The 72,089-nt window shown below is 39.7% G+C and overlaps 1 long non-coding RNA gene across 1 annotated transcript; it reads left to right on the top strand.

The window, feature by feature from the left end:
- Positions 1-66,292: 66,292 nt before the first annotated feature.
- Positions 66,293-70,599, top strand: LOC119064810 (uncharacterized). The gene is made up of 4 exons (XR_005085482.2): positions 66,293-67,463; positions 67,944-68,065; positions 70,012-70,089; positions 70,304-70,599. It is a non-coding gene; the product is annotated as an uncharacterized LOC119064810 (long non-coding RNA).
- The last annotated feature ends 1,490 nt before the right edge of the window (positions 70,600-72,089 follow it).

Here is a 72,089-nt window from a genome sequence, read left to right as displayed (position 1 = left end):
ACTCAAAAAATGTGTTCTTTCTGTTATAATTCATGCCAGACATGGTGTTTTAACTGTGTTTCTCTTGAAAATAGCCCCTGAGTCAAGGATTAGAGTGAAAGTAGTTCATTTGGGAATTAATTCCAGAGAGCACTGTTAGGGATGGAGAATGAGAGAAGGAAGAGAGTAAAAGCATTAAAGGGCATGTGAATGTGCAGGTTGTGATAAATTCAGTAGAATCCACCTCAGACCTGTCCCACTGAGGGCCAAGGAAGTTGCGGTATTCGTCCATCAACTTGAACGCTTCATTTGTTAAGCTTGGCTCCTAGGAGTTAAGAGGAATCCAGGTTTCCTCTTGTACACTTTCTCTGAGCAATGTTGAGAAAACAGACTAGGCAGGAGAACAGTTGTCCCGAAGCTAATACCTCCTAGAGAACAGGGGCTATCTATAGATGATCTCTATTGGCGCATCCACAGATATACAACAAATGGAAAGAAATGAAATCATTGTCACTATAAATAATGTTATGAAATACCAGTTATTTGTAATGAAAATGGCTTGAATTTCCCCAAAGATGCCATGCTTCTTTCTACCTGTGTGTCTTTGCTCACAGAGCCCCTGGGGCCTGGGGGAATTTCATGGCTCTACCCAGACTTCTGCCCAGCCCCTAAGTTAGCTTGGGTATTGTGCACTGGACAAGGGTTCTCATCAGGGTTTAAATCCCCCAACATATGCATGAACAGAATTCAGGGGACCTAAAGATGGGGGGATTATCTTTATTTTTATTAACTTTTAACAGAAGTCAATAATTTCTTTTAATGATGAATGTAGTTAATAAATCTCATTAGTGATAGCAGTATTTGTGAATTAGTTACCAAAGAAAGCACAGGTAGTTTCATAGCAAATTACAGTTGTTGCAAGTATTTCAAAATATTGACTATGTTCTTCATTATTTGGTAACTGCAGTAGTTATTAAGTCCACCACTTGTAAAGGGTTCATAAGTTTCACCAGATCACCAAAGTGTCCACGACCAAATATAGGTTATGACATCTTAACTCTCTTGGTCACACTCTCTTTTTATGATGCCTGTGCATGTTTCTGCCAAAGAACTCCCCCCCTTTCTGTAATACTCCTTTTGTCTCTCACCAGCTAGACTGTGGGCACTCCAGGGAAGAGATGTCCCCAGCATTTACCACTGTGGTCAGAGCTTGGCAGTTGGTCAATTATGCTTCCTGAACATGCTGCTAAATTAGTGAGTGAGTGAATGAACAGAAGGGCTTTTCCATAAGCATGCCTAGAGTCATACTTACGATTGCATATTTTCTTTGCTCGAAGCACATCTCTTGGGCAGGGCACGCAATTACTCCCACTGGCCTTCTCTCAATCAGGCTATTTCTAAGACCCCTCCTTGGGCAGTCAGTCACCTTTTTGAACAGGTTCTAATAGCATTGCTAAGTAATTTGGTCAACAAAATCAAAGTTAGACTAGAGTTGTGACCCACCTTTAGTCGCTCAGATTTTGGTTCAAGTTCAGCTCTGAGTGATTTTTGATAGTTTCTAATGTATAATAAACTTCAAAAAAATAAATCCTCTTTTTGAGCATAAAGATCTAATTACTGGCACAAAAGCTACTTAAAAAGATGTATTTCATGCTCTAAAAAGAATTCCAGAAGAGGGATACCCAAATTGTCCTCATTATGGTAACTTTGTAAGAATAAACTTATAGTTTCTTGAAGGGACCACTTTAAACCGGCCAAGAACTTGGGTAAGTTCTAATGTGTTGATATAAAAATGGCTTGTTTTCCCAGCTGCATTTCTATCTTGAAGAAGTTTTAATGGTCCTCTCCCTTTTAATAGATAAATCCCAAGCTGTATTTAGGACTGGAGGCCAAAACTTCCCCAAATACACTATAGTTATTTATTGGAATGTTTCCTTTTTGAAAGGAAATGTTGAGTGTCTAACACTTGGACTGAAGTAGTCTATTTGGTGTTTTGCTGTTGTTCAGCACGTATTGAAGCCTCTCGATATAGATTCAGGGATTTTCATAATCACAAACTCCCTGCAAAGTGAGCACTGCACAGGCTCATATTAAAGATTCTCTTGACTAATAAGTATTTTTTTAATCACATGGCAGTCTGGATTCAATGTGTCTGTGGAAAATTCCGAGGATCTGTAATGATGCTGTTCCATTAAGAACACCTAGTTTAACATCCCTCCAGTGCTTCAGGGATGAAAGCCACAGACAAATCTTTCTTGCAATGCTGCTTGTCATTTCCACCACAGGGGAAACACACAGCACAAATGCCAGCAAGAACTCAAGGCCCCACAGAGGTGAACAGGAAGAAAAGTTCCCCTCATTTTTCACTGACTTTTGACAGATCAATCGTAAGGATCTGTCCATTGGAGATTATTAAAGATAAATAAATATTGTAAAATCTGTTCCTGGTGAGCTACCTAGCCTGAAAGAAAACAACATTGCTTTATTTGGTTTCCAATCCAATAAGCTGCATTTTAATCATCCTTCACAGCAGATACTTCAAAAAGGAAGAAAGACATTATAAAGAAGGAAGACTTCAAGACAATTTGGGATGCCTCAAAATCTCATTGTGCATATAAACTCCTGGGCTGTGCATGTATTAATTTGGATTTTCTTATTTATATAATGAGTTGACAAGCTGATAGGTCCCAGGGGCCACCAGAATCCAGGTCTGTTAATTATCCAACATAATTATAGCAAGAAACATCTGTGCTTCCCCCCGACCCACACCAACAGAAAGGTGAATTTACACAGTAGGTAGGAGATATTATTGTTACTTTAAACATGTATAATGCTCCACTTCTTATTAAAGTTAATTAAAAATGATATTCAAAGGGTTTATGCTTTTTAAATTGTTTTTAAATTTTTTAAGTGTTCAATTCAATGACTCAACAGTGACATGCTAACTACGTGCTCTGCACAGTTCTAGATGCAGAGGATAGAATTTGAAGACTGTTTGGGTCTCTGGTTTTGGGTATATCCTAGTACAGTGGGTATAACTAGGTATATTTTAATGTACCAAGTACAATACATGAAGTATAAAAATTGACTCAGGATATGTCAGAAAAATAAATGTCTGCTTTATCCTGCAAAATTATATCCTCCTTCCCTTCTATATCAGTCATCTCTCCATCTGTAATGTTTTTTCCAGCTTATAATAGAAAAACAAAATGGAGAATTACTATCACCTAGAAGTCAGCAGGCGTCATACAACCATGGGCTACAAGCACGAGGTTGAAATCCAAGTACACGTGGAAGGGAGGAGCAATCAGACACTACAGTCTTGATGGCATCTGTGAACAGCTGCATCAGTCCTGGCTTGCCTTTCCTGGACCCTTACTTATATGAAGAAAATGAATCCCTGTTTGTATAAGCCAGTGTTTGTACAGGTTAGTTTGTTTAATCAATTTTTAACCGATACTGCTACTAAGTGGTGGAGTTGGGATTCAAACCTATGTCTCCTTGACTCCAAATCCCACATTATTTCCATTTTTAATGCTCCCTTTTCATATCTAATAGTTTGCGATTCAAGTTTATTCAACACGGACAAAGAGAAGGTGAAATGGCACAGAAAAGAAGCACTGCAAATTCTAGAGTTAGGTGATATACGGTGCCCAGTCTGCTCAAGTTTTTCCATGGACAGATGGAGTGAACAGTGGTGGAGTGATCAGAGAAGTCTTCATGAATAAGGTAGACTACAAGCTAGTTCTCAACTAATGGGAAAAAAATTTGAATGCTGATAGAGGAAGGCACAGATTGGTGCCACCTAGGGGAGGGAGAAAGGAGACTTTAGGATCATTGATGAAGGGAAATCATGCGAACGTTTTCTCTCTCATCCACTTCCCTTTATCTTCACAGTGTGTTCATTTGTAAATGTGAACCCGAAAACCATTCCTTATTATTTGGCAAAGAGTTGAGAAGCCATTCATTATAACTGATAATAATCATCAAGTAGGGACAGGTGGAAGAGGGAAGTCATGTGTCATGTGGCAACAAGGGCACTGCTGATATAAGACAGGTAGTGGCATAAGACTGGTGAGCTGGGTAAGTCACAAGTAGGTAACTCTTGATTTCTCAAATACACTCAGTAAAGCCCCCTTGTCCTTATACCAAGGTGCCATACTGCTGTCAGGAAGACCCTTGGCAGAGCTAAGTATCCAAGAAGGCTTTTGAAGAGCATCAAAACCCTTGGGTTTTAGAGGACATCTCTTTCTAGTAGAGAGATGACTCATGAACATACTGAAGACTCCAGAACACAATACAGCATGACCTTGAGAGGGCCATATGTTCATATTAGTATGGTTCCCTTAATGGGTAGCAGAACAATTGCTTGAAACTTATGTATTATTTGGTCTTATTTATACACATAAGCAGTAGCAGTTTTGAGAGATGTAAACTACCCAGGCAAAACATTGCTGAAAATTCAATGAAGTGAACCATTAACTATGTATAAAGTCTTGGATATTCTCTTCCTCCTACTCTTTCCAGCACTCCTAGCTATAAAGCCCTACTATTTATTCTCTTTGTTCTTATCCATGTGTTTTCTACTCCTGACGTCTGTTACTTTTAATCAAATGAACTCCACTGTCACCCACCCCTAAGTAGCTCAATCCACTCACAGGACTGTCAGTAACTTGTAAGATAAGGTGAGAAATGCTCCTGGAAAACCCACAAATTCTTCCAGATTCCCTGGATGGTACTTGAGTCAGCACAACATCTCAGAATAGATAAGCCAGAATCAATTAGAACAAATATTGATATATCAATTGGCATACTCAGTCGTCAGAAGACAAAGGACCCTTGACTCTTAACACTTGCTTGGCACAGTCACTCTGGAAAATGCAGAAATCAATTCACCCAGAAACAGAAAGGCACAGAAGTGCAAAAGGTTGCAGAGAAGCTGAGTGAGGAATTCTGTCTTTTCCTCCCCCACCCCTTGCACACCCCACACTTATAGCCATCAGCCTTGTGAGAAGATTGTCTTGCAACATTCCTGTACCACCAAGCAATTCTCCAACAACAGCTGGATGTTCTACAATTTAATTCAATGTGACACTAACTGGAGATAACATCAGATTCCATAGGGTAAGGGTTCAATCCAAGGAGACCTCCTCCCCTCCCCTACTTCAGACAACATCACAAACCTCAGTTGTTAGCTATGCTTCTGGCTGATAAATTGGAGGTTCCCAAGAGCCCCTCCTTGGATTTGATTAATTTGCTAGAGAAGTTTACAAAACTCAGAGAAACATTTTACTTACTAGATTACTGTTGTATTATAAAAAGGGTCTGTCAGGAGTAGCCCCATGGAAGGGATGCACAGGGCAAGGAAAATGGGAAGGCACATGGAGCTTTCATGCCACTCTCCCAGAATTCTGTGTGTCCACCAGCAAGGAAACTCTCAGAACCCTGTCATTTTGGGTTTTTGTGGAGGCTTCATTGCATAGGCACACCTAATTAAATTACTGATTATTGGTGATTGATTCAACCTCCAGATCTCTGCTCCTGGGAAGTCAGGATTAGAACTGGAAGTTCCAACCCTATAACTATATGGTTGGTTCCACTGACAAACAACCATCCTTAGGTGCTTTCCCAAAGTCACCTCATTACCGTAATAAAAGATACATTGATGGTTCTCAACACTCAGGAAATTCTACCTGGAGTTCTGTGCCACAAAAAGGTAGCTTACTGGAGCCCTTGAACCAAGACAAATAACTTACAAAAATATCCCCAGAGAAGTACACAGGACATATGTTGGTAAAGGGTAGGGATGAAGTGAGGGGAAGGGATGCCAATTAATTATCCGCAAGCCTCATGAAAAACTGTTCATCCGATGATTAAAAGTTAGATCACAAAAGATGATGCATTCCATGAAATGTGACCTTTTTGAAGAGTTTTAATCAGAGAAGAACACAAATTACCTTTGCATTTTTTAAAGTTATTTCTGGTACAGGAAGAAGAGGTAAAACCAGGTCTTTGCAACAGTTAGCTGTCGAGTTTTCTGTGATGTAATCCTTCAAGCAGCTCAGCTTCCTTCCCTTCCCTCTTTTCCAAAGCCTACACTTTATTGAGCACACTCTAGGAAAAAGTCACTGTCATTCCACCAATCGGCCAAGGAAAGTGAAAACCATTCTAGTCTTAAATCTTAGTCATTGTTTTGATGGCTGTCATACAGAGAGCTGACATCTCTATTGAGTTATCTGGTTTGACACCTCACTCACTAGTTTTGGGGATGTTTTAATGATCTCAAGGATGCCATTTGAATAAGTGATCAGAGTCATAAACTCTTCAAAATCCGGAATGCTCATGTCAGTTGTTATTTTTGGCAATGTGAGAGACCTGTGTACCCATTTCCACACTGCTGTTGAATGTCTTGCTTTACTCAATTCTCCTTGTAGCCATCCTTCTTCCCAATTAACCTGAGTAATTTAATAATCTGCAAATCAGGCCCATGGGCTACTGGCATCTTCTCTTTGATTATTAACCAATGTGCCAAATAGCTGCATCTCCCTTTATAATGTTAGAATACTTATACTTCCAGCTCTTAATCTTATGTAGAGCCAGGGCAGGACTTTTTCTCTTGGTCAGATTTCCAAACAGAGAGTTTCCCAAGAAACTCTTGGTGAAGGACTTGGTCAGAATCATCCAGATTAGGAAACTGTAAACTGTATCAGAAGGCCAGGATTTTAGGTATGGTGTCTGAGGTATGAGGGCATTATGAGTTCAGACTGAAGTTGTTTGAGAGCATTAATAAGGAACAGAACTCAGAGATGACAGTAGACAATAATGTGAATAAATAAGTCAGCACCTACCACATACTGAGTATTAAATGTGTGTAGAGACACCCATGGACATTTAGACTCTGTGAGTTCATTTGATTCCCTATGAAGACAATAATCTTAACTCCACATTTTAAATGAGAAAACTGAGGCCCAGACAGCTTGTATAATAACTAAAAAATCAGGAATTTGAACCCAATTTTTAGTAGCAAATTCTGATGTTGTGAGCATGAAAGGAATGTTGGATGAAGGATGTAAAGAGAGGATTTTCTTGAATAAATGGGATAATTATTGAGAGTTTATCTTGTGGAAGTCTTACGCATTTGCACTCAGGAGACAACCTCTAGCTTATAAATGGAAAGAAGAATGAAATTTTAGATGCTGGTGTTGATGTTTTCCATGACTGAACAATGTCACCGAGGAAACTCTCAAGACATACCTATTAGTTTTATGGACTGACAATGATTAGAGATGCTGGTAGCCAAGAAGACTGATTTGCAGATGACCATATTACTCAATTTAATCAGGAAAAAGAATGGCCACAAGGGGAACTAAGAAAAGCAAGACATTCAATCAGTTTTAGCCTCCTTTTGTTCTGCTCATTGTTCAAAGTGAACTTAAATAGAATGGATCAGTTGGGATTAGCAATATTTATTTCAGTGCAGAAGTGTACATTTCTCTGTGATTCTAGATCATCTGATGCCATCTTGTGATAATAGACATTCAAATACTACTTTTTGTTGTGATGGTTCAAAGTAAGGTTTTCCATTTGTATTTTTATTATGTTCTTAGACCTTTCCTCCCTGACTTATCTACCACTCTTTGAGGCATCTAGTAAGTGGTTGGCAAAGGATTAACTTATGTTTAGTACCTGTAATGTGCTAGGCATATACTAGACTCTTGACATACATTTTTTCATTTAATCAAGCACAAATCTTATAAAGTAGGTGTTCTGATTTTTCAGGTAAAGAAACAGATAATTTAAGAGGTTAAGGAACTTGTCAATAGTCTTAAGGGATGGAAGAGAGATTTGATCCCAGGTTTAGCTAACACTAAATCTATTATATTGTACTTGTTCATTTAATCTAGTCTATCATTAACTTCTCGAAGGGTTTTACTAGGTTAAATATTATTACATTCCTTTCTTTCCTTAAGCCTCTATCTGTGTCTCTTTTCTTTTGTCTCCTTCCCTCCTCCCTTTTCCCATCTTCTTTTTCTTTTCTTTTTATGTTAAGTGAAAAGATGAAAGACTGAATACTTTTTACAAAAGCTTTTTGGATCCCTTAACTTTTTTATTATACTTTCAGGCATCCTTTCAAATGAATATGTATTAAAATAGCAACTTGCACAAATGTCAGCTGATGTCATCTGTCTGCTATAACTTTTCCAAGGAAGATTAAATCTGATGAGTTTTTGTTCCAGTGTTTTGACCTGAGGATTAGGGTAACAAGGCAAAAGATTTTGCCCAGTCCTCAAAGTGGTCTTCGTCTCAGGTATAGGGCTCGAGCTTGACTTTGAGAGAGAATGTCTGTTATTTAATTGGTGATGGCAAGAGCTATAGGGGCATCTTAGAAATCTTCTTTATAAAAAAAAGGTAAAGACTCAGAAAGATTAAGTCAGTTCCTTTGTTTCTAAAATGGGGACATTAATGACAACTACCTAGTGAATATATTATTAAAATTAATATTTTTATTTAGAATTGTTCTTAGCACATGATAAGCATCATAGAGTATTTGAAAAATAAATGCAATTATTCATCTAAGTTTAGAGAGTTAGAAAGGCACTACGATTCTCTGAATAAGCATACCTGGGTTCTAATTCACTTGTATGACTTTGAACAACTCATCTAACCTCTGGAGAGTGTTGTTGGCTCAAGCTTGGAAGTAGGTCATGTTTTTGACCTCATAGCATTATTCTGAGGGCTTAATGAATAAGCACCGGTAAAATGTATGGCCAGTGATAGGAATCCATGCATGTGTGAGCTAGCATCAGACCAAGAAGTGACCTTCTCTTCTGATAAACTCAATGCCTTTTATAAATCTTGGAATGTTTGCATGATTGCAAAAGAAGAGATTTCATGTCTATAATCTAACTGTTTCCTTTAGGGTTTGAGGGTGGAATGTCTAATGTAGCTTAAGCCAACTTGAGAAAACCTGTATGACTTCAAAAAGAAACACATTCTGCTCCTCTTCCTGTTGACATCATTATCAGTTAGCACATTGTCATTGTCTGAGCTTCATTTGTATTCTGTAAAAATCGTAAATTAGGTAGGTACGTGGAAATCTCTGTTTTCATTTGAAAGAAGATACTCTAAGCATAGTATTTCATACTCTCCTCTTGTTTTGATTCTTCACTTTGCTTTTCTAGGGCCCAGAGTCACTCAAGATCTCAACTCTGATTCTAACTCAGCCATAAGTATGATGGTTGAATGACCTTGGACTAGACGCTTGCAATTTTTTTGACATTTAGTAGCCTCTATTTCCTTGATTTACTTTTTAAAATCTGTTATTTTTATTAACTTTAATCTCAGAACAGTTTTAGATTTACAGAAAAATTATGGAGATAGCACAGAGAGCACCCACATACCGCTCACCCAGTTTCCCCAGTTACTACCATCTTCTATTATAACAGCTTATTTGTTACAATTAATGAATGAATCAACCAAAGTTCTTACTTGATTCAGATTTCTTTTGTTGTTATCCAATGGCTTTTTTTCTCTCCCTGGAGCCAATCCAGGATACTATATTATCCTTAGTCATTATGTCTTCCTAGGCTCCTTTAGGCTGTGACTGTTTTTCAGACTTCCCTTGATTTTGATGACCTTGGCAGTTTTGAGGACTATAGGCTGGGTATTTTGTAGAATGTTCCTCAACTGGGAATTATCTGGTGCTTTTCTCATGATCAGATCGGGGGTGTGGGTTTCTGGGAGGAAGGCCACAGAGGTGGCAAAGTGACATTTTTGTCATGTCATATGAAGAGTGTGTACTATAAACATGACTTATCGATATAGATGCTAACCTCATTTATTTGGCAGAGGGATTGCCTGTCAAGTATCTTCACTGCGAAGTCACTCTTTTCATCTGCTGTCTGAACTGAACCTCTTGGAAGGAAGTTGCTGTGTGCAGCCCACAGTGAAGAATTATGCTTCACCTCCTTGAAGGCAGAGTTTTGTCTTTTACTGCTCATCAATATGAACTCTGACCTGGTCAGGCAACCTCACTGTCTATTATATATGACATTTTGTTCAAATCCTACCCTTTTCTTTGGAACTTTAATTTTCCTCATCTCTTTCATCCAGCCTTTCCTAATCTCGTCCTTCTCAATCTTTCAATCTTTGGACCCTTATTTTTTTGAAAAATGATTTTATTTATTTATTTTTAGAGAGGGAAAGGGAGGGAGAAAGAGTGGAAGAGAAACATCAATGTGTGGTTGCCTCTTGCGTACCCTTTACTGGGGATCTGGCCCATGAGCCAGGCAGGTGCCCTGACTGGGAATCAAATTGGTGACCCTTTGGTTCACAGGCCAGCACTCAATCCACTGAGCTAACCCAGCCAAGTCATCTTTGGACTCCTTTAAAGGTTTGTACCCCTATGCAGCACTTGAATTAGCATCACTTTGTAGATTCTTAAAAAATAAGGCCTCTGTGTTTGCTGATTTATTTAATACCTCATTTTATTACAGATAGAATTTGAAATATTTTCTTTGAATACATTGAACTTAATAAGATAAAACACAATTAAACATAAGTGTATGTGGTTGTGGGCAGTGGAACAAGGAAGAAATTAGGGTAGAAAAAATAAGAAGAAGCCAGAGGTGAAGTTATTGCATAGTGCAATGATAAAATTCTCTATTTTTTCTACTTTTATTTTGAAACTTCTGGCACATTGGTATAAAACGTTACAGTTTTCAAAGTACCTTGCCATGCTTTATTTTGTTGTTTAAAGAGAATACTTGTATCATTATGTCAATGTTTTCATTTTTTTCCCCAGGGTAGAAAATCTAGATTCAGAGTGCTCAAAGTAGTAAATAACAGAAAAGAGAAAGGAATCTCAATGTATGAAAGTTCAGGGTCATTCCACGTATATTCCATTTCACAATAGGGTTAGGGAGGCTTTGTGAGGAAGGGGCCATGTTTTGTAGTTCTTTTATTTTACCGCATTCTGCTGATTTGGTATTAGGCACCTGTCATGGCCAAATATATGCACATTGATTTGAAGACCATCTCATTTTGCACTGGAGTCTACAGTGTGTCAAGGTGGGTTAATCAGAATTTAATGTAGATGAATAGAAAGACTCAAACTTGTGGGGTTTTTTTTTGTTGCTTTGAGAAGGTAGTTGTTCATCCTTGGGGATAGAAGACTCACTCATGCATTTTCCAGACTGATTTTATTTCCATAAAAGATAAAAATGCTATCTAATAATTCCTGGACCAAAACTATTTTATGCATATTAGTTCACCATTACATTTCCTTGTCAAAGAGAGAATATGGAGAAAGACAAGTGGACAGTGGTCTGAGGGCTGAACATAAGGCTGATTTTACTCGGTTAGTTAGGAGAAGATACGGGAGCTTCCATGAGATTAAAAGGAGTGCTTGGACTTTTAGGACCCTTGAGTTAGTTGGAACTACTCCCAGGAGCACACAGGAAATGTCAGAGCCTTAAAAAGATGGGAGTTTAGGACCATGGCTTGGGAGCCAGTGTCTCTGTGAGGGGCTGGTGATTTTGTGGCTTGTGCAAATGGGGAGAATCAATGCTATGTGACAGACTGAGGGATGGTGATGACCATAAGTGGCCAGAAGTAAAGGTCCCTTCCTGATTTTTTGAATAATCCCAAGAGCTTCTAGCATGTCCCAAGGTTGTACATATGACTGATCGGCATAGATAAGGGAGAGTTTGAAAGGACATGATTTGATTTGCAAATAAAGAGAAATAGGATCTTTCTTGCACCTAAGATGTTGAGGAACAATTCATACTCATTACACCAGCTAAGTGCTGAATATGTCAAGTTCTACCTGCTGTTAAGAAATATGTTTTTGTCCCATGAGTAGGCAATATGGAATTGTTTTTCATACCTACATGTCCCTTATGATGTCCCAGAAAACTTGTTAAAGCTACAGAATTATGAGTTTCATTACAGATGTATTGAATCAGAGTATTGGCCCTAGAATGGGACATAGATATTTGTATTTTTTCTTTCTTGTCAGCCCTGCTCTGATCAGTAAATTGCTAGTTAAGAATTTTCTGATCAGGTGATAAAACATGGGCTCTGGGTTCAGAAAAGTCAGAGTTTTAACTGAAGCTAAGGCACTAATTCTGGACAAGTTGCCTAATTCTATGAACTCCAGAATCTTTTTTGTACAATGGGGATAGAAATATATACCTTTTATGTATGTGGAGAGATTTAGTGAGACACCATATTTAGAGTTTTTACTTGGGTGCTTAGCATGTAATAGGCGTTCAGGAAATATTAATCCATCTCTTGTCCATTTAATCTTTCTGTTTGACCTCAAGATGTCATTCCATTTAGGTAGCCAAGTGTTCTTGGAATTTCTGAGTTAGTTCATCTCTTTGGTGTCTAATGTAAATGTTCTCTTTCATCATCAGCCTGACCATGGCCTCATGTGAAATTGTCCTAGATACTGACTGTCAGGTAACAACACTAAGAAGGAGCTGTTGAGAGAACTATGCCCTAATCTTTGCTCCACTAGAAGCCACTGGAACAAGCACAACTGAAGAAGATGTTGAAAAGATGGCTTTTTCTGAGCTTTAACCTTTGCTGACAACGTCATATGAAAAATGAAGCTTCTTTTGTGTTTTTCAGAAATGCTACTGTAGCTAGATTATGCCATTAATCAAGTTTAATCAGGAAGGAAATACCTATTTTGATTGTGTTAACTTTTGGTTCAATGCTTACAGATGGGTTCGTTCAGTGTTCAAGGGATGACAGGCTGGTGGCTTTCTAAACTAGAGAGAATTTGGAGATCAAGTTAGCAGACCTGGGCTTGAGTCCTTCCTGTCTCCCTCCCTTTCTTCCTTTAACTATATGAATTTTGTTAATTACAAATTACTACCCTTAACCTCACTTTGTCCTTTTGTAAAATGAAAATGGCAACTCCTGCCTTAACTGTTTTTTAAGGACTTTTATGAAGATTGTATGTGATAAGGTCTCATTTTGTAAATGATGAATTCCTATTTGAGAATAAACCAGTGTTTATTTTCCATGTGTAATGTCTTAGATGACTCCGGAATGAGGATATGTAAGGAAAGAAACATTTCTGCCTTTATTGATTTCCCAATCATGCAATCGTTTATCATTAAGCAAATATTAATCGAAAAACCATGATAGAGTATATGTTCTACTAAACTCTTGCATTTGTACTATTTCATTTAACTTTTACATGATCCCTAAAATGCAGTTCTTTTTATCTTCACTGAGAAATTTGAGATCCCCCAAAATGAGTAATTAGACCAAGGTCACACAGCTGGTAGCAAAGTTGAGATGCTAACCTGAGTCTGTCTAACCATAATCAAGAACAGGAAGTACACAGACTCAAAGAGAATTGATCTTTTAAAAGGTGTTAAAACTTTGAGGTGTTTCAGATATCTCAGCAAGATCCAGTATTGAATAATAAAAACTTTGCCCCTCTCATCACCTCTGCAAATTTTTGTCTGGTAAAATGAGACATTTCTTAACCCTTGCTCTAAATGGGTAAAGTTGTGCAAACCTAGTTTAAAACCCGTGTTTGACAAAATGATGACTTTGATTCCTCTGTCAGTTTCAGCCCACCCACCAGTCACCAAGTAGAACAAGATGTGGAATGTTTGGTGAAGAAGGTGACAAAGACGCCTGAGAGCTGGGGCGACTGCTAAGGACTCCATCAGTTTCTATCATTCTCAGAATGGCAGGGGAAGAAGCAGGATGTATCCCAGCATAGTTGTAGCTTCATAACTAATTGTCACTGTGAGAACTTTAGGATGGTGAAATCACACTGTCAATTCGAAATTACAACTTAGGTCCCATCTATGACCTACATAATTGCAGAGCCCAGGCCCCCCTCTCTCTTCTCTTCTTTCTTTGGGCCTCTTGTCTTGTGGTGGGATGAGGTGGGAGGGGGCGGCTCTCAGATGAACTCATGTCAACATAAGCTTTGGGTCAGAGGGTCTTCATGGAATCTGTCCTGAATTTCTACTCTTTCTACTCCCCTTGGGTCATTACTCCTATCACAGGTGTGTCTCTTCTTCTAAGCTCTTTTTTAAAAAATATTTATTTATTTATTTTTAGAGAGAGGGGAAGGGAAGGAGAAAGCGTGGGAGAGAAACATCAATGTGTGGTTATCTCTCATGTGTCCCTTACTGGGGACCTGGCCTGCAACCCAGGCATGTGCCCTGACTGGAAATCGAACCGGTGATCCTTTGCTTCATAGACCAGCCCTCAATCCACCGAGCTACACCAGCCAGGGCTCTTCTTCTAAGCTCTTGACTTCAGCATCCTCTGGGCTTTGGATCATAAGAACTATTTCAGCTTCAATATGTGAGGATTACAGTTTCTGATTCCAATGTTCTGCCTCCTCTTCATCATTAGTTAGTAGATTTCTAGATAAATCTATTTATCCAAGACCTCATTTGTTTTGGTATCTAAGGGAGCCAAACTGAGGCTCTTAGAATTATCATGTTATGAAGGAAAATAAAGTGAAGCAATAAATTCCATCATTTATTTTTATCCAGTAGTTTGCATTTGTACCTGGGGAGAAGGATTCCATGGCATTGCTACTTGAGTCCTAAGATTTTTGTCATCTTTTGGTTTATATGCAGCTTTTTTATAAAAAACCAGCCACAGAGGCTAGCTTGTGATTGCTTTAAGAACATTCTGCACATTGCAACCACAGACATTATTTCCCATTCCACTCTTAGGTTCCAATATGGAATTTTGTTTCTGATGTGTCACATCTGGTTTTTTTCTTTCTCTTGAAATTTTATATGCTGAATGTAAATAACATTAAGGAGTCTAGACCTTGAAAATGTACCAAGTCTTGCTGTTTTGTTTAGGAGATTACCTTCAAGGCCATGGGTAAGATAAGTGAGTATCTTTTGAACTGCCAATAAATGGGACAGGAAATAAGGTAGACCTTGGGACTAGAATGTAACCTCTACAAAGGTAGGGGTTACTTTCTGTGCATTCTTGAATTAGGTGTCAAGAATAGTGTCTGGCTAGTACAAGGTACTCAATAAAAATCTGTTGAATGAACGCTGAATAGATAATGAGTTAATAAAGCGTACAGGGAGAGTAATAATTGACTTAGTGATCAAAGAGGGAAGCAGAGGGAAGTGGGAATCAGTTTTGGAGGTTGCTGAGAGGTGGACAGAGGTGTATGAATTGCCTTTGATCTCATGGAGACAGGCAAGTATGCACACTACCATTTCCAGGTGAGTCCAGTGGCAGAACAAGTAACAGCATCAGCCCCAGGGTGATGGAACCCTGGATTCTTATGGCCAAATCTTTATTTATTTTTGCCTTGTTAAAAAATGGTAAGAAGAAACAAGACTGACCTTTTGGAGTAGAATGAAGTAGTGTTATCCCTGCCTCCTTATCTTGAGATTTAGTTTTGGGTACAATGTATGGCTGATGGTAGAATCTTTTCTAATTGTGCCAACCTGTCCTGTGGATGAGTCTCACAAAAATATCCATGAGTATGTGTGGATGTAGGTCATTAGAACTTGAGCTATGGCATTGAACTCAAGGCAACTCATCTCATGTGACCATACCAGGTTACAGCATCAAGAGAAAATGGCTTATTCCCTGAAGCAAGATATCTTTTTCTTGAACCAAATAATAGTAGGTGTGTCTAAGTCACACCTGAAGACAGGAACTTCCAACTGTGAGAGATGCTATAGATCAGTGACAGTAACAAGAGCTAAGAAAAAAATGGCATCCTGGTATACAAGGCAGCTTTTACATCCTCTTCTCCCAACATTATTATAATTCTTTGGACCAATGACAAACAAATAAACAAACAAACAATAAACAATGCTGGAGAGGACTTCTGCCAAGATGGAGGCGTAGGTGGACCCACCTTGCTTCCGTGCACAACCAAATCTAAGAACAACTATTTTTAACAACGATAAACACAACCAGACCACACAAAAAATCGACAATACGTAGTCTGAAAAAGGATGAAATGCTCAGCTAAACTGGTAAGGGGGGTGAAGCCAGCAGCAGAGCCGGTTGACCAAAAAGATCCCTGACCTGGTGGTGCGGAAGCAGCCGAAGGCGTGGATTGCGGGCTAGCTACAGGCACACACAGGGAAGAGGCGAGGCTGGCTGTCTGCGGTAGGTCGAGCATCTGCGTGCAGATAGACCAGTGAAGAGGCGAGCATTGAAACTGCACAGCGCGGGGCAGCAGACTCACACAATTCTGCTCGGATAAACAGGCCGGGGTGAGTGGTGGGACGGGACAGACTGGGCTAGCAGAGAGCACCGCCATTGCTCCCTCAGTGACCCCACCCCCACACACAGCGTCACAAACCAGCGACCTGGGTGACCCCGCCCTGGTAAACAACTAAGGCTTTGCTCCTCTTACTTACCAGTGCGAACAGACCAAAAATGGCTCAAGAACAACTCAGAGCCCCAGAGCCGATGAATCTAAGCGATGAAGAAATAGCCAAACTTTCAGATGCACAGTTCAAAACACTGGTTATCAGGATCCTCACAGAACTGGTTGATTTTAGTCACAAACTAGAGAAACATATGAAAGCTAAACTAATTGAAATGAATGGTAATGCAAAGGAAACCAATAGTAATGGAAAGGAGTCTGTGTCTCAAATCAATGGAGTGGACCAGAAGAAAGCAAATAATGGCCAAACAGAAAAGAATGAAGAAACAAGAATTCAAAAAAATGAGGAGAGGCTTAGGAACCTTCAGGACATCTTTAAATGTTCCAACATTCGAATTATAGGGGTACCAGAAGGGGAAGAGTCACGAGTGGAAACCTTATTTGAACAAATAATAAAAGAAAACTTCTCCATTCTGGCAGAGGAAATAGACTTCCAAGAAATCCAGGAAGCTCAGAGAGTCCCAAAGAAGTTGGACCCAAGAAGAAACACACTGAGGCACATCATTATTACATTAGCCAAGATTAAAATGAAGGAGAGAATCCTAGAAGCAGCAAGAGATAAGGGGACAGTACCTACAAAGGAGTTCCCATCAGACTGTCAGCGGATTTCTCAAAAGAAACCTTACAGGCAAGAAGGGGCTGGAAAGAGGTATTCCAAGTCATGAAAACCAAAGACCCACAACCAAGATTGCTCTATCCAGCAAAGTTTTCATTTAGAATGGAAGGACAGATAAAGTGCTTCTCAGATAAGATCAAATTCAAGGAGTTCATCATCACCAAGCCCTTATTATATGAAATGTTAAAGGGACTTACCTAAGAAAAAGAAGATAAAAAAGTTGAACAGTGAAAGGACAGCAAACTCACAGTTACCAACAACCACACCTAAAACAAAAGCAAATTAAGAGGACAGCTGGATCAGGAGTGAATCATAGAAATGAATGTCACGTGGAGGATTAGCAACAGGGGAGTGGGAGAAGGAGAAGGGAAAAGAAGGTACAGAAAATAAGTAGCATAGACAGTAGATAGAAAATAGATAGGGGGAGGGTAAGAATAGTGGGGGAAATACAGAATCTAAAGAATTTGAGACACGTGTTCATGAACTAAGGGGGAAATGGTGGGGGAGGGGCATGCAGGGTGGAGGGGAACGGGGTGGGGAATAGAACAAATGTAATGGCATAATCAATAAAAAAGTTAAAAACAAAAAACAAAAAAACAATGCTGGAGTTCTTGGAGTGATCATGGGTTTCTGAGAGCTCCCCAGATGGGTTTAATTATAACCACACCTATGAAGCATTGTTTGGATACATCATTCATAAATTATGAAAGGTTAGAAGAGATATCCTTGGAGGTTTTTCAAACTATATGTGCTCAGGACTCTTCATTCTCTTCCTCACGACCCCAGACAATTCTAACCACCATGCCCATCTCCCACCAATTTGAGAAATACAACACTAGATGAGTTCAAGTGCCTTTTCAGATAAAATATGTCCATAGTTACTCTTCTCTACAGTAGTAGGGTTTTTCTGATCAATGGATTGAGCTAGATTATAGATGAAGACCCTTTTTTATTTTTTTTTTTAAATTTTTGACCTCAGTTTCAGAGTATTGAGTTCATTATCCATTGAGTTTGCAAATGGTCAAATTCTATACTGAGATTGGTGGGACAGTCTTACTTTCACCTGTGTGAATACCCATAGCCCACCTATCATTTTTAAATCCTCAGAGCAGTCAAACTTTGCTGAAACTCAAACTATTGAACTAGAATGAAATTCTGTTCTTTTGCTTATACATTAAGTTTGACAGGGTATGAATAATTTAGAAGATGATCTGAGGAACAAAGGAATAAAATTTCAGCGAATTAACATTTGTGTGAAGGCATTAGGCCCTGCCAAAGGTGATTTTCCTTGACTCCCTAAAAACTGGTGTTGTGTTGAAGGGTACACAGACAACCCTAAGAAATTGGAACTGTAGTATCAGGATGTGTTCACTCCCGAAGAATCCCAAATAGCAATGACTCCCCACGTATACAGCCTTGTAGACCGGATTAGACACCCAGAAAGGATTAGATCAGAAATTGGCTGCACAGGAAACAGGGGACTTGGCAACTTAATGCTGTTTAATATTAATTAAACTTAATATAACTCAGTTATCTATTTTTCATCTACTCCCAGACAGAATACCAGAGAGGAAATAAATCTATATTCATATTACATGCATACTTATATTACATAATCACAAATGTATTCATAATTATATATTCAGATTATATAATATATATCACCATATATTTTAGATTTTTGACTATTTCTAGAATAACAGAATAGGAAGAACAGATATGGCAAACTAATAATCTTCATGAAATTATATACCTGGGGAAATTCACATGAAAATGTATTGATATAAACATTATTAATACAAATACACATTCTCAGTATGCTGTGAAGAAGGCTAAAACACTGTTATGTTCATTGCACAGTAAACTTCTAGGAGTGGAAGAAATTAAAGCCACTTTGAATTTTGTGAGAAGACAACATAGAGTAGGTGACTTCCCAGCTGCATTTCAAAGCATGTCTAGGAACAAACAACATCTTTGGGAAACACAGTTACTGAGGTGGTGCTCCCTTGGACAGGTATCCATTAACACATAAGGACAAAGGGAGGGCAGCAATCTTGCTGAATATGCACTGCATTAAAACTTGGATAATTTTCCCTTTAAGAAAATGATTACATATATATATATATATATATATATATATATATATATATAACAGAATTATTGTTCTTTGTTCATCTGTTAAAAACATGTAATATTTACAGCAGGGCAAGAGACATCCAATTTCTACTGAGCAACATAATTTCCATGACAGGTAGTCTTTCGAATACTTAGATGTTAAGCATAACTGAAAAAAATTGGCATTCCCAGCATCAGTGCTAATGTAGCCAACATGGACTTTGGTTGTACATATAGGAAGCCATAGAAGTCAAGGCTGAAGGGGCAGAGAACATGGGTCCAGGGTCCTAGTCATGCCCTGAAACTTACCCCACAGAGCTCAGGTTTCCTTAGATATAAAATGAGGGGTACATCTGTATCTCACAAGCCAGGAGCCAATAAATTTAGTGGGGGCTTTTGAAAATATACAGATTCTAAAGAGCCAACCCCTGATTTATGTATAGGTAAGACCTAAGAATGTGCATGTATAAAATCTCAGGAGAGATTGCTGTTTCCAACCGAGATGGATTAGTGGGAACTATGTTAACTCTCCTGCAGAAACAAGTTAAAAACCAGACAAAACAGATGAAACAATGATTTTTAAGACATTGGACATCAGACAACAAAGAACAATGATCCCTGAATGAGAGGAAACAAATAGGAGAGCTCTATGACTATTCCAGATTACTGTCTTGAGAGAGTTTCCAGGTTGTATTGCTGGTGGTCTCCCTGGGTTGGGGAAGTGGACTTGGGAGTCTGAGAAGCCAAAGTGGTCAGTTGCAGAGTGAAGCACTGGAGAAAGGGGGAGCAGCATGCAGAGGGCACCCTGAACACTGCAGATGGCTCCTTCTCTAGTCTTTAGTTGAGTACCAATGAATGAGTGCATGCATGTGAGAAAAGTGTACAAAGGCAGAGGAAAATGCAAATTAACTCTGGATAAACACTCTCAGCAAACTAGGGGAAAAAAAAGAAACATACGCAACCTGATAAAGAGCATTTATGAAAATAAAAGACTTTATAGTCAACGTTATACTTAATGGTGAAAGCCAGACCTATTTATTTCCTCTTACAATCAGAACCAAGGCAAGGATATCCGTTCTCTTCACTTTTATTCTCTTCACTTTTATATCAAACTGTGGTTCTAGCTAGTGCAATTAGGCAAGAAAAGTAAAAGTAACTGCATCCAGATTGGAATGGATGAAGTAAACCTGGTTTTATTATCTATGTAGGAAATCTAATGGAATTTACAAAAAAAAGTTATTAGAACTAACAGATGAGATTAACAAAGTTGCATAATACAAGAATGAAAACTAAGTGAGAAAAAAAGCATTGGAAAGTATGGCACTTACATCACGAATTTGGTAATGTTAGAAATATACATGAATTTCAAACACACCCAGCCCCAATAATGTTTTCCTTTATAATTTAGAAGAATAAAAAATTCTCTTCTGAGAGGAATAATGTAAGTCATGAAATTTGTTCTATTTTCATTATTGCCATGGTTACCTGGAAGCTCAGAACCAATTAAAAAGCATAGTCCACAAAATTCTAAAATGCCTTCAAGTTTATCTAATTCATCTTTCCTTTGATGTTAGTATACTGTTTCAATTAATTTTTCAATGGATTGCCAATTTCTTTTTGGAAAGAGGGAAGAAGGAAAACATATAAATATAAATATATAATTTGTATACCTGTGTTTATAGCATTGTTATTTATATCTAGAACATCCTAGTTATGTACTCATTCACAATCACTCAATAAACATGTATAAACTACTGAGGCAGACCCTGTGCAACCCCCTAAATGGTTTCATTATTGTGTAATTACCCAGCAGCTATGAATGTGTGTGTGCCTATGTCTGAATCCATTGAATCCCATTCTTTAGGACTTTGAGTCAAAGGGAAACCCATCCTTTGGGGGCCAAAGAAGATGAGGGCATTTGCTAATTAAATTTCTTGTAGGTGTTTTTCTTGGAGTAGTTATAATGAATCCAGAGTAAAGTTGTTTGGGCAACTGTTTTGTGGACTGTTACTAGCTTGTTTTTTAAGCTTGTGAATAAAGATGTTTGAGAATGTAAATCAATGGCTGAAGTCCAACAGATTTTATTCTTGCTCTTCCAAAGAAGCTAGGCACTAATTGATAATACAGTACCCTTTCATTTATGTTTGAATAATAAAGCAACACTCATAGCTCGGCCCTTGGACAATTACATATATTATTCATGTTTTCAAAATGTAATAAAGATACATAATATCAGCTTCCCAATTAAAGTTTATGGCCAAGCTTGGTGATGGTTATAGTTTTTGGCAGAGATTTTTAATTTTCTTCAAATGCTTTCTTGGGATTCACAAAACAACTTCCAGCATAAACATGGTTAGCTTGGGGGAATGGGAGGGGCAGAAACTAACATGCACATGAAGATGACGTAGACAAGGCCTCTCCAGCCACATACTACAAAAAATAGAGACATTTACTGAAGAAGATACATGATACAAGAAACACTGTACATAGGACAATGACTTCTCAGTCTCCTTCAAAGTAGGCACCTTGGGACCTCACACAGTCCTCCCAGCATCATTAGCATCTGCAGCACCATGCTCCTGCTCTGGTAGGAGAGTCCAGAGAACAAATTTTGCCACAACATGTTCCACGCTAAGACCCTATGTCAAAATCTCAGACACAGTAGATTTTGAAATCCCCAGGTCAGATTCCAGTTCTTGCACTGTCAGCTGCTGATCTTAGTCCATTGTAGCCTGTACACGTTCAACATTCTCAGGTGTTCTGCTCGTTGCAGGCCTTCCAGAAGGTAGGTCCTTTTCAACAGATTCTCAACCGTCTATGGAGCATTTGTGCCACAATTTTATTTGTGCTGCACTCATTGTATTGTCCCTGAAAGCCTTCTGAGTCACCTGAATAGTTTCTGTGGAGGAATGTACAAGCTTAACGCAAACTTCGATGCAGATTCATTGCTCTACTTGCTCAGTCACTTTGAATGTGATGACCACACAGTACACATGTTCATTCAGTGGCATCTACCACCCCCACTGACTAGTACAGTGAAGTTGTCATTGTTCACACATGCGCTTTCCAGTTCACTCTCCTTGGCTGCCAGGTCACACTGATGCCATGCAAACCATTTTTGTTATATTAACAATGGCTGGACTTTTTCCAGACAGACCTCATACGTGCAAAAACTGTTCAGGTGATGAATGTGAGAAAAACTGACAAGAATCCTACTGAAAAAAAAAGATTTTTAATTAAAAAATCTTTTAAGCATTCATATGTACTTGAGAAATTGGCTAGTGAGTATTTTTAAGTGAGTATCTATCAATTTTGTGGTTAGCTAATGTGCACTGGTGCCCTTTCTTGGCACTAAAATAATATGTGCCAATAAAACCATCTTTGCTAGATAACAAAAGTAATCCTCACTTGGAAAGGCTTCACATTGGATACTTCATAGAAATCTAGGGTATTAAACAATTATGTAGGATTGAAAGGGGCACAGCCCAAGACCATTTGCTCCAACCTCTCTACTTTCCAGAAGGGGGTTCTGAGACCCAGAGACGCTGTAAATGTCCTGAGCATATGATCAAGCCAAGAGTCCCCAACATTGCCAGGGCCATGAGAGGGTCCTTCCATAGTGGCCTTCCCTGCACTTATTTCTGGCTAAAATAACCCTTTTCTGATACTTCTTCTTCATCAGGGAGGCAGCATGGAATGATTCTGAGTCACAGAAGCTTGGGTTCAAATTCAGATTACCTTGTCTTTTTGTTTGTTTGTTTTTAAATTTAAACTCCTAAATCTTGATTCTCATATAATTCTATGGTCAGATAGCAGCCACCCTATCTATAAAATACATGAAGAGGTTCTATAACCTGGAAATCATAAAGATATCCAAGGAAACCTGTGAGAGTTGAGCCCACTCTGCCGTGAGAACACACAGCGTATAATACACAGTCAGAGTCGATGGCTCTGCAGAACAAAGTGCCTTTCCACGTCCCTCTCCATTCAGTGCCCACTGGTGAACTCTTCTCATCTGGGGTTGCTAAGGAAGAGACCTCTGGCTTCTCATGCATGAATCTTTTTCACTGTGGCCCATCCTTTCCTTTCCCCATATAGGTTAGTGTGCAACGAAATATGTGCTTCTTGGTTCTTTGTGTCAAAGCTAGGAAAGGCCACATGATGCTATTACTTGTTCTCTAGTACAGTGTACTCAGCTCTCATTTTAAGCCTGTGAATTCTGAAGCTCATGATATGGTTCCTCTGTAAGAGTCCCTCAGTAGGGTTGTGCTGTCCTATAGAAATTTCTACAGTGATGAAAATATTCTCTGTCTGCATGGGTCACTTGCCTCGCATGGCTATTGAGCACTGGAAATAGGACTAACATGATCAATGAGCTGAATTGTTTCTTTTGTTTAATTTGGGTGAATTTAAATTTAAATAGCCACACGTGAGTAGAAGCTATCATATTGGACAGTGCAAGTCCAGAGGTTAGATGGGTAGACATGGAGAGCCTGCCTCTCCCATTTATCTCCTTCTCTTTCCTCCTTTTCTTCCCACTTTCCTCCTTTTTCTACCTCAAGTTTTTTTCTATATATGTGATAAAATAACCCAGGTCAGATAAGGCTTTTTTCCAAGGAAACATTTTTGCTTTTTAATGAAATCCTTCTGGAGAGGATTTTTAAACTAGAAAAAAGAAAGTCAGGCTCCCTAGAATTCTGGAGGTTAAGGGGTTCTGTGGTTACGCTGTGCCCTCCAAACACACCTCACGGGTAAGTGTCCAATCTGCCAATTTCAACACGAAGCATCATCGAGCATCTCTTGTGTTACTGACTTTGACATTTCTTGATGTGTGGAGTAATATCTTATCCTCTTTAATAGCCTGGTACAGATTTTAATGCCAATAGCTTTTGAAACATTTTAAGTCATTAAGTGCTTTAAGTCATTACCTCTAGACTCTGTTCTTAAAATGGGTAATAATTGTTAAAGGCTTTGATCATCCACCTCTGGTCACCCCGTCCGCATGTGTTGTGTGAGTATAAACACTACCCCTGTCATAATTGTATGTTCACTCATTGTACAAACACCACACTCCCCTCAATTACTAGTACTGGAGAAAAATAAAGAAGAAGAAACACGATGAATACAGGCATTTGGACAAGACTGAGTATTTTCCAAGTAGCCTATAAAATAGGGAGGTAGCTTAGGAAGCTTTCCTGGTTTCAACAGAGATTTCCCATGTCTAGTATCTAGTGACTTGGAGGTTTTGTTTTGGGAAGTCTTTGTCTCTTAGCTTCTCAAGTTGGATCCCTCACCCATGATTTGCGAATGCATGGCTGGTGGCTACCAAAGCCCAGCCTTGTTCTTTCCAGATTTGACTTTTTAGACACCAGCTGGCTCTGACCTAGCCAGTTGGGGGGTCAAAAGTCACAGGCTCTTTGGTAGCTGAGTTTAGGGTTGCTTCCTAAAGCTGCTGCTCAATAAATTACCTGCCAAAATGGCATCTGAATATGCAATTTATCCCACCATGATGACTATAGGAATCCATTCAGCACTTCCAACTCCTCTCAGAATAGCTGTCTGAAGCACCCTTTTCACTTTTTTTCCTGATAATGTGAATGATTTGTTTTTTGCACCCTTTAAAAATTCTGGACATCTAGTGTGGTTTAGTACCGAATTAGTTTGTGCCCACTGATTAGCAATTTTATCAGTTAGCCCAACCATTTTAAGAAAATCATAGTGCACATAAGGAAAACCATTATCTATTCATTCATTAATATTTTGGTGCTTCCTGTCATAGGCCTTCTGTCTGGGTACATTTTTTATCACTTAACAGCAATGAGAATTATTAGCAAGTTGCCAATACCATTCTTACTTGTAGACAAGGGAACTGAAGCTTAGGGAGTTCAAGAAAATTTTGCAGTATCTTGGAGCTCAGGATGGTACAGCTGATACACAAATCCAGGTCTACACAGCCCCCAGGAGAGCCTTTTTCACTTCTTGTACATTTAATTCTCTTTAAAAATCAAGCTGGTGCGAAGTATCGAAGCATTTAATTTATACTATGTATTTGGATTCCAGGTTCCCTTACCAGGGAGTTTTATCTATTCATTAGAGCAGGTTTCACAAGACTAGAAAATATAGATAGTTGTTTGAATTAGTTTGTGTCTTTGAAGAAAATGTATTTTTTAACAGTATCACACAGTATAATTTTTCATGAAATGAAACCTTTTATCATCCAATTAGTCCTCATTATGAAGTTTAAAAGAATATGTGGGTATATGTGTATGTTTTCCCTTATGCACACACACATATAAGTCCAGTCTTTAAATTTTACTTTTGTTCTGTATTTTACCTTTTAGAATAAGAAAAAAATCTCATTTTTGAAGTCTTTGATTTAAATAGTCAGTTCCCAGTTTGAGTTCATCTAGCAGTTTGCCACCCAACTTTGACAAAGATAGTTTATCCGTGGGGCCTCTGTCTTTCAGCCTATGAAATGGGAATGTTACTGTTTGTCTACTTTATTTTCAGGGAGGTAATAATTTATGGATGGGTTAACCTAACCAATACTCAGATCTTGGAAATGAAGCCTTGTTTATTACTGAGAATATTATTTTTTCTTGACCTCTGTCACTTATTATTCAATAGTGATAAATCACCTGCTCATATAACCTCTATATTATGCTTGGCGTTACTATTTGAAGCATTCTCGTCACCATGGAGAATCCAGAGTCCTTTTTTCCTTATTTAATTTTATAGAATATTTCATTAGGCTTTGCATACAATTTGTGAAAGAACAAAACCTATAACAGTCTGAGATAAGCCTGTTTTAAGGAAGCTGCTATAATTGTCATTGCAGAATGACCATAAGGTGGCAGTGCCTTAGAACCCCAGGGCTAAGCAGAAGTCCTGACTGAGCCCTTGTGTTGGTGGTTGATCTTCTCATGGCTCAGCCATATCAAGGTCAAGTGTCTGCCAACGTAATAGCTGCCAAGGGTTCCATCATCAGCCCATCAACTAGGAAACCACTTCTTAACAGTGTTTTCTAAAAAGCAGTAACAACAACACTCTTATTTTAGATCCCGCACAAGAATGTAAAACATACAGTAGTTACGTAGGAGGATGCAGCCAGGATCTCCCCACCACAAAGAAGGATTTGTAATGGGGTCCCAAACTCAGGGTGTCTAGGAAATATTAAAAATAGGGGAAACCCTCACCCTCAAGAGTCTGAACTGGGGGATGGGACACATGGAGCAGGGTCATTGAGAGTTGTTCTGCATAGCAACAGTTTTGCAAATAACCTCTAGAATGGTCATTTAACATATCTGTAACTTTTGACCAGTTTCATGAATATGTTAAATAGCTGTGGCCCTGCTTTGAGCCAGGGAGATGGGAGTGCCTTCCACCCAGGATGTAACTGGGAGGCAACTCCCCCTGGTTATGGTGCCTGTGAAAGAGCTTGGAGATGGTTGGCTCCACACCACAGGGCCACACCTGCCTGGACTTACTATGGCAGCCCAGAAAAGTTGGAAAAATACAGGAATGCTGGCAGCTGTGGCCAAATATGAGAGAAGTTGAAAATGGGGCTGCAGAGAAAGATTGGTGCTGGGATTTAAACCCATGCACAGCAGCCATGACAAGAAAAACAATGTGGCTTTGGCAGGGGAGAACCATGTGCCTTTGGATTTCCCTTTGTCATATAGCTTAGGAAACTGGAAAGCAAGATATAGTGGTGATGGAGAGCTCTCTCTTAGCAGTTTGGAAGAATGCAGGACAGATGCTGTGGGCAGGAAAGGGGTGAAAGGACTCTTACTGGTGGGCCATGAGAAGGTGCCACATAGATTTGGACTAAGAACTGGAGATCATGGTGGTGACACAGCTGATAGTGCTGGGAACCAAGGGAGGTCTCCCAGCTGAGCACAGATTACTGGGAAGAATCAGGGGCTACGTGAGCCACAGACTTCCATTTCTTTTCCTGAGATATGGTAGCCCAGACTGGGCAAAGGGGGGAAGGAAGGATTGTGTGTGTTTGTGGGTGTTTTAAGGAACTTTAGAATTTTAATGAAGACATTGAGTCATTACTCTTAAGTCTACATAACTTTTGAATAAATAATGCCTTTCCTTTTCACCAATCTCTGACATAGAGAGCTATAATTCCCTGGTGGTAGGCCAGGCAAACCTAGTACAGGGGGACCCCAGAGGAGGAGGTCCATTTGGTAGCATGGTGTGACCCCTCCTCCAGTGGTCAATCAAGGAAAATCATGGGAAACCATATACGCAGTAGGTTTAAAGTAATATAACTACTTGTACATGCACAATAAAAGCCCACCAAAAATAGGCCAGGCATTGAAGGACAAATACCATATGATCTCACCTTTGACAGGAAGCTAAACAATAAAACAAACAAGAAAACAGAATAAAAACAAAGACACTGAAATAGAGAACAAGTGGGCAGTGACCAGAGGGGAGAGGGAAGGAATTTAAGGGGAAAAATGGGGAGGGATTTTGAGGAACAAGTATGAAAGACACAGGGATGAGGACTGGGGGCAGGGGGAAATGGGAGGGAGGTGGGGAGATGGGGCGGGGAGGGGCTGGGATGGGAGAAATAGACAAAAAAATGTACTTGAAAAATAATTAAATAAAAAATTTTTTAAAAAAGCCCACCAAAACTAGTTAGGAAGTACCTACTCTATAAGAATAAAATTCCTCTAGTCCATGAGGTCAAGCTCTGCTTTGAGTTGGCCTGCTCCCATGTTCTCTGCTATAAACTCTGTGTGCTGGGTTCAATTCTTTGTCCTGATTGCCAAGAACCTGGTTACCTGTGCCCCCCTGTGACAGTTAGGGTTTAAAAAAGGAGTGTGTGTGGGGGGGTAGAACTTTTTCTTATTTTCCTATTGTTTTAAGTCATTGGTTCTCAACCTTGATTGTATTATACATTCTAATGTACTGGGGCACTTTCAAACCAACCTGATTCTAAAGTGCATTCAAAGAAGAGAACCTTCTTTTCAGTCCTCTCAATGCATTCATTCATTCACTCACTATTGATTGCACACTTCCTCATATCAGCTTCAAGCAAGATGACAGTGATGATGTAAAATGAGATTCCGCAATTGTCCCAAAGACCACACAGGTTAGTAATTCAATAGAGGGCAATTCAGCAATCATTTATTAAGCTCCTAATACATGACAAGTACTGTGCTAGAAATGGATAAGGCTGAGATGACAGCAATTCCTGATGTCCAGCACTTACATTCTAGAGGGTCATATGTACAAACAATCATATGAGGCAGAATTGGGTATCATTAACACTTTGCCTTTCTATAACATTTCATAGCAGCACAAAGTATTTTCACTAACCTATATAACTTGGAGCTTACCCAATAGTTACCTTTATCTGAAGTTCAGATAATATACTTTATTATCTGAAGTTCAGAGAGCCCACTGACAGGCTTTGCCAATAAGAAGTAGAATTAAGTCCTCACAGCCAAGTCTATGAACTCTGTGGCCAGGGCTCACTGCTTCATTCCGTGCTGTGTTGTGGGATCAGGAAAGAGTGGTTGATGTTTACTACAGAAGTAAAACTATTTGTCCATGGGTGTGTTTGTGCATTTGCCTCGGGAATTTTAGTCTCTGGAGAGTGAGTAGAGGATGACTTCTGTTAACACATGTCCTGGCCTCCTTCCCCTCTCCATTAAGATGCCTCTTCTGATGCTGGCTTCATGATTATATCTTTTCTTTTTGCTTCCTAAATTTATTTCACTTTTGTTTTTTGGTTTGTTGGGATAGAATTGACTATAAAATTATATAAGTTCAAGGTATACAAAAAAATGACTCAATATATGTACGTACTGTGAAAGCATTCCCATATTTGGTTTTAGTTGGTTAACATCCATTACCTCATCCAGTTCCTATGGTGACATCTTTAAAGTCTACTCTCTGGGCAACTTTGAAATATATGAAATCATGTTATTAGCTAGAGTCATCATGTTACACATTGCATGCCCTGTACTTATTCATCTCATAACTAAATGCTTATACCTTTTTAGCATCTTCACCCAGTCTCCCCCACTTCTGCCTATGGCAGTCACAAATCTGATCTGTTTCTATGAGTTTGGCTTTTCACAGATACCACTAAGTGAGACCATACATTAGCTGTTTTTGTCTGACTCATTTTATTTAGCATAATGCCCTCAAGAGCCACCCATGTTGCTTACATCCTTTTTTATATGATAGCCTCCTACATTTATCAAATTTCTAATCTCTAAAACTGTGCCGGATATCTACCCTCATGAAGAGAAAACTGAAAATACTGAGTTCCATCAGCAGATCTGCTTGTCACCAGCTTTTGTCAGTCACAGAAAGATTTAATTAGGGGACTAGAAATCAGTCCAAATGTATATAAATAAGAAGGCAGACAAGTGTCATTTTCTGAGAGCTCCATTCTGTCAGCCAATAAAGTGTTAAGCCAAATGCCATCTGGATTGGGACTGGCACATAAAACAGTTGATGATGGAAATGTTTTAGGAATTAGCCTTATGGCTGATTTGGGGAGTTGACTCTTAGGGGTGTGGGATATGGATGGATATTCTCCTTGTGAGCAGACTCAAATGATATCAGAGTCCCCAGGGTCAATAAATACTGGCAGGTTTTCCCAGGCCACTGTTTCATTTTCTCAAATAGCAGAATATCCACTGGGTGACTGATTCCCAGAGGACCCATGGCCCTTCTATTGCACAGAAGACTTTGTGGCAGAAAATCCCACCATGGGGCTGTGGACTTATCTATCCTTTTAAAAGGCTGTTAGAGGATTGTCCAGATTTAGGTGCCTATAGCCTAAGAGAAACACTAAAAAATTGGAGGACACCCAGGAGAAAACATTTGTAGGATGAGAAATATGAAGATAATTTGGTAGAGGAACAGTTGAGGACCTTTTCAGTTTGGGGCTGAAGAAGCAAAGATTCAGAAATGAGTTCTTCAAATATGAAAACATCTATCCATAGAATTAAAGTTCACTCTATCTAGCTTCAGAGAGGACAATGATCAGGGTTGGAAGTGACATGGGGGCAGATGTCAACTTACCCTGCTAGGAAAGAATGTTAGCATTATTAAGTAGTGGAAGCAGTTGCTTCACAACCCTCCCCTGACCCTTTTTCAGATATGTTCAAAGAACACCACGTTAAAAATGTGACAGTAGGGATTCCTCAATTGGGTAAGAAGTTGGTTTTAATGAACTTTTCTGGGAATAGTCAACAGTTCTGGATATCCACCTAAAGATGGTTTAATCTTCATGTCTCTAATTATGCTTATCATATCGTCTATGTCATTGAACTTTACTCTCTCACGTGGTGGAAAACACTTGATTGGTGTTAAAAATTAGCCATGAATGTGAGGTGGACAGGTAATCCATTACCCACTCTTGTAGGTATATAAAACATTCAACTAGTCCTTGGTAAATGAGCCTATGTATAACTTTATTTTTCTTATGTCGAATCAGCTGTGTAGCAAAGGGGGACAAAGGGTCCCACACAACTTGATTCCAGTCTACCTGACTTCTTACATTTTACATGGGAGTCATACTCAGCTGCTGGAAGTTTTCGGAATGTACTCTTCTCCATCATATTCTTTGCTGAGGATGTTCCTGTGTAAGAGAACTACTCCCTTCTCCTCCTCCACTGGCACCTCTACCCACCTCATCTGTCTGTTTTCTGCTTCTCCTTCAGACATCTCAGACATCTTGCCTCATAGGAAGTCATCCCTGAGTCCCAAGGTTGTGCTCATTGCCACTCCTCTGCTTCCATAGTACTGCCACCATCACAGTCCTGTCCCTTACTCTCCTGGCACACGTCACTCATCAATGATGGTGTACTTCCTTGGCTAACCCTGGATTCGCTTTGGAATTCTTTGGAAGTCATTCTAGGCAGCTACTGCTAATTAACCAGAGTTGACAATCTAGATGAAACCTGCCTGCCAGTTCCAATTTGGGGCACACTCCACTCATGACACTTTCTGTGTTGTATTCGAATAGTTCATGAACTTGTTTTACACAAGCCTGTAGTCACCATTAAGGGAATTGCTGTCATTTTTAATTTTTAAAATCCCCATTACCGTGGTCTTCACATAAGAGCTCCTTGCTGTAGAAGTAAACTGGGAAATTTGGCTGGGAGCCAGATAAAAGGTGGAAAAGAAACTCATCATAAAGGCAGTGTTGTAGGAAAAGAACTAAGAATTTAAGATCAAGGTCTGGTTACTACCTATGAGATCTGGGAGGCCATTTAACCTGTCCACACCTTAGTTTCATTATCTGGAATGTGGGGATGGTAATTACACACAATTCATAGTGTTGCTGTAAAGATTAAAGGCTAATATGGATAAAGCACTAAGTTTCATGCCTGACATGTGCTGCTCTTATTTCTCCCTCCCCTTTCTCATCACCTTATTCTTCTCCTTTCTCTTCTTCCTCTTTCTGTTCCTCTCCATTCTCCCCTTTCTCCTTCCTTTTCTCATTGTTAGTATAAAACTTTAATGTGGATTACATTAGTGCATGCTAATTTAACACTAATTTAATCCACATTAACAACACAATTCACTCCTTTTTTATATTTATACATAACTGAAATCAATCACACTCCAGAAATAATTCTAGACCTTATAGCTGGTTTGAAACCAAAAGTGCTGGACAAGTTCTAATACAGTAAATATAGCTTTATGGAAAGACGTATAGCTATCTCCCCCTCTTTGGTTTAATTCATTTGAAATAAAAAGTTTTCATGGTGAGAAGAAGGGAAAGAGCTGATATGTGTAGACAGTATATGAGGCATGGCTGGAGATCGGGAGGAATCAAAGAATTTACCACATGAACCTTACACATCACCAGGCGAGGTATCTCCCCTTGTCTAGGGATCCCCCTGGGTGCTTTTAGGCTTTTAGGTTGAGCATGTCAACTTGCACTTGGGTGTGCAGCAGGAAGAGAATTTGCCATTTTTATATCTTGGCTCGTGTGTCTCACTCTCTCCACGAGGACTTGTACTACTTTTGCCCAGGGTGTTGTGGGGAAGATTAATTAGCTAATAACGGTAAAGGGCCTCTGATGATGACTGCTAAGTGTTTGCACTGTGTAATTGCCATTTGCCCCCCAAGAAAATGTCCATATAGTTACTAATTAGGCATTGTTGAAGCACCTCACGCCCCATTATTTTACAGTTGTCTTGCAATTAACTGGCATCAGTACCTCTTCAAATGGCATTTATTGCCCATTTTCCTGGTTTAATTTTTGGAAGTTTTATGGGAGGCCTGGGTGTTGTTTCTTATTCACTGTAACTTGGATAATTAACAGTGTAAATGCAACTTGGGGTGGTGATATCCTCAACTAGAGTTCTTTAGAGATTTTAATTGAGGACACTATAGCACTGTACTTCATGTGAACGTTGATTATGGTGCCTCAACACTGTAAGCACTTCTTCCTTGTGGGTCTGTGGCTCCTGCTTGAGTATCTGTGTAATGTGCAGGCATGTACGGATGTACATGTGTGTTCTCATGAGTGCATGTGCAAGTGTGTGTGTCATGGTCAGTAGTGTAACATGAGTTATGAGGACAAGAGCAAAGTTTGCCTTTGACTTAGTCTCTTCTTAGGCACAAACTGGAGAAAGTAATTAATAAACTTTTCTCCATTTCTTACTACAACTTAGAGATTTGAGTTGGCTGAATTAAACATTATTTGGTAAATGTCTACAATGTTATCAGGTATTAGAAGAGGCATGTTTCATACTTTCTTTAAACTTTACAGAAAGTCAGTGAGGTAGGTCTCTCATGTGGATAGAGTGAAGGCTCAGAAAATTTAAATTTCTAGCCAGGGTCACAAGCTAGTAATAAATACAGGACTCAAATCCAAGTTTGCCAGATAGGCTCCTTCCAGTCTCTCTCAAATGAAATTGCTGAGCTTTCACTCTGAAAGGGAGTCTTGGTGTCTGAAAAAGCCAACTTGTGCCTTCTCCAAGAAACTGTGAAGACTCACCTATCTAAATGCATCAGCTCTCCTGTATCCGATATTACTTACTACCACTGTCATAGTTTAACTTTTATTTTAATTATGGACCAGTGAGGAAGACAGCACAACACAAGTACAATGGTCCTGGGAGGCATCTGGATTATTTCTCCACCTGCCTCTTCCCATCTGGTCCGACAAGTTTCAGCACCTACTAAGCTTCACACTGTTGATGTAAAGATGAAAGAAGAACATGTATGGAAAGTGCTAAGAACATTTCATGGCACGTAGAAAACACACAACAGTGATTGGATGGGTGGGTGAATTAAAAAATTAGGAATAATGAATGAATGGCAGATGCCTTTGCTCATCTGTATTATTACCTTCTGAATTTTTTTCTAGTTTTATTGAGAATGAATTGATATACATCACTGTATAAGTTTACAGCAAATGGCATGATGGTTTGATTTACACATATTATAAATGATTACCAGGTAAAGTTCAGGTACCACCCATCATCTCATACAGATAGAATAAAAAGAAAAAAAAAGAAAAGAAAAAAGAAAAAAAATCTCCCTGTGATGAGAACTCCTAAGCTTCACTCCCTCAATAATTTTCTATATAGTTTTCCATATAGCAATGGTAACTACTTATCCTACTGTACAGTACATCCCTAGAACTTATTTACTCCCCACATTCTTATCACTCAAGCTTCTTTTTTGTATCAGTTCAATAAAAAGTTTTTTTTTTTATAAAAATGCATCTCAAGTTTTGAGAAAGCTTACTGTGTCTGACTGAGGCCCAGACTGTCTGTGCTCAGTGGTGGGAAAACTGGAGGGACCACAGTGATTCCAAAAGGATGGCCAACATCTTGACAAAAATTGCCCCAAGACCAGAATATGGTGATTCCTGATGAACTAAAATGCATGGGTCTGTTGTGTTGTGACTTCTTCCACCTCATTTAATGAATGACAGAGCCAAGAGGAGCCTTGGACTTGAAATCACGAGATTATTATCACAATCCCAATTCTTCCATGTGTTACTTATCTATGTAACACTTTGACCTTTGAAGAACTGTCCACTATAGGTAGAAAATTTCAAAGGAATGGGCAAGACTCCAGGAAATGGACTCTGAAATGGAAATTTTCTTGTAGAAGTCAGAACATCTCTGGCAGTGTTCTGTGTATAACCATCAGCCAGGGAGGGAGAGAAGCAGGACTAGGTGAAGGCAGCTGCTACAAAGCAGCAGCTGATCCTCCAGGCATTTCTGGAGATGGGATGGCCCTTCAGAACTGCTCTGAGTTAAGGAGGGCCAAGTCTTGAACCCGCACACATTTCCCATGAAAAGGGGTATGACTTTGAGCAAAGCCAATGGAGGGTAGTGCCTGGGGGGGTGGGAACTCAGCTGTGAGCTGTCAACACCCCACATGCCTAGCAGTGGCAGGAGTGTTTCTCAGTCCTGAGAAGGAATCTGAGTGGAGCACTATAGCACCCAGCACAGTGATGGGACAATGACTTAAACTCTGGGTGTGTGACCCATTACAACTACATCATGATTTTTCCACCTGCCATTCAGTGGCTATTATCAGTTCGATTCTGCTGAAGAAGATATAGGGTCTCAGAGTTAAGTCAACCACTGGAATTACTTGCCAAGAGATTGTAGAAGCCACAGTACAACATCAAAGCCCATGCATGTTCCCTAGGATCATGTGTCTACCTACTTTGACAGCAAATCAGAAGTCACTCAGTAGCTTGCTACACTATTCAACACTCTACAGCTTGTTAAAACTCATAAGAAGGACATTGAAGGGAAGTGTGTGTGAGAGACATGTTTCAGAACGAACACACTTTTGCTGTTTCCTCAGCATAGGTAGTATCACTCCTGACTTCAGAGGAGTGGCAGAAGACCATTACAACCCACTCCATAGCAAGAGAATTCCGAGTCAGGTCTTCTTGTTTATACACATAACTCCAATCAAACCTAATACACACCTTTTGGGCTTCACTTACTAACTCCACACTATTTCAGTCATTACTGACTATACCCCCATGACATGCCCACTAGAAATATGGAAGTGAATGGAGCTTATAGATGGTGACAGGGTTGTGTTCAATCTGGACTCCAAGATTGTATGCAGATTTTGTAGACATGGTGGCCCAGGGAACAAAAACGGCCAGGGAATGGTCTCTAAAAACTCAGCCTATCCCACCATCTCCAAACTGGGATGAATGCAACAAAGGGTAAGGAGGAGGGAAAGGCTTTAGGGAAAGCAATGATACACTTGCTCTGGCCTCTGAAACGTCCTACAACCCAAGAAGTTGTGCAAATGTGTGCCAGGGCCCATGCCTTCCAGAGAACCCCTGCAGGGTTAACTGACTTAACCATCATTGTATGCACTTACAGGATGCCAGCATCTCAGCCACGTGAGCTCATGGAGGTCCAGTAGCCACCACAAGGCTTCACTCCATAGTAGGGATGGTCCAGGTAACCACCCTTTTTCTCTCACTCACCCTGCCTGCTGGGAAAGGCAGAGTTTCACTCCAACCATCTCTCTTTCTTAATATGTCTCTTACCAGCTTGGAGCTCCTCAGGATCTGTGCGTCTCCAACAGGCACAAACAGGACCTCTCTCCACTAACTGTGAGAGCAGAGTCTGGCAGGTGGCTTGGTTTGCAAGCAGAATGAAGTGGGCTTGGGTCATGGTTCCATCACTTGCTGGCAACTGGTAGGCTCCTTAAGTAGTCTGGGCTCTGGTGATTTCATCGTCTGCAAAATGGGTTGGGAGGGAGTAATAACTGTGTCACATTGTGAGGATCAAACAGGAGAAAGCTACAGCTCAAAATGAAATCTCACTTATTGCACATATATCAAAAGCTGTGTGTGGTATTAGGAAACATGATTATTTTAATAATTGACACTGCAATTGCCTTTTGTATAGTTAAAGAAATGGAGGATTATAGAGCTAGTTTAACTTGCTAGAGGTTACCCAGCTATTATGCCCATGCAAAGTCCAAATACCCAGTTGCACATAGACTAGAGACTGCCTTGGCCTCAGTGGCTTCCCATTGCCCTTCGTTCAACGATCATGATGCAGTCAGGTGCCTGAATGGCCACTGCCCCCTGCTCTAGTCTCAGTGCACCCCCACCCTGCTCTCCTGCCTGAAAGCTTGGCACACCTGGCAGTCTCTGCTCACTCTTGCCTTTACAAGTACTGCTTCTTCTGCCTAACAGTCTCCCCTTGTTACTCTTGTGTCACCTAACTAAAGCCTTTTCATCCCTAGACTCTCAGCCTAAGCCTCTGTAGATGCTGAGAAAGAAGATACATACTAAGAAGGGTTCCTGGTGGCTATCAGGGCTCAAATTTTTAAAAATAGAGCCTAGCTGCCATTTCTACACAGGGGCCTCTCAAGCAAATCTCACTTCAGGGAGAAGCCTACATTGAACTGCCTGAGTCTGTACTGAACTGCATGCCTGCACTGTGTTCTTGCCATCAGAGCTAGCAGTTCCTAGAATCCTATTTCAACCAATAGGACTGAGTTCCTATCTAATTGGAGCTGCACAGATATAGCCCCATCAACATCTTCACTGACCAGTCAGAGAAGCTTCATTCTGACCAATCAGGACAGTGCATTTTGGATCGATCAAACTGTGAGGATTTGGAGTCTTCATTTGCATGAGAATGGAACAATCAGGTACCAGGGAAAGAAACTTCTGCCTGTATAAGTCAGGTCCCCATTGTGAGCACACTTCCCTTTCCACTGAGATTGAAGACTGTGTATTCCTGGCTGAGCTGAAAACCAAAGTTGTCTCACCAGAGCTGAGCAGGGAAGACCAGAAGAGACTGGCACAGAACAGTAGCAGGCTGGAGCAGAGCAGACCAGACTGGCAGGAAGCAGAGCAAAGCAGATCAGAGAGGAGCAGAGCAGGACTACCTAACCAGAGAGGGACCTGGCCCCTAGCACTGCAAGGCCCCAGGGCTGCCTCACAGCCATGCTGTATCACCATTGAGCTGTTTCGCACTGAATAAAGTGTCCTTCTTCACCCCAAATTGGTGATTCCTGTTGAAGTTGAATTGGTCTCAAAGAGCAGTGATTGACACCTCTCTCAAGGCACGCTACCCTGATGCTACAGGGCCAGCTCAGCTTCCTGTGAATCATAATAGAGGGAGGCCTTTCCACCTTTTCATCAGGGCATCTCACTCACTTTGCTGCTATACATTCTCCAATGGGTCAGTAGATTAATATTTGTTTTCCCTTTTTGACTGTAGGCTTCATAAGTGCAGGCACAGATAGCATAGCTGGCACGGCCTTACATGGCTAGATCTCAGTCTGGTTCCCCACTTACTACCTGTGTGAATTGGAGTTACTTAACCTACCTTTGGCTTAGCTTGGTCATCTGAAATACAGGGTTAAGAACAGTAGTTATGTTGCAGAGCTGTTGTGAGGACTAAATAATTTAATATGTATTTTATGAAGTGTTTAGAACAGATCCTGCCATATAAGTCCTTGCTATTATTTTATTTGTTTACGAGATGGATCAGGTTATGCCTTTTCAAGGGCCAGCCCCCATCGTGACTTCCTTCCTAAATCAGCTACTGTTCCTCTAATAGTTCTAGCTTCTTCAGCCTCATTTTGACTCTAGTTGCTAAAATCTGATCATTTCCTGAGCTTACTTGGATTATGACAATATTGACCTTTTTTACCCTCTGTGATTTCAATTACAAGGGAAATTTCCTTTCAATTTCAAAACTCAGATTTCAATTTCATTCTGATTTCCAGTGAAATTTCCTCCCTGGTGGGAAATAGTTCTATAGTTTTAATTATACCTGAATTCTGTCCCAAGAAAATCTGGTTCAAGAGATTCAGTCAGCTCTAAGGAGCAGTGCTGGGGAGGCAAGACAGCTTGAGAAAGGTGGCTTCTGTTGATGTGAGTACACCCAGCTGCGCTCCACGGTCCTGAGTGGAGCTACAAGGTGCAATGTTACTGTTCATGCCCATGAATGCTCCTCTTTCTCACCTCTCAAGGACTGCTTGGCTAGCAAGCTGAAGTGAAAAGCTCTGTTCCTTAACCTCGGCACTATTGGCGTTTTGGGCTAGATAATTCTTTGCTGTAGAGAAAAGTCTTATGCACTGCAGCTGTTTAGCAGCCTCTTTGGCCTCCCCCGTCCCCCAACTCATTTCTAACAAGCAAAAATGTCTCAAGCACATTATCAAAAATCCTCTGGGGGATAAAGTTGTCCTTGCTTGAGAACTACTATTTTAGCTCCATATTTTATTTTATATAGAAGATAGAACAAATAAACTTTTATTCTTCCTTCTTTCCCCCTCAAGCATACCTGTATTCTCATATATTTACTATTTTAATTAAAGTTTAGACTCATTTTCAAGTATATCTTAAAATATATTTAACTTATATATTAATTTGGGGGAAATGGCATTTAAAATATTAATTATCTGTTACAGGTATATTTCCATTTATACCAGGTTTTTTTTACATTCTAAATTACTATGTAGTCCTGCAATTGGTTATGTTTATTATTAAAAATATTTTAATTTGTCCTCTTGTTTAATCCATATATTGCCGGTGGGGTAGGTGTATAATTATGATTTATATTTCATAACGAGACTCAGAAGTTGGATGGAGGAAGATAGGACCCAGGCTGCCTACTTGGATGACCCTAGGGAACTTTTGTTACTCCTTCCGCTTCCCTTGAAAGACTAAAGTCCGAAACCAAGGCAGGAAGATAAGAAAAACAGTGTGAGCTGTTCCCGAAAAGCAGCGCTGACAGCAAAGCTCTCCACGAGAGGGGAGACTTTCCCCGTGGTTTAGGGGAAACCACGTGGTCCTATCTTCCATAAATCCGGAAATTCCATAAATTTTCTTCAACTGATTTCCAGCTCAGTCTTGCAACTCAAGAGCTCTCTGCAGTTCTAATCTATCTGAAGATTGCCCTTTTATTGGCGATGCTTGGGTGAGGCTCTGAGCCACTGGTATCTCATTCATGCCAGCAGGGCTCTGAAACTTTATTTAAAGAGCCGCAGTGTGTAAAAACAGGTGAATTATGTACCCATGAACTGAAGTCCGTTATAACTATAAGACTTTTGACTTTTTCCCACCTTTTTCTCTCTCTGCCTGGAGTTTAGGAATGGAGGAATAACTTAGAACATAAAAATCACTGTGCTCTCAGGTCTTGTTGAGAACTACTGTTCGAGCCCAGTGTTACATCTTTTGCATGGTCACCTATGCATGATCATGAAGAAAAAAATAAGTCTCTTTTTCTTCTGTCTTAGGATGTGTCTAGAAGGAGCTTAATTTACTAAAGAAGGATGTGGAAGACTAGGAGGTGTCAGAAACAGCAATGGCATCTGGCCTAGTGAGTCAGGGCCAGCTTAGGTGGACAGGTTAGCTGGAGAGGAAGAAAGGTGGTCCAGAGCAGACAGATGACCATATCACATCCGGTCTGCTAGATGTGCCTTAGAGCATGTAGCAGACTGTAGGGACGGTCAGATGAGTGGAATATGTAGGATATAAACTCAGCACAAGTTAACAAGGGTGTGCCAAGAGAAAATAAATGTCCCATGAGTTAGTAGAATCACAGAAAACTGTTCCCAAATAATCAGCCTCCAGATTCTGAGCTAAGTCCAAGAGCAGAGAGGAGAGAAAGGAGTAGGCAGGACTAAGAAAAACACAGCAGAGCATCACTAAGAGTTTTATAGGAACTACATGATTGAAACGAAAAGCTGGCTCAAGGAACATGTCAGAGACTCAGTTATCGGGAGTAGATAATAAGATCCCATAAAATCGTTTGCAAATATTTCTTTATTCTATATCTTTATATGTTAGTAGACCTGCTTTTATCACACACAGGTGAGAGTTTGTCCATTAAGTGAGCAAATGCTTTCTGGGCACCTACTATAAGAAAGACTTTATTTAAAAGACTAATGCAAAAGGGATAATGCTTTAATTTCAGAAAAGTGCACCATTAAACAGAAGAAATAGCTTTTTTTTTTTTTTTTACAGGAGGAAGTTTGTGGGGAGTAAGGCAAGTGGGTGGGGCAGGCAGGTGGCATCACTGGGGTGCTTAAATAAAAAATATTTTTCTGTGTGGTTAGTGAATTCATTTCTCAGAATTAGCTGTTAAAGGGGGGGGGGTGATATGTTGCCCCATAGTGGCTTAGAGGTTCTTGAAACTTGAGGGAAAACCAAATTTTAGGGGCTTTTGGGGAAGAAAGGAGCTTGATTAAAGGTGGTCAAGCCAATTTTCGATGGATGAGGTGGTTGTGAGTGATCACGGCCACATGGGAGTGTTTGTGTATGATGTTAAATGGGGCAGTCAAAGATGGGCTCTTTGAGAATGTGACATCTTAGCAGAGCCGAAGTAAGTTAGAAAGTAAAGACTTGAGAACCATGAAGGAGCAGAAGATGCTGGTGCTGGGAGAAACCATTCCTGGCAGCAGGGAAGGCTAGTAGTAATATAAGATATTACTGTCATGTTTGAAAAGTAGCGTGACAGAGTGTATTTGTCAGATAGTCCCCCAAATACCTCCCATCCCACATGATCTTTTGCAGTGCAGCCTTGCCACACTCCCACGAACAGGTGAGGTTTATTTCTCCCCGTCTTCAAATTCTGCCAGGCACTGTGACTGCTTAAACCAGTAGAATATGACTCCAGTGTCACTGTACCTGTTCCAGGTGTGGCCCTTACCTGGCCCAGAAACTTCTGCTTCCTGTCTCCTCTAACACATACTCTTATGACGCTGACTTTCCGAATGCTGTCTGCCCTGGCTGCCACGCTGTGAGAAGCCCAGTGCACATGGAGAAGCCATCTGGTGGCGCCCTGGTCCACAGCTTCAGCTAAGGCCCAGCATCGGCTGTCGGTCATGACTTTGGGCCATCTTAGATGCCCAGCCCATGGAGCCTTCAGATAGCCTCAGATTCAGCTGACCTTGGACTTCAACCTCACAAGAAACCTTAAGTAAGATCTCTCAGCTGATGTCAGTCAACATACAGAGGAGAACAAACTCTTGTTTTAAGCCACTTAATTTTGGGGTAGACTGTTAAGGAGCAATAAATGGCTGAAATAAATCACAAGGAGGGCATTATAACTAGAGAGGAGTGAGCAAGAGGGAAATTGGTAGAAGATAAAGTCAGGAACATGGGCAGTCCAACCGGATAATTCCTCATAACAACTTTGGGTTTTACTCTGAGTGAAATGGAGGGCCACTGCAGGGTTTGGAAGAGAAATGACAGCCTCGGACTTACATTCTCAAAGGCTGTCTCGGGCTGTTGTGTGGGGAGTCAGTAGCAGGTGTTGCTGTAACAGTCCAGGTGAGCAACAGCGATGGCTCAGGCCCAGCTGGCAGAGGGCTGGGAGGTGAGAAGTTGTTAGCCTGTATGGGTCGAGGAAAGAAGTGTTACCTGATGGCTTGAGAACAAGATAGTTAAGAATGCGTGATACTGGAAGGATGATGTTTCTATTCTTAGCTGAGATGAGGCACCCCGTTGGAGGAGCCAGTTCAAGGAGGAAGATGGAAAGCTCAGGCTGGAATGTATTGAATTGGAAACATTTATTGGTGGGAATAGCAAGTAGGCAATGGGACTTTACAGGTTTGGAGTTAGTGAAGGTGTCAGAGTTGGAGATGTATATATGGGAGTTGTCAGCACATCAGCAATGGGTTTTCTTTACAAGCCATGAAAGTAACGAGATCGCCTAAGGGAATAAGTGTTAGAGAAGAAAACAGAGAAGAAAGGCACCAGGGAGTGATCCCTGAAGTATTTCAAGGTGAAGAGGCTGGGAGAAGACAAAGACAGTAGACTGAGAAGGAACGGTTGGTGACATGGGAGGCAGACCAGGAGAATGAGTTCCTAGGAGTCTAGTCAAAGACGTGTTTACAGTAGGAAGGAGGCCGACAGGTCAAATGAAAAAAACTAACGCTGTATGTCAACCGTAATGGAAAAATGAAAAGAATTATTAAAAAGAAGAGAACAAAGAATTGACTTCTGAACGTAGCAGCGTGGTCGCAGCCAAATCATGTCATTCTTTCTTTCTGTCTCCCCCACACACAACCCAGTATTTACTGAGTGTTTACTGCATGTCAAGCACTTCCTGTGCCTTGGGGACACTGAGTATAAATATTTAGTGTATACTTATAAACTAAATAAAATGGTAAATAAAGTGTTCCTTTAAGGAGTTTGTTACCATTCAATTGATTGAACAGTGTTCACTGCATAATTACTATGTGTAAGACATTATGCTAAATATTATGAGGGATGTAAATATTGTATCTAACACATGTTTAATCTAATTAGAAATGTTAGCAACACACAGATTGTTAAATGGTAGTGAAAGTGAAGCCTGAGGAATTGTCACAATGACATACAAGGTTTCAGCAAGTGGCAGACATCTACTGTAAGACTAAATGCTGCATGATAAAGGGATAGGTGGCCTAAGTTGGAAAAAATCCGGAAAAGCTTCATGAAAGGCACACAAATAGAAAAATGCAGGGTGGGGAGCATGTGGCACAGGCGTGAGAGGTGAACACATGGGAAACTTTGGAGGGATCAAAACATGGATATACAAGTAAGGGCAAGCCCTGGCTGGTGTAGCTCAGTGGATTGAGCGTTGGTCTGTGAACCAAAGGATTGCGGTTCAATTCCCAGTCAGGGCACGTTCCTGGGTTGCAGGCCAGTTCCCAGCAGGGGACACACAAAAGGCAACCATACATTGATATTTCTTCTCCCTCTCTCCTTCCCTTTTCCTCTAAAAATAAATAAATAAAATCTTAAAAATTTTTTGAAAAAAAAAGTGCAATAACATGGATGAACCTGGAAGACATGATTTGCAGTGAAATAAACCAGGTGCACAAAAAAACAGGGTATGATTCCACTTGTATGAGAAATCTAAAATAAGCTAAACTCATAGAAGCAGAAAGGGGAACCCCCTTGGTGGTTCCCAGGGCTGGGAGGCAAGGGCCAAAGGGAATTATTATTCAAGGGGCATAAAATTTCTGTTCTGCAGATAAAGTTCTAGCAATCAGCTGGACGTCATGCCTACAATGAAAATTGCTGCACTGTACACTTCAGAATCTGTTAAAAGAGTCTCATGGTAGCTATTGTTACTATAATAAAAGATAAAAGCCCAATGATTGTAAGTTTTAACAAGGAAGTGGAGATATGTCAAAAATGGAGGAGACTGTTATGCAAGACTGGATTTTGATCCTGTTCTGGGCTCTGATAGGTGAATGAAGAACTTTGGGACCATTGAATGGCTCGTCAATTTCTATAATCAATCTGGTAATCTGGAGGGAGAAACTAGAACGGAGTGAGGTTGGGAAGGGTAGGACTCAGGGATAATATCACTGGAATGAATTACTACTCAGAAAAGTACAGATATAAAGTCTTTTCAACCTCATGGATGCTTTTCCTCTTCATTGATGTATGTGTTTGTGTACATTTAGGGTGGTGTGTGTATGTGTGTGTATGATGGATCTATTTCTTAATGCATTAATTCATAAGTCCTTGTTTTTTTTTTTTTTTTCTGTCAGGAACAGAGTCCACTCACTTCACATTCTAGCCATCACTGGCACTTAAGACTTTAATTGCAATGCTTGGGGTTGTCTTATACCATACAACAAAAAGCTTAATTTGTTTTAGGATTCGTTTTTCTCTTGTTTTCTGGTTATACCATCATATCATCCACAAACATTGGTATTTCAGCATTTTTCATTCTGACTCTTACACTTCCTTTTTAAATCTACAAAAATCTGGACATGGTGCCTGGCCCCTAGTAGTCCTCCAAAATCATAGTTTGCTCTTATCTTCCTTTACCACTTTTTTGGTGTCTGGAGAAGGCCAGCATATATATCACATGTGGGGTTTTAACTTTTAAGTCTCTGTTAACCTGTTACATTCTAAGTCTCTTGATCTTAGCTTGTAACTTAAAGATGTTTTTTTTTCTTTACATTCTCATCTACTCAAAAACATTTACCAAAACCTGAACATAACCCACCCACCATCTCTATGAAGGTCTCAATCCACTTGTAGAGACAGACACTGATATAAATCAATGTGGACACAACAAAATACTAATAGATATCATACAGGTGTAATGAGATCGCTAGATTTCCCATTTCTCATTTCAAGTTTTGTTAATTGTTATACTTAAAAATTTTTTTTGATAATTTGGTTAGATTCAAATATATAAATTCAAAATGTTTTTCAAAGCACTATTATATATTGCTATTATCAGATATCACTTCAATTTCATCATTTCATTGCTTTATTCATGACTTTAGGTTGTCATCTTCCTTCTGCCTTTTAAATATGTATTTAATACATATTTGAGGGTAAGCTTATTGCGTTGGTATTCCCTTTGAAATAGCAATAGCACGAATTACTACATTTTGGCTAGTTAATTACTCTTTTGGCACTATTTCCAGTGCTCGAATACATGTATTCATTTGTTCTATTAAACATGTCTTTGTAGGCTATAACTTGTTATATTTTATTTTGAAATTCAGAAAAGGTTCTTTTCAGTAGAAATCACCAGGATATTCACAACGCCCTGTCTCTTCTCAGAAAATGTGCCACAAAAGTTAACAGATCTGAGAAAGCATTGAATACCTTTTGTATACAGAACACACTTTGGATTCTCTCTTTCATCCTATAAACCCACTTTCGCTCTTCCTAGAGTTTTCTTTTCACGCATCCCCATGTGCGATAGATGTTGTGTAACTTTTTCTTCCCTTGTTAAACTTTTCTGAACTCACCTAATTTTTATTTCACTTTAAAATATTGAGATGGGTTTTAGGACTCTTTCTACTTACCTTTTAATTTTTATTTTTATTGGCATTTTGTAATGGGCAGATTACTTCTCCTCTCAGAGAAACAAAAATCTGGGCAGCCTTCTGGCTGCAACCTCTTTAGCAGATGATGTCAGTTTAAACAAAACTGGCTACCAGGGTCCTTAGACCCTGCCACAAGTCCTGACAGACATGCTGAGCTACCAATCCTTGGAACATGCGGCTCAGTCAATGACCAAGCTCTCTTCAGGTTTTCTTTCCAACATCTGGAGGACCCATCATTGAACTCAACATTTGTGTCTACCCTGTAGCTCACAGGCAGGGCGGAGATCAGAGAATTCTAGAGAAAGAACTGCCTGGCAGCAAGATGGACTGAATTCTGACAAAAGCCTCTTGTTGAAAGGTTTGGAGGTAAGAAAAGAAAAGGCTTTATTTGCTACTAGTAAGAGGGTCAGTCTAAAAGCGAGACGGCCCTGACATCTGGCAATTAGCAGAGATTTTGTACATTGTAAGGTCCCAGAGGTCTCGTCATGAGACCAACAGGGCAACAAACAGGCAGATGTTCTCTAAGGTAAATTACCCTTTGTCTATTTTCTGAGAAGTGAATTCGAAAGTTAGCTCTTATCTCTTCTCAGAAAACGTGCCATGAAAGTAAACAAAAATCTGAGAAATCACCTTCTGTACATTTTGTGGTTTGCAGCTAAGGAAGGTGAAAGGGTGGTGCAACTTTTGGGCTTGCAGCCCTCTGAGGGCCTCCAGTACCCCCTCCCTGTCCCCATGGATGCCAATCCACAGTCACATTAGTACCAACAAAACAAGGGGGGGGGGTGGATACAAACCAGAGACACCACTCAGTTCCCCAAAGCCAAGATGGGTCCTCAAAGTTTTCACTGCCTGTTAGCCTAGAATTTACAGGGAAAAATTATCTTGTGTCTGTGAGGGATTGAATTAAATCCAGCACCGTGTTTTGAAGAGCTATGTGAAGAGGCAAACAAGGTTAATAATAACCATAGAACATTTGGTAAAAATGGGCAAACCACTGCCCTAAAACTGACTGCAGAATTTCTAAGGTTTTTACTTGACTTGCAGTTCCAGGCTGTAGCTGCTAAGCAGGAAGGTAGTCTTTCCCTTTCTCTCAGCTCACTTCTGATTTCTTTCCTGGGGAGGGTAGGCAATTACAATTCCTGGAAAGGCAAACATGATAGCTGAATTAAACCTGTGGATCTGTACACCACAGAGATGGGAAGAATCCACAGCATCTTCCTTAACCAAATATAATTTTATTACTTGCTTCTCAAACTACCCATAGAGAAGGAACTGTTTAATTTTTTAAATTTTCTAATCCAGCATAGTCTGCTGCTTTTATAAAATCTAATAAAAAATGAATTACTAGAAAAAGTACAGAAAGACAGAAAATGAAACTCTAAACTTTATTATTAGATGAAACAGACATGCAATTTCCTCGTCAGACTCCTATAAAAGTTCTAAAAACTTGCTATCAGTTTTCACAGCCATCCACTCGTAGGTGGATAACAAGAAGTTCACCGGCCTGCTTTGGTTTGAGGACAGACTGGAAGCAGCACTTGTTCAGATTTAAACATTCTGGGGGAATATGGTGACTAACCTTAATAAAAGCACACTTATTGGAATTTCTCTATCATCTATTATCTATCTTTACCTTATATACTATTTTCCCCTTAATTCAAACTGCATGCTTATATCATACTGCATTGTACTATATTGTATTGTATTGTATTGTATTGTATTGTATTGTATTGTATTGTATTGTATTGTATTCATTCCATGAATCCCAAAACACTTGCTGAAAACAATGGCCCTGGCAGTTCATTTTATGTTTCCTGATTGCAGATTGTTAAGTAAATGATAAAAGCCACATTAAAGAGTGAATCTGTTTATATTTTAGGCTTGCTCTCCTTTAGTTCTTGATACAAATCTCTGGGGGTCATGTTTTGATTGTCAGAAATTGCTTTATTCTTTGGTTACACCGTAAGACTTTCACAACTAAATGCCTCATTGACCACTTTTCTTCAGATACTTTTACTGCTTCCTTTTTAAAAATCATAGTGTTTGCTTTTAAAAATTAATATTTCACTTAGTTTTATTCTTGATACTTTAATTATTCTTGGATCTTTAAATTACTTCTATTTTTTAAACTCGAGGGACTGTTGCAGTCTTTTTTAATCCTTGCATGTCACGTGTTTTCTATGTCCCGCTAGCCAACGTGAGCATGTTGGGGCCCAGGCTCAGCACCATTGTTTTGTTCACCTCAGATTTGTGTTGCTTTCCATCCCAACCCTTCACTTCTCCAAGTCTAAGAGGCAACACCTGCAGTCATTCACATTCGTGCGTCTTTAACATTGTTGCACTTACTGCCCTCAGACTTGTGTGAGATCAGGTCCTTGAATTTGTAGGGAAGGAAAAAGAATCTTTTCTTTTACCCCTTTCAGCTTTCAGCTAGAGCTCTGTAGCAAAGGCAGATTAATAAGAGAAAAACACACAGATGTTTGTGTGCATGCACACCTCATAAATACACAGGAGAAAGCCAGGGACAAGAGGCTCAAAGGTTTGGTTAGAGCTTGCGTGGCAAGGGAACGATACATTTTTAGAGAAATGACAGCACGAAGGAAACAACTTTGGGTCTCCAGGAGCAGCGCATTGTGTGAAGGCAAATATACTATAAAGAAAACTGTGTTGGGGGCTTGTAGCTGGTGTATTATATTAGGAACATGCAGACTGTGGTCTGCATAATGAGGGGCCACAAACCACAGATTCCGGTCAGCGGGGAGCCCCCTCAGCACCTGAGCTCTCACTTTAGGGAAGTGAAACCCTGGGGGCGGAGGGTCAATTTGATTGAAGGCACAGTTCAACACACTCGAACAAAGGAAGTAGAGTCACAAGATACAGTTTCCAGAAGCAGGGTTGGGAGCAGGCACGGTGAGATGTCCTCTGTCCCAAGTCACAAGCCAGCAGGAGACAGAGCAGGATAGTGAGCACCTGTCACCTATAAAGTGACCACTGGGGAGAAGGTCACTAACTTTGGTGGGCTCAACTCTATGGTTATTTTTAAAGGTGCCCTGAAAGAAGCAAAGTAGAGAACTTGGGGGTGGAAATCCTAAATTCAGGTTCTTATCTAATGTCCAGATTCAGTGTGAGCAGCTGTCATACTGTAAAACGCCTAGGCAGCAACTCACAAAAGCTGTTTTCTCATCACCAAAGCTAATGGTAGATGAAGGCTGGTTAGGAAGATTTGCCATGTGGATTTTCCTGGAGCCACCAAAGCTGTCTCTGGTAATTAACTTTTGTCCTTCCTGGCAGAGAAAGGAGAGGAGAGGGGACGCATTAGTTATTTTATATCCTGCTTTTAGGCAAATAGGGGGAGGACAGAGAGCATTTTTTGACAGCTCCTTCTTAATTGCCTCAGTTCAAAGTAATCCTTTTGCCAAAGTGGCATATTTTGGAGAAATTACTCTTCCCATTTAAGGTTGTAAAAGTTGAAAATTAGAGGAAGACTTCAAAGTTGCTCCTCAGTGATAAATTAATATGAACATATAGGTGAGATTTAATATTTGAAATTTTTAGAGTGTAGTAAAAATTATTTTATTTCACAAAAATAAATGCAGATCACAGAATAGAAGCAAGAGTTAAAGAGTCCAGAGAAAGAGGAGATAAAAATGTATATAAAAATCCATTCTGAAACTAGACCTAGATTGAAGAAGAAAATGAAACTGCTTTCTTTACAGCATAGCAATTAAGAGCATGGATTCTGGAGCCAGACTAACTAGTTTCAGATCCACCTGACATCGTGTATATCATTGTGATTTGAGCCATTGAGCCAGTGTGAAATTCCTTAAGTGTGAAATAAGTGAGGATAAAAGTGAAACCTTCCTTATGGTATTGTGAAGATTAAATGAGTTAATACATTGAAAACATATAGGACAGTGGCCTGGAACTACAGAAGTGAAGATGAAGATGACATACTTTCTATTCTTTTAGAGCTATAAGAGTCACTACTCTTATGAAGAAAATAAAAAATGGGGAAAGTTAAATGCTCTAAGAAAGACAAATGGATGGGTAGGTAGATGGAAATAAACTGAGTGAGTATCAGGAGGTCTATTCGATAAATGAAACTGAAGACTAAAGAGTGTGCTTTACTTTTGATCTCTTGGCTAACATGACCAGGACCGAGAGGACAGCCTCTTTGACCATCTTCCAGGAGCGAGCCGGGCTCTTTCCTCTGTGCAGCATAATCTCAGCTTCTTTACGAAGCAATTATCTGACCTTTAGGAGGTGACTTGGTCTCTCTGAGCCCGAGCCCTAATTCTGTCTCTATGCAAGAGAGATAATAATCATACCTAGATCTTTAAATTGCTACAAATTTCCTAAGTGGTGGGGTAAGTACTATGGGAGACAAGAGTATGCAATAGAGAAATTTCAGCTCCATTCAGACTTGGGAAGGCTGAGGGGGGAGGTGGGACCAGGGATGAGTCCGGGGGCGGCATCATCTAATCTTCATGTATACACACATTAAGGACTTAGCTCGGTGGAGAGAGGGCATTGTAGGCAGAAGAAAATGCACCAGCAAGTGTGTGGACATGAGCATGGAAAAGAGCAGGGGATGTGGGGGAACCGCAAGTGGTTCTAATAGGGGAACTCAAGAGTTAAAGATTTTAGCTTTAGTTATAGTTAATAGGCTTAAGTGATTAATGCAAGTGGGAATTCTTTCTTTCAGGCACTGGAATATGACCTAGGTGACTCCAGGAAGTTGACAAGCAGTTCAACCTTTGTTCCCCAGGGGGTCTGCAAGCAATTGAGATGGTATTTGAGCCATTGTATTCCTGGGAGGTAATGGCAAAGATAAAGGATTTTGATCAGTAGATAAAGAAATACTAGGAAAATCGCTACAGAACCCCAATTCTTATCTGATTAATCTTTTCCCAAACCCCTTACCTACCCTTTTCTTCTCCTTATAAAAAGTCAGCTTGAGATGAGATGTGAAGATGGTTTTTAGGGTACATAACCTGCCATCTTCTCAGATCACCAGTATCTGAATAAAGCACCTATAAAGGTTAAATTCTTCTCTGTACTTACTGATTCTGGTGATGACAGGCAGCACAAAAGCTGACTTTTCCAGCTTTATTTTCTGGTGACTCTGGTGGGACACCTTTGGCACTCTCTGGTAAGTCAAAGTATTTAGTGGGGAGTCTCATTGGCTGCCTGGACTGGGGGGCCTTGGGGTGCCTAGCAGCTACCAAGTGATTTCACTTGGAGATTCTCCTTTGATTCGTGGCACTCCCCGTTGCCTTCAGTTTTGATCGAACTGTTGCGTTTTCTGGTTCAAGATCATAGTCCTAGGTTATGGCTTAGAGCCATCATCAAGAACTAAGGTGCTGCCCTGGGTTGTGTTGCTTAGGGGATTGAATGCTGGTCTGTGAACCCAAGGTAACCAGTTTGATTCCCAGTCAGGGCACCTGCCTGGGTTGTGGGCCATGTCTCCACTTGGGAGTGTGCAAGAGGCAGCTGATGGATGTATGTCTGGCACATTAATGTTTCTCTCCCTCTCTTTCTTCCTCTTTCCCCCTCTCTCTAAAAATAAATAAATATTAAAAATGATAACTAAGGTGCCTTCTGGTTTCTGTGCTACTACAAGCTCCATCTGGTAGAATGGGGGTGGGGGGCTGCTCTATTCCAGAAAACAGCCTTTTGGAGAGAATACTGGCTGATTGGTCAACCTATGCTTAGGAACCTATGACTAAAAAGGAAATTTTAAAAATTGCAATACTGCTTAATTTACATATAATCCAGACTCAGGAGAGCACTGGCTGCTGAATGGGTCTTTAAACTACTATACTATACTACACTACATTTAAATTAGAGTTGTTTTGTCAAAGATCAGGGAAATGGGATGGCATACCTTATGTACAGTCTTTTATGATTTTACATAATAAAGATACCAATGCTGGATTAAAGGGTAATACATTGATGGCCCAGAGAAAGGGGAATTTACCTGTGGTAGATAGATAGACCTCAGAAGAGAGGGGCCAGGAAGAGCAGGATGTCACGGCTGCTCTGATGATGGTCAGGGGTCCCACATCCCCTCCAGCCCTGGGGGATCCTTTTCCTTACATGGCTGAGGGAGCCAAAGGAGGTGAGCTTTAACTGGTCTCTCCATCCTGAACCCACCAAGGAACCAAATTCAGTGGAAGACAAACCCTTACTGGGGCAGGGCAATACCCCCTACAAAGGCTTTTAGTGGGAGTAGGGCCAGAGGACCAGCCCACTGGATATTATTGGGCACATACTCCCTTTTCTACATCAGACCTGTTAAACTGGAAAAGCTCAAACCCTTCTTATAGGGGTGATCCTACTAAAATGATTGACCTCGTTACTTCGGTTCTTGCCACCCACTGTCCCAAATGGGCAGACATACAAGACTTACTGAGTATTTTACTTACAGGGGATGGGAGGAGGCTGGTATTGGATAAAGCAAATGAAGAGTCTCAGAGACCAAACCAAGAAAATCCAGATGCAACTCCCAACCCTACTAAGGCAATACCTTTAACTGGGACCCTTATGAGTATGGCCTTCCTCTCTGAGAGCATTGTAAGAGGTTTGTCCTTGAGGGACTGAAGGAAGGAGTCCCTAAGCAGAAAAGTCTGAATATAGTACAGGTGGTATAAAAAAAAAGCCCCAAAAAGCCCTCTGGTTTCTTGAAATAATCTACCAGGCCTACAGAAAAATATACTGATTTGGATCACAGGTCCCTGAAAATATTAGAATGGTGAATATGACCTTTATCTTTCAAAGTGCACCTGACATCAAGAAGAAACTTCGAAAGAAATAGGTATGAATTCTTCTCAGTTAGTAGATATTGCTTTCAAAATTTATAATAACAGAGAACAGAAAAAGGCCCAAGCAGCCACTGTTTTTTCTTTTCTTTCTTTTTTTTTTTGTTTCTTTTTTCTTTTTCTTTTTTTTTTTTTAAAGAGAGGGAGAGAAATAGCAATGTGTGGTTGCCACTTGGGTGCCCCCTACTGGAGACCTGGCCTGCAACCCAGCATGTGTTCTGACTGGGAATCGAACTGGTGGCCCTCTGGTTTGCAGTCCAGCACTCAAGCCACAGAGACACACCAGCCAGGGCCCACTGTTTTCTTGGAATAGGCCTCAGGGTGATTCTATTGGCAGGCGAGTGGTGCCCAACCATTGTCTAAAATGCTTGCCACTGACCAATGCATGTACTATAAAGGAAAGAGACCCTGGAAAAATTGAGTGCCCCAAGAGAGGGAAGAGGTATTCAGAGGAAAAAGGTATTCCAAGCAGTTATGCTTGGAAGAGGAAATGGCTCCAACAGTGAATGATAGGGCTCAGAGGTTTAATCATTACAACAATCTGTTAATGTCACCCCCTGGAAACTTGGGTAAAACTAACAGTGGGGGAACAAATTGTAGAATTTTTTATTGATACCACAGAGACATATTCTGTGGTTCATAGAACTCCAACTGAGTACTTCTGGCAGACTGTAACTGTAACTGGGATTTCTGGAAGCCCTGAAAGCCAATTTTTCTTGAAGCCATAGAATGTGCTATGGGAGATAATGTTTTATCTCATAAATATTTATATATTCCTGAGTGTCCAACTCCTCTTCTGGGAAGGGACTTGCTGCCCAAACTTCATGCTCAAATCACTTTCTTTCCAGAAGAACAACAGCTTCACTTATAGGTCCCTCTAGAGCATGCTTGGCAGTTCCTTATGAAACCATGGGAGGAAGAAGAAAAGCAATCCTGCCCAGAAAAAACTGAGAATGAACCTATCCCAATTTACGTACCCTGCCAAGTTCATCAGAGCAAACAGGAAATTTGTGGCTTCTGCTGGAAGAATGGGAAAGTACCAAGCAATTCTTCTTGACAATCCTAGCTCCCTCATATCTGTAAGTTAAATCCTGCCTCTCTTCTGGAGCCTATCTCAGCTGTGCTAATGCATGAGTTTATTCTAGTAGGACTGATTTCCAGGACCATCCTCTAATAGAGGCAGACTGGACTCTACATGTAGATGGAAGCAGTTATGTGGGCATGGGGAGAAAAGGCTGGATATGCAGTTGTGACTGCTGAAGCAATAGCACAGGCCAAGCATTTTACTGCCAGGTACCTCTGCTCAGAAAGCCAAACTGATTACATTGAAAGAGCACTGGAATTGTCATATGAAAAGAAAGTCAATGTAGATACTGACTTGAGGTATAATCTAAATTTGGATGCACATGGCTTGGTCTAGAAGAAAAGGGGGCTACTAACCTCCAATAAAAAAGAATATCAAGTATGCAACAGAAGTTTTAAAATTATTAAAAGCTGTTCAGGTACCTTTACAGGTGGCAGTTATGCACTGCCCAGGCATCAGAAAGAGGATGCTGAAGTGGCTAAAGGAAACAATCTGGCTGATCAAACACTGAAAGGGGCTGCTAAAGGGACATTTATAATGCCTTTGGTGCCTGTTTTAGATTTGTCACAGTTGGACCCTGAATATTTGAGTGCATATTTAGAGAAAAAGTGGGGTTTTGATGAAGAAAACACCAGCAGTAAATGCAGAAACATTAGAAAGGAGTTATACTGCTTCCTGAAAAATTTAGTTGAGCTGGTCATGAAGCATTTGTATGAGGTCACTCACAATTGAAGGGCTTCATTAACTACCTGTATTAAACCATGGCTCACAGATCCTGAAATTCCTATCACAGATCCTGAAATTCCTAAAGCCATATGAAAAATAATAGCTAGATTTGTTGTCTTCCAGAACAACCCAAAGACAGATCCCCATCAGAAGAAAGAAGGGTAACAACACCAAGGACAGTGCCCATTTGAGGACTGGCAAATAGACTTTACCCAGAAGCCGAGGGTCCAAGGATAGAAATATTTGTTAGTCTTTTTTGATACCCTTTCAGGATGGGTAGAACCCTATTTTACTAGGACTGAGAAATCCTCAGAAGTAGTGAAAGTCCTACTGAAGGAAATAATTCCTTGCTTTGGTCTACCTGGCAGCATCTAGAGCTAAAATGGACCTGCTTTTGTTCCAGAAATTACACAGAAAATTAGTACATTTTTAGGAGTCAGGTGGAGACTCCACATGGCATGGATACATGAGACTTCTGGGAAGGCAGGGAAGATGAATTGTAGGAGACCATTCTACGTAGTGTGGGCCCAGTTCCCACTCAGAGATGCACAGGACCCATACCCATGGAGAGGTTCTCCCGTGAGGAATCAGGCCTGCCATGTGCCTAGGCCACCTTGAGGCTTGCTTTTGCTAAAAACTTCCTCACCCTGATTTACAGCAAACATTTATTGCAAAGTAACTTCCTAAAATCCATCCTAAAAGGTCCAAGAACTAGTGTAGCTGGTTCAACTACTTTTCCCTTTTCATTTGCAAATATTCCTCTTCTGTGATGTGATTTGTGGCATCAGCTCCTTTGTTTTCTGTAAAAGGTAACCACCTAAAGCAACCTATGCATAGTAAATGAGCACCATCATGTAATGTGCAGAGAAAAAAGAAATAAAAGCCCATCATGGCAGAGGCCGTGGCTTTTGGCTCCTCTTGAGCGAAGTCGCCCACCCTTTTCCTCCACAGGACTTGGTAGTCCATGTGAATGCCTCTCCCCCATCCACAATGTGGCAGACCCCATGAGCTGGGGTTCACATCAATGAATAACACTTTGAAGAAAAATGTAGTCAAACTGTGTCAAGAAACTCATGTCCGTTGGGATCAAGTTTTACCTATTGTACTGCTCAGGGTAAGGGTAGCTCCTCATGGTAGGATTCAATTGAGTCCTTATGAAATTGTGACAGTGATCATTTAAGGCTACTGGAGTGGGAGATAATATATGTAGATCAAGAACTAAAGGTAAAGACCTATGTACAACATCTAAGTCAGACCTTAGCTATGATTAATGACGTTGCTTGTATTAGAGATCTCTCCCCCATGGGCTTGCTACATTCCTTTAAGCACAAAGTTGCTACTCAAGAATCGGAAGCCAGGATTCCCAGAAATTCATTTAAAAAAGTGGACTGGACCTTAAGATGTACTCCTAACTATCCCAACAGTTGTAAAATTAGCAGGAATAAAACCTTAGATTCATCACACCAGAGTAAAGAAAGCAATGGAAGAACAAAGGACTGTCAAACCACAGGAAGACCTGAAAGTCATCTTTCAAAAACAATGACTTATATTCTTTCCCCATCTTCTGGAGAACTTATTTATTTCAAATGAGATGAAAATATTTGGGTATATTTAGTAAAAATATTCTAAATATCCCTGACTTTGGTTTTGCAGGAGGAACCTATGTTGAACAAACTTTCACTTCATGTCTTGGAGGCATTTGTCCTCCCTTGGAAAGTTCCCAAATTATTAATAAAATTGGGAACTGGTGGTAACTCTAAAGGACATGAAAATGTTTTCTTTAAAAATCACTAGTGTAGCCCCAGCTAGAGAATGCGCAACCTTTGTCAACTGTACTAAAAACTGATTTATGCTTTCACCAGATATGGAGATGAATTGCAACACAACTTACACCTTCAGTCATGTTAAATTGCTTGCAGGATCATTTCTAATATGTGGAAGGACTGTTTATTCCTACATGCTCATCAGCAAAATTATCACTTGCATATGAAACTAATCTCATAGAAATAAGATGATTTAAACTAACCGTGGAGAATAATGAGGGGACTCAAGGGTTAAAAATTTTAACTTTAGTTACAGTTGACAGGCTTAAGGGATTAATACATGTGGAAAGCTGTTGTTCTAGAAACTGGGATACTTGACCTATGTGACTTCAGGAGGTCAACACAGATAGAGAAGTGTTGATTAGTAAATATAGAAATATTAGCAAAAGCACTGCTGGACTGCAACTCTTATCTGATTATCCTTTTGCAACCCTCTTACCTACCCTTTTTTTCTCCTTATAAAAATGTTGGCTTGAGATAAGATGTTGAGATGGTTTTTAGGGTACATAACATACTGTCTTCTCAGATCATCAGCATCTGAATAAAGCACCCATAGTCAATCCTTGTCTCTACTTATTGGTTCTGGTAGTGACAGGTAGCACAAAAGCTCACTTTTCCAGTTTCAGTTCAACAGAGCTGGATTGTGGAGTCTACAAAGGGCTGGCAAAAGAAAGGAGGAACCCCAAGCAAGAAGGCTTGGGGGCTATGCAGTGAAGTGCCCACTATTTTTAAAGGGCAATAGGTAGAGATTGAAATTTTTGAACAGAGTAGTAAAAAGTCAGATTTTCATTTTAGTTCCCTCTGACTGCTCTCTGAAGACCATTGTTAGAAAAGACTGGAAGGAAGAAGGCCATTTAGGACGGTTGTGCAGCAATCTTGAAGGGATAATGTGACATAATGATTGGATCAGCATCTTGACCAATGGAAAGAGGTAGAGGTAGAGATGTGGGTAGAGGTAGTAAGTGAGAGGAAGAAGGGAAACATGTGAAGAGGTTGGTGGGGGCCAGGAGGGCATGAAAAGTAAGTGCAGTCCATGCAGAAGAACCAGCTGAGCTAGGGAAGGAGACATGATTTAGCCTAGATTCAGGGTTAAAGGACTAGAGACTAGACTAGATTAGTTTTGTTGTTATTTGTGCTTGAGATACTTTCTGATTAAGGTCTGACAAAACTTAACAAACTTTCTCCCTTTGCCTAAATCTACTGAAAAGGCAAAACATCTACACTTCTACTTCCTGTTCTTTGTCTCATGATTGACTTTTACCTGCAGTTGAAATTCTAGCACATTTCTGCTACCTCAAAACCCACTTCCTGTTTTGATGACTAATGCACTTCCTGCAGCACCTGCTACCTCAAAACTCACTTCCTGTTTTGATGACTAATGCACTTGCTACAGTACCTGGAAATAACCACACTGTAAACCACCAATTTGCATATTTTCCGTCCTTGCTCCTATAAAAGCCGACACAAGCATCTGAAGATCTTCATATTGGGGTGAGCTCCCCACTGCAATAGTCTCAATAATATTAGTCTCCTAACTTCTTTCTCTCTCTTTTTTGTCTTTGACAATTTAGGGCCAAAACTCAAGATCATAACTTGCCTTCAGACTCTAGTCTGCTTCAGCCAGGTAATAAGGTCACTTGGAGATTTTTGTGTTCCCTTCTTGACTGATAACTCAGGGATCTAAAGGTAAGCTCTGATTCTGGTCCTATGTTCAGCCTCTTTCTGTTGGTAGCATGGTAAGAATTTGACTTTGACTTTTTTTGGAATACTTAGGTGATTTCTGATACTGGATTTTTTTGGTTTACCTTAGTTTTATAGTGTGATCTTTTGGTAACTACTATAAATGGATGGTTTACAGGTATCTTAGCTTTTTTGAGTAAAAGATAATAGAAAATCAAGTTTGTTACTTTTTACTTTCTGCTTATAGAAAATCAAGTTTGTTACTTCTTACTCTTTGTTTATTTACTTTTATCTATTTCGAACTCAAATCAATCAATAATTTATATCCATTAGGAAGGAAAGAATTCTTTCTATGTGAAAAGTGAAGGTTGTATTTCTGAATTTATGCCTGACCTATGGACTGAAATTTTAGAATTGAAGATATAAGTTCTCTATGCCTGTATGTATATTTATTTATCTTGGGTATGTAATATCCTATTTTCAGAAGGCTTTACTAAATTACCTTATAAACATTTTTGGTTTGATAAAAAAGTGGTATCTTCTGAGTTATCATCATTAGGTATAATACAAACATATATTTTTATTCTTCTAGGGCACATTCTTTCTCAACTTATGGTTTGATGATTTAATAAGCTAGCATTTCAGTTACTATATTTTAAGGTTATAAAATATAAATTTGTATTTTGTCAAATTATATCATTGAATTTATTGCATTGTAAAATTGAATGTATTGGAGTTACATTGGTTAATAAAATTATACAGGCTTTAGGGGTACAACTCTATAATACATCATGTATATTGCCGTATATTGCATTATGTGTTCACCATCCCAGGTCATGTCTCTTTCCATCACCATTTGTATCTTCCCTCTACCCTCTTATGTCCCTCAACCCCAGTTCCCTTTGGTAATGACCACACTGTTACCTGTCTATGAGACTGTTTTTTATTTGTTTGCTTTTATTTTTTGCTTAATCCCTCCCCCTTTTTTACCCAGCCCTTCTATCCTCTTCTGTGTGACTGCTGTTGTTCTGTTCTCTACATGTACAAGTCTGTTTCTATTTTGTCTCTTGTTCATTAGATTTCAGATATAAGTGTAATCATATTTGTCTTTTTCTGACTAGCTTATTACACTTGGCATAATACACTCCAGGTCCATCTATGCAGTTGCAGAAGAAAAGATTTCCTTCTTTTTTATAGCTGAAATATACTCCATCTTATAAATTTATAAACAGTTTTTAAAGAGCACTATTCTAATTGACTTAGAGCTAGATAAGGCCTTATGCAAATGCAATATTCCTAAAATTTCCAGATATCAAAAAAATTAAACTTCTAATTTTTAATGGGCTAATGATATTCTTACAGGCACCAACTTTAAGGTTCTAAGAATTTAAGTTTACATAATTGAGTAAATTTTGGCAAATGAGACTAATTTAATATTATTGGCTTAACAAAAACAGCGATATCTTCTGAGTTATCATTAGGTATAATACAAACATATTTTTTAGGGCATGTTCTTTCTCAACTTATAATGGCTTGATGATTTAATGAGCTAGCATTTCAGGTTATAAAATAGAAATTTGTATTTTGTCAAATTATATCATTTTTCTGATACATGTTATTTTAAAAGTAATTATGTTTATAGTATGTCAACTGGAAGATAGTTTTCAAAATCCTTTGGTAACTCAAAAGCTTGGACTGATGCTAAATTGAGTTAATTAGTCAGATATCTAGAACATATCTAAGTAAGATAAAATACCAAAGCACTGATCACTAAATATTGTTTAATTTTTTCTATACTTTTTACTTCCTACTTTTATGTAATACAGAGAAGCTATATATTTGAGTCTGTTAAGGGACAAGTTTATTTCTGCCACATTAAGAATTTAATAAGGGATATTTATAGCTATAGAAAGTTATGAGATGGGCATTTATAAGCTTTACTAGTCTGCTAGAAAATACTGATGTATGAAGGTAGTTTATAATTTTCTACTGACAGAGACTTCCTCCTTGATCAAACTTTAGTCAAGCTCTTAGACCTGTTATAGATTAGACCTTGTTGTAGATTAGACCTTGACCTTAGGCTGCTAAACCCAGTTTTAGCAAAGAATCCTAAGAACCCCCTTCCACTACCCCCACCAATATTGGATCAACTTCCTAATCCTTTGCCTTGAATATCTATGACCTTGGTCTATTAAAATCCTGTTAAGCCATTTTAGCAAGAATCCCTATACCCTTGATATAGAATTGAGTTCTTCTTAGTAATTTTCCATCCACTGACCCCTTAGTGTGTTCCTTGGCTGTGCATGTCCAGCTGTCTTTACAACCTCTTTACAATAGTATTACCACTTGTGTCTACTTTTAAAAGTATGTATTATTATATTGTTTAAATAGATACCAAATACTGTTCCTCAGTAATCTATGGCCCTACTGACTCAAGTGCTGAAGCTTCTTGACAACCTTTTATACTTTACCTTCCAAAAAACCTTCTTGTATTGTCAAGGACAACAATGTAAATCTAGATTTGAGTATGGAAAGACAGTATAAGCAAGAGTTTTGCAATAGGGAGATGCTCAAAGCCTAACACAGACAAGTTTCAGGTAAGGGATGGGCAAGCAAAGCTTTAGATGCTGAGGCCTGGGATAGGTCCCCAGAGAAAGTGGAAAAGAGGTACAATGCTGAAGGTGGGGAATGGGAGGAGACCTTCACCTTGAACTGTATCAAATATTGTACTCAGGGAAAAGTTGAAGCAGCAAAGCTGGTGTGCAATGAAGTGTATGGGGTTGAGATTCTGGGGCTGACATCTAGCAAACAAGCTCAAGTGCAGAAAGTTCATGAGGAGTTGAGGGCCTGGTGGTCCTCCGCAAAGCCACCTACAGTTGTGTTCAGCACAAAGTTTAGCCAGCTTGGAAGTCTCTTTTCTTGTCCAAGGTAGGCTCAGAGAGACTGTCCTTGAACAATACAGGGATAAGAAATATTTCTAACAAGGGATGGCTGAGAGAAACAGTTCCCAGAGTCAGCATTTCTCTGTGACGTCCCTAGAGGACTGGCTGAACCCTTTGTTTTGTGAGTTGGCCATGGCCAGTCATTTCAGTGTTTGTTAGGTCAGGCATCTTAAAAGCAGGATCCCTAAAATAAAAAAAATAAATAAAAAAATGTTAATACAACGTGAAGTCATTAAAAAGACAGAAGTTGAACCCTAAGAATATCTAGTCCAGTGAATTTCAAGGAAAGTGGATGAAACCATTTAATTACAGCTTTTTGCATCATTTTATGCTTTTAATCATGCCCAACATCTAAGTTACTTCTCTGGTGAGGGTATACACTACCTGAGCATTTCACCAGACTTCCTGTGAACGAGACAGCAGCTTGTCAAGGAAGACATTGGCCCATGCATGGTTTACTGCAGTGATGAATCCTTCTAGACTTATAATGAGTTGTCAGGCTTTAGCCTGTAGTGTTTCCTTAAATCTTGGGGGAAAAGTAAATTATAGAGCGATCCAAAGTCCCAATAAGGCTCTGGACAATCAGGTTTTAGATTTCAGAGTTCAAGTCAAGAGAAAGGGAGAAGAGGTAGACAAGTTATTTTGGAAGTCTGTGGCCAGATATTGAAGGAAACTGAAAGAACTGAAAAATTTGGTGAGAGTTAACAATATGTACTATGTTAACAGACCCAGATCCAATTTATAAATAGGTATCAAAAGTAGTTTATGCATAGTGGAGAGGAAGCCAATCAAGTATCTACCAAAGAAAGAATTTGCATATCAATCAAATGCCTGCAGTTTGCGCAGAGGTGCAGAATTGCTCAAAGACAGTGAATAGGATCAGAATCTGATCGTCCAGAAGACTTTCCCATTGGAACAAAAATTTCTCTATACATGTCTTTCTACCCCATTTGGTCAAAGATAATCTCAAGGAAAGCTTACACTGGGTCACAAACCAAGGCTGGTCTCATTAGATGTGGCCCGGCCATTTGCATAGATGCACCAAGAATGACAATTTACCACATAGCTCTCACATTTGCTTTGCTGGAAGTTTTCATAAAGAATCTCAGATTGGACACCTCAAAGCCTCGTGAGGATAGGAAGCCAAGCCAAGAATTCACCATGACTTGTCACCTGCAGTACCCAGTGAGTTGGTGGCAATTCCTCTCTTCCTGAGGTCCCCAAAACAGCCTAAGATTCCTGAGCTTGCCAGGAAGTGACCCTTCCTCCCTCACCTGTGAGGCTGGGAACCCTAGGAGGCCAGTCACCAGGCCAGTCTGCCCAAGAGAGACTTTCTAAGCATTGGCCCCACCAAGTCAAACTTGGTTGCTGGAAGCCTCTGGTCATATGTGATTAAATGAGCATCATTCTCAAATGTGACATTATAGGCAAAGCCTTGGTTGCATAACCCAGATTTCCAGTTATGTCCTATTAACAAGCTGGGCAGACTCTTGTTGAGTCTATGCAAATAGCTGAAAATAACTTATTTTCATTGCCATGAAACTAAGAAGCCTCAGTGGGAGTTTCAGAATTGTGGAAAGGTGAGTCAGGGTAGACCAGAAAAATGTTTCATTTCTGTTTACAAGAGCACAGGCTACTGAACTGTTATGAGAGGTAGCTAGCTTAATACAAAGCAGTTCCTTATATCCAGAAAATAGAACATTAATGTATCAGCACTATTCCAAACACAGCCTATACCTATCTGTCATCCATTCATTCAGTCCTGTGCTACCAAACCTGTCTCACTCTGTCTTGGATTAGCAGTCTCATAAATTCATCTCCTTCTCAACTAAAGTTCTGAAAATCCTGACTTAGTCCACCAATAACCAGAGTGATTTCATCAATGCCAGCAGGAGCCTGGGTCTCTGAGATTGTCGTTTGTGCTTGAAGACAAAGCACTTGGGTTGGTAGCAGATCTGCAAGTGCTCCTTGTGACGCATTAGAGTAAAACACAAAACGATCTGTAGATGAGAAAAGACTGAGAATGGTCATGGTTAATGAATTTCTGATAATTTTTGAAAGTGACAGTTTGGTGACAGGTTGCTGTAAAAAGTAATGCAACAGATCAGGAAATTTGAACATTTGACACTTCAAGTCAGTCCAGAAAGTTTTAAACAAAATGTGCATAAACACGGTGATTCATCTTGTTTTCAAAGAATGGTAGATATTACATCCAATTTATAAAAATGAAGTTACATATTCTTTAATGAGAAAAATGTCAGATGTAATAATACTGAAATATAATATGCCATATATCAAGCATATAATTTGAATAAAGCAATAATATATCTAGATTATAAAACAAAGAGGTTCAGTAAGGCTGTATAAATTTAAGAAAAAGATATCTAATTAGAATAATGGTGTATTTTTTTGTGGAATTGATAACTCAGAAGACATAGCTGTATTTATGAAACCAAAAACATCAACCTTGCCCTGGCTGGTGTAGCTCAGTGGACTGAGCGCCGGCCTGAGAACCAAAGGATCGAGGTTTGATTCCCAGTCAGGGCACATGCCTGGGTTGTAGGCCAGATCCCAGCAGGGGATGCAAGAGAGGCAACCATACATTGATATTTCTCTCCCTCTCTTTTTCTCTTTCCTTCCCCTCTAAAGATAAAAAAAATAAAATCTTAAAAAAAAAAATCAAGCCGGTCTCATTTGCCAAGAATTTACCTATGTTATGTGAACTGGAACTTTTAAAACATTTTGGTAACCATATGTAAGAAAACTTCTTTTACATTGTGTATATATAGAAATTTAATTTTCTTCATTTCTGAGAATTTCAGAAATTTTAAAAAATTATAGCCTCACATTTATCTGTTAGCCAATATGAAAGGACCTTTTAAAAGGGACTTTATAGCATAATGTAGTAATACAGTTTGTAGGTAGGAAAATATTACACATGCATTATACACACACATATACATATACATATATGCACTAATACATATAGAATGACACAGATAGAGAACTTACAGCCTTAATTTTAAAATTTTAGCCACGGTTCAGGCATAAACCCTGAAGTACAAAGCTCAATGGCGCATATGAAATAGGTGACTCTCATCCTTGCCTCACATTGACATTTTTACAAAGACTTTATTCCTAGTGGACGGGGCAAATTGAAGTAACTTGCTCAGTGTGAGGCTGAAACATCTTCTCCAGTATTTGTGGAGGGGACTTAACTTTAAGATGTCCTTTGCCACCACGCGCAGTCCTGTGGAGACTGTGGGCTAAATACCGGGAGAGGAACAGGGGGGAGGGACAGAGGAGAGGGACAGAGGAGAGGCTGAGCAACCATCTGGTGTCTCCTTCCCTGTGAGTGGAAACATTACCCAGACTGTTTTCAGGTAGCTTTTACAACCTCAGGCTGTTGTTCTTGGTGTCTCTGACACCAAGAGTGTTACAGGGGCTCAAATCTCAAGTGCCTGAAAGGAGGTTGAGAGGCTGGAGTGAGAAAGGAAAGATCTGGCTGGGGTAGACAGAGAAGGGTGGAATTAGAGGTGGTGAAGGGGGAGATTCAAGGAGCTTAAGGGTAGAAAGTAGGAAAAAGGAGAATTGGGGAGGGTGAGAGATGAGAAGAAACAGGCCTTAGACATTGTGTAGGTAGGAAGGTGGTTTTTGATAGAAACAATTGTCTCCGAGACAGTTCATGGTTCAGATGAGATCTTGGAATCAGGGGATTCAGGCACCGTACTCAGAATGAGCCACTAGGGACTACGTTTCAGGAAAGAAAAGGAGAGACCAAGTTCCCCAAAGAGGCCATTGAGACAGTAAGTGGTCACTAGTAAAATTTTGCCAATTTGAAGATACTGGACACACTCCAGAAGGAAGAGATCCAAGGGACAATGATCCGATTGACAGTCTCCTGTGATAATACCTGTTGGTACTGAGACCTCCCCACTGGAGCCCGGGTGTAACTTCCAGGGAGAGGGTCAGGGGCTTCAACCACACTCAACACTGGCAGAATGAGGAGACAGAGCAGCAGAGACCAAGACAAAGATAAAGGGAAAAGAAAGCCAAGTCTTTACCATGCTACCACAGACAAACATTTGGAGCGCTGCATTAAGAGTTATCACTTACCAGTGTGGATCCCAATTTCCCAGCTGAGAAAGGACACAGCCTAATAAAAGAGCCTTAATGCTTGGGTGAAAAAAGCAGGGTCCGAGGCACAGTCATCTCTCCACCGGAGTCATGGCATCATTCCTGTTAAAGAAAAAGAAATTGCAATCTGGATGTTAGTATAAAAGACTTCCTTAAGAGACTATTGCCATAGGAGCAGGGAGTATTATAATAGGAAGATGCCCAAAGGCTAACTCAGAAATGTCCTGGGGGAAGAAGCAGTTGGGCAAGTCTTTTAAATGCAGAGTAGAATGTGGGTGGGGGGTGGTGATAAAGTTGGTGGTTGGAGGGGGTTTTTGACTTTTTCCAAGCCTCATCAACAAAATGTCAAGACAGGAAATGTTGATTGTGGTTAGGTACAAGGGCTGGGTCTGTACCTAAGATGAAGCAAACAAGTAAAAAGGCAGGAAGTTCTCAAAGAATTGAGGGCCTTGCGGTCTTAATGATGTCAAGTTCAAAGTTTCATTAGGCTTGTCACACTGAAAATTGCCTTTGTGATTTCCCAGAGGGTCCCTGGAAAATCACCAAGATGTGTTCTTTCATTTTGTATAAAGAGAAATGTTAGAAAAAGAGTTGATATGTGATTGATGATGTGTTGCATTAAAAAATATTATCAAATCAAAAGAAATGCTTAGACTGTCCTAGGTTAAATTTGTACGGGTAAAATGTTATTGACATAAATATTTAAAAACTTATATTCTGTGTGAGAATGTTCTGGAGAACTGTCAATGTTTTTGTTGAACATGATTTGTTTCTATTTACCTGGGTCCTGGTATTGCTTTGCCTGTAAGACAAAAGCTGTATAGTGTTATTAGTCATAATTTCAGTTACTTTTCAAACCATTTACTTGCTTGTAACTTCTTTAATTTGAATCTAGTATATTGCAGGCCAGTAGTTTTCTATTGGGAGCTGGCAACACTTATCTGTAGAGTTTCATTAATTTATGAATGTTTAAAGCCAATTCCAGATGTACTGAATGTATTTACTAGATAATTTTTCTTCCATAGGCACAGTGAAAATGTTATTATTCTTATAGATAAAAAAAATCTTTGGTGGGATATGTTCTTTGAGATGGATGAACAAAGAGGAACAAGCTTGTGAAGACAGGAAGGATGATGAGAAAGTGTTTTCTGGGGAAAACATTGCCTATGGTTTCCTGGGAGACCTGGCTACTTCCCTGTGGCTTGGTAATCTTGATAGATTCCTGTTACTTTCTAACAACATGCTGGTATGCATGGCATCTCATGTCTCAGGACTATTATATATTATATCTGAGAATGTTTTCCCTGTGAAGATTATGCTCTGGTACTGTCATAAATTAGATGTAATATCCACCTTTTTTTGAAAACAGACTTAAATCTTTGTGTTTACAGGTATTTTGTACAGAATTGTATTGGGTTGACTTTGCTTTGCATGCCATGGCAACAACTAGATAAGCTTGTTAATTGCATCACTCTTGTACCAAACTCTTTTAAGATGATTCCCTTTGGAAAAATATCAATAAGTAAACGACAGTAATTTTTAGTCCTTGACAGCTGTGGGTAGTGTTGTTTGTGTGCTTTGTTTACTCCTGATGGTTCCATGAAGGCACTTGCACTCAGTTATAGGGCAGAACATTCCATCTCGTCAGAAAAAGACTATCTTAGAGCCTGGGGGAAAAGGACTGTGCTAGCTACCCTCGGATACCAGCTTCTGATGACATTGCTTAAACAACAGTAAAATTATACCAGTGGGCCAAGTCAGGAGTTCCAAACCTCTACTGGAAAGTGGATGCATTCATCATAAGACTACTGACCCAAGCTGAAGTGAAAGAAGAGTAATTAATTACATGGGACTGAATGAACTGATGAACAGAATGAATATGAACTTTGTTTGGAATAGTGCTGATGCATTAATGTACTATTTTCCGGGCATAAGGAACTGCTTTCTATTAAGCTAGCTACCTCTCATAATAATTCAGTAGCCTGTGCTCTTGTAAACAGAAATGAAACATTTTTCTGGTCCACCCTGACTCACCTTTCCACAATTGTGAAACTATCACTGAGGCTTCTTATTTTCATGGCAATATAGTTATTTGCATAGATTCAACAAGAGTGTGTCCAGCTTGTTAATAGGACATAACTGGAAATCTGGATTATGCAACCAAGACTTTGCCTATAATGCCACATTTGAGAATGATGCTCATTTAATCACATATGACCAGAGGCTTCCAGCAACCAAGTTTGACTTGGTGGGGCCAACGCTTAGAAAGTCTCTCTTGGGCAGACTGGCCTGGTGACTGGCCTCCTAGGGTTCCCAGCCTCACAGGTGAGGGAGGAAGGGTCACTTCCTGGCAAGCTCAGGAATCTTAGGCTGTTTTGGGGACCTCAGGAAGAGAGGAATTGCCACCAACTCACTGGGTACTGCAGGTGACAAGTCATGGTGAATTCTTGGCTTGGCTTCCTATCCTCACGAGGCTTTGAGGTGTCCAATCTGAGATTCTTTATGAAAACTTCCAGCAAAGCAAATGTGAGAGCTATGTGGTAAATTGTCATTCTTGGTGCATCTATGCAAATGGCCGGGCCACATCTAATGAGACCAGCCTTGGTTTGTGACCCAGAGTAAGCTTTCTTTGAGATTGTCTTTGACCAAATGGGGTAGAAAGAACTTAGAGTGCAATATTGTGGAGACCTGTTAGAGAGAAGTTTTGTGTTCCAATGGGAAACTATAACACACTCTTCTGGATGACCAGATTCTGATTCTATTCATTGTCTTTGAGCTATTTTGCTTCTGTTTGTAAATTGCAACTGAGACACATGCAAACTTTGTATTATCTGGTAAGCAAGCTTTCTCATTCACTGTGAAAACATGTTTTTGGTATTGAACTGAATTATCTCACCTTGCAGAGATTGTCAACCCTTACCAGAATTTCAGTCCTTCCAGATTCCTTCATTATCTGGCTACAACCTAACCTGAGCCTTCAAACTGAGCTTCCAATTTTCTCCTTTCTTTGTGACGTGGAGTCACTGAAAACTAAAACTTCCAGATCCTTGTTGAGACCCTGAGATTGCCTTGTAGCTGCTCCTTGCTCCCAGGATCTGAAGAGCCATCGTACACTCAGGCCTGAGGGCTTATTGTAAGCCTAGAAGAAGGACTCATCATTTTAGTGGACCATTTGTGGTACAGATCTCTCCTTGGATAAGCTACTGTTTAAACTACTACAAGAAGTCTGGTGAAATTCTTAGGTCACTCATGCCCTGATTGGAGAAGTAACCAATGCTTTGGACAACATCATCAGTGCAGCTGACAATGTAAGTTCAAAAAACTCAATGAATGGTTAGAGCATGAATATACAAACAGGCAATGGCAAGACCATACATAAAAATAAAACTCTGACACACATCCTCAGTAGCCCCCAGTCTAACTACCCAATAACAACCTCTTCAACATCAGCCCCGAATCATGACCTGGTCAATAATTGCCAGCTTCCCTAACTTTTTGCCCCTACTTCTAACTTAGGACCGACCCCAGAAAGCCAAAATACATTCCTAACAAATTATATAGGATGGCCCACTTCTAGTTAGCTTGCTTCCAGCTTCTGCATGCAAACAGCCTCCAGGTAGAGCCTACCTGAAGCCTCTCCTGTTTCCCACTAGAGGTTTCTCATCACTCTAGATTCATTTGAATATCTGCCATATTTGAGTCATGGTGGTGATGCACTTGCTATAGCAAGTTCTGAATAAATGGCTTTTGCTTGTTTTCATTTGTGTGATCTTCATGTATTTCCACAGTTTCTAGAAGCTTCCACCAAAATACAGTTTGCACTGACCATCGCCATGGACTCCAGTTTTCATGCAGGTGTGGGAGCCCTTGTGCCTTGCTGCTTGTTTCTTGTCGAGTCCACAACAACGTGGTAAGTCAGCATCAGGTCTGCCCTCCACTCTTTTTGTGTTGAGTTTCTTAGTTATTTATTTTCAGGTTGGAACCCAGATTCCCACTTGCTTGATTTCCTTGGTGGAATGTAGCATTATTTTCATGACTCTTTGCTGCATTTCTGGTACCATTTTGTGGTGTGCTGTCTCAAAGTGCTATTTGCCATAAAAAGAGACTAGAACACAGGTATATGTCTTATACATCTGTTGTTGATGGCAGGTTACAGACCAGTGACTTTGCATTCTTATCAGAACTGCCCATTTGGACAAACTTTGCTGTAGGCCACCAATAAAACTGGATGAGGTTCTCCATCTGTCTCCAGTGTTAGTTCTTAGAACTTTATTTATTTTTTTCAGAGCTTTAGTTTTTGATTCAGAGAGAAAAATTCCCTCTGGTATCCCACCTGCCTGGGGGTGCAGATTGTCAGGTCTGTGTTTGGAGGCAGCCAGTCATCAGTCTAAGGACCTGACATATGAGGTGCACAAGCATTTTCTTTCTACCAACCATTGCCAGCTCACACAAGTTCATCTAAATCTGAATCTTTTCCAGGAAGAGTGCTGCTTTTTTTTTTTTGAAGATTTTGTTTATTTATCTTTAGAGGAAAAGGGAAGGAGAGAGGGAGAGAAATATCAGTATATGGTTGCCTCTTGTGTGACCCCTGCTGGGAACTGGCCTGCAACCCAGGCATGTGCCCTGACTGGGAATTGAACCTTGACCCTTTGGTTCACAGGCCTGTGTGTTCAATCCACTGAGCTGATTTTGCCCAATCAGCCAGGGCAAAAGTGTTGCTTTTTTAACTTACTCTCATTACAGTTATAATTCCTTTATCTATTTTTCCAAATAACATGATTTTCCCAAGTACAATGTAGACTTGAACATTTCACTTTAACGAAATTGTTCATTTGAAAGGTTCCTTAGAAACAACAAGGAGTAAGATTTCTCAGTCTAAATGCTCAGCCTTTTAGATGGGTATTCAGAAGCCTCCAAATAAAATTCTGAATTTAAGAAATTGCTCCATTAAAAGAATCTTTGGCCAAAGCCATGAGCAATTTGACAAACTTAAGTAACGACAAAGTACACTAATTTACCTAGTAAATTTTCTTTGTCCTTTGGTTGCTTCCATATATCCTGCTCTCCTGTCTCTCTTCCCTCCTCTCCTTCAGTTCTGACTTCTTTTCCTCCACACCTCTGTCAACCCCTCCCTCTTCTTCCCCTTTGTCCAGACCTTCTGATATTTCCCAACCATCCTAAAACCCCCAATGCCAATGCCTCTAAAAAAAATTCACCTTTTCCATGTGCTAGATGAATTGTGCCAAGTAAAATTCCATTGTGCTAAGTAATTCAGAATTCCACACAATCGGAAGGCTACTCAAACAGGGGGCTTGAAATGGAGAATACTCAGAGATCTTCTAGACACAGCTGATCTTTAGAACAAGCAGATGATTTAGACAATGGACAGCTTCTGCCCAAGATGCTGGAGTAGGACCTCTGTCTGACTCCTGTTTTGTTTTTTAATTTCTCTGCTCATTATCATTCTCATTTTTTATAGTCCCTTAGTTGTTGTTCACATATAATAGCAACTTCTCTCAATTTTTCCCTCCTTGCATAATTGTTAGGTTGGAACATATTTATTTTAATGCCATTCTTAAATTAAATCAGACAGTAGCCACTGCCCTCAGTCTTACTGTCTGATGGATATGCCATCAATCACTGGATCCCATTATAAAACCTCTGGGCAAATCCAATCTCATCAGATGAGACCATAAGGAAATATAGCAGATGACATTTCTGCTTGCACCTACATGGAAAATGATATTAAAAAATCAACTAGTAAATTATTTTATCAATTATTATAATCTACTGATCATACCTTATGTAATTCTGACCTCATGTCATCATGTCATGATTACTTTCTTTTTTTCCTAGATCTCCAAGTGTCTTTATTGAGTACTAATTTTTTGTGACCAAAATGCCTGGTTCTGTTTTCTTCAGACTTTGCCAAATGTAAGTGTTGGTGGCTGACTCCCTTGCTGTATAACAAGCCATAAATAAATAGTCTTTGCTCATTCTTAAGAGGGAGGTTTTTCATTTCTTATTATAGCAATGTTGCTTAATCAAAAGACCCTCCCCCCCCACTAACCTCTAGGAATCCACTAGACTTGTACCCCATGGGGCGTGACTCAAACTTTTATATTAATATTTCCCTTTTTCATTTCAGGAATCCTGTTTCATATGCCCAGACTTCAAAATTCTAAAACAACCGACTTGTGCTATATAACCTTTCAACAGATGGTCGAACTTATTTTACAGAAACAACACCAACAAGAGTCCCAGAAAGACTATTAATGAGACCCTTCATCTCACTCAGGAGTTTTATACTTGTCTCTTAGTTGTTTAGGAACCTATTATATTCACTAATATTGAACAAAAGGAAGGAATGACTATGTTGGACTTTACCTAAGCTCTGTGTTCCTGGAAAACAGTGATGCTTAAGAAATACTTCATGTTTAGGGCTGGGAAGGAGGGGTGATGGGCATGGGGTGGGAATAGCGATCCTGCATTTTTTTTTTGAGGTGATGAAAATGTTCTCAAAATTGACTGTGGTGATGGTTTCAAATTTAAGACTATAATAAAAATCATTGTATTATACATTTAAATGAGTGAATTGTAGGGTATATAAATTAGATCTTAATAAAGCTGTTAAAAACTAAAGAAAAAAAATGACCCATGTTTGCAGATGTTTAGCTCTTAGGAAGTCTATTTTCCGAACATAAGAAGTTGAGAGCTAATTCTGAACTATCTTTGTCCCTTTGAATTCAAACTGCCAACATTTTCGCCAATGAGATTCTCTTAAAAAATTTGTGGGATTTCTAAAAACCTGATGAGAGGTTCACTTTATGCCCCATGATTTCTGAGTTGGATCTTCAACTAATTCTGAGTTTTAAAATTTCTGATCATTTTGTGGATCAGTTGTAAGATTCCACACTGATTTTGCCTGGGTTCACTGGAAGGTGCAAAATACCTCACCCACATGTTTGCCTGCTAGCTTTTGGCTGAAATTTCTGATTTTCTCTACATGGCCTCTCATTCTCAAGTAAGGTAATTTGGCTTCCTTTCATGGTTGCCTCAGGGAAGTTTTCTAGAAGAACAAAAACAGAAGATGCAAAGACTCATAAAGTCTGACTCCAGAAGTTGCATTCTATCATTTCTGTCCTCTCTCATAGGTCAAAGAGAATTATAGGCTAGTGTAGACCAAGAAGATACAGCAACAAACGTCACAACTGGATGGGAGTCAAAGTCAGATTACATTACAGCTATGTCTTACTGAGACAGTAGGAGTTCTGAACATCAATTAATGTATCAGTCACTATATATAAAAATTTTGTACTTTATCTTTTAGTGATTGCAGAGTCTCTGAAAGTTATTAATAGAAGGGAAATTATATGGCCAGTTTGAGTTTTAGAAAGATGACTCTGAAGGCAGTGTGAAAAATGAAGTCAAGAGAGAAAAGATTGATGTTAGGCAAAATGTATTTAGAAGAATAATAAAATAGACTACTCAACTCAGGAAAGTGTAAGATACTGAAGAAAGAAATTGAAAATGATACAAATAAATGGAAGCATATACATTGCTATTGAATAGGAAGAATTAACATTATTAAAATGCTCATTCTACCCAAAGCAATCTAAAGGTCCAATGCAATTCCTATCAAAATATCAATGATGTATTTTATAGAACTAGAAAAAATAATCCAAAAATTCATATGGAACCACAAAAGACCCTTAATAACCACAGCAATCTTGAGAAAAAAGAACAAAGTTGAAGGACTCATGCTAGCTGATATCAAACTATACTACAAGGCCATAGTAATGAAAACAGCATGTTATTGGCATAAAAACAGACATATTGATCAGTGGAACAGAATAGAGAGCCCAGAAATAAACCCACGCCTATATGATTAATTAATATTTAACAAAGGAGGCAAAAATATACAATGGGTAAAG

The sequence above is a fragment of the Artibeus jamaicensis genome, unplaced genomic scaffold (genome assembly GCF_021234435.1).
Source record: "Artibeus jamaicensis isolate MK-2021 breed Jamaican fruit bat unplaced genomic scaffold, CSHL_Jam_final scaffold_916, whole genome shotgun sequence".
In the NCBI taxonomy this organism is placed as follows: domain Eukaryota; kingdom Metazoa; phylum Chordata; class Mammalia; order Chiroptera; family Phyllostomidae; genus Artibeus; species Artibeus jamaicensis.
The sequence above is the reverse complement of the archived record's forward strand: the minus strand, read 5'-3'. Positions and strand labels throughout refer to the sequence as shown.